General features: G+C 33.8%; 2 protein-coding genes, 1 long non-coding RNA gene and 1 other non-coding gene across 4 annotated transcripts; 3 read left to right on the top strand and 1 right to left on the bottom strand.

Moving 5' to 3' along the window:
- The first annotated feature begins 6844 nt into the window (after window positions 1-6844).
- LOC112798402 (small nucleolar RNA R71) lies at window positions 6845-6948 on the top strand. Its single transcript, XR_003200014.1, has one exon. It is a non-coding gene; the product is annotated as a small nucleolar RNA R71 (small nucleolar RNA).
- A 24036-nt stretch (window positions 6949-30984) lies between these two features.
- Window positions 30985-36894, bottom strand: LOC140184152 (uncharacterized). Its single transcript, XM_072234447.1, has 7 exons — window positions 36867-36894; window positions 35445-35590; window positions 34721-34784; window positions 34537-34614; window positions 32978-33163; window positions 32009-32899; window positions 30985-31310 (listed from the first exon to the last, which is right to left on the bottom strand). Exons 1-7 carry the CDS (start codon window positions 36892-36894, stop codon window positions 30985-30987), a joined length of 1719 nt encoding a protein of 572 aa, XP_072090548.1.
- Window positions 36895-41869: 4975 nt separating this feature from the next.
- LOC140184151 (uncharacterized) lies at window positions 41870-42621 on the top strand. The gene is made up of 2 exons (XM_072234446.1): window positions 41870-42082; window positions 42283-42621. The coding sequence occupies exons 1-2, from the start codon at window positions 41870-41872 to the stop codon at window positions 42619-42621; spliced, it is 552 nt and encodes a 183-aa protein (XP_072090547.1).
- A 13692-nt stretch (window positions 42622-56313) lies between these two features.
- Window positions 56314-59115, top strand: LOC112794318 (uncharacterized). The gene is made up of 4 exons (XR_011880757.1): window positions 56314-57082; window positions 58331-58388; window positions 58601-58659; window positions 58759-59115. It is a non-coding gene; the product is annotated as an uncharacterized lncRNA (long non-coding RNA).
- The last annotated feature ends 12974 nt before the right edge of the window (window positions 59116-72089 follow it).

Below are 72089 nucleotides of genomic sequence, written 5' to 3'. Positions count from 1 at the left end.
AGGATGATGATGGCCAAGATGTGGATGAAACAAGGTATAGAAGAATGATAGGTTCACTTATGTACCTTACCTCCTCTAGACCGGATATAGTCCAAAGTGTGGGTGTATGTTCAAGGTTTCAATCACATCCAAAAGAATCCCACCTTACGGCTGTTAAACGCATCATTAGATACATTAAGGGAACTTGTAATTATGGATTATGGTATCCTAAATCTGATGACTTTTGTGCAGTAGGTTTTTGTGATGCAGATTATGCGGGAGATCAAGTGGATAGGAGGAGCACCTCCGGCATGTGTTGCTTCCTTGGAAGCTCACTCAACATGTGGTCAAGCAAGAACAAGCCACAGTGGCTCTATCCACTGCTGAAGCCGAATATGTTTCCGCATCTGCATGTTGCTCACAATTAATTTGGTTAAAAACAGAATTGGAAGATTATAAATTAAAAATCAATAGTATACCCTTATTTTGTGATAATATGAGTGCTATAAACATTTCAAAAAATCCTGTTCTGCACTCAAGAACTAAGCACATTGAGATAAAATATCATTTTATTAGGGAACATGTGAAAAAGGGTACTATTGATATTCAATTTGTAAAATCTGAAGACCAAATTGCTGATATTTTTACAAAACCCCTCTGCGAAGACAGATTCTGTACCTTGAGAAAAAGTTTGGGAATGTTCGATTTAAGTTTCATTGAAAATTTGTGAATGTGTGACTCTGTTCTATTTTTCTCCCAGGTTTGGACGAGATGAAAATAATGGCATCATGAAAGAGCTATGGTCAAGGGGGAGGCAACGCAGAATTCAAATTTTTATGGGCCCCACCAAAATTCCATGACCCCACCATAACAGTTTTGTTAGTTATCTCTCATGCAAATAAGAATCTTCTTCCTTGTGTCATCATATCTTCTTGGAAGTGGTTATTATCAAATCAAATCCCTCTCTCCATCTAATCCCTTGATTTAAGGCAACAACTTTTCAGTTTTAGATTTCAAAAGTTAAAAGGAAAATTATTTTTTTGGGTAATAACCACCCTATAATGGTCATTACTTCCACCATTCTCTCTCTCTAAGCCTCATTTAATGCGTCACCCACCTTGCCTCTCTCCCACTCAATTCGGTTATCACCCCCAATCTTTCATATTTCATTCCTCCATTACCATGAAAAAGAAAACCGCGCCAAGAAAGAGTGAAAGAATTCTTCTTTCTCAAAAACCATCAACGCCTCAAACCCACACTCATATCCACATTCATTCAACCTCATCATCTTCTCTTTCACCACCATCCAAACAAACAACCACCATGAGAAAAAAGGTGATTGCCCACAAAAGTTCAGGCCGAGGCAAGAACAAGAAACCTGTAGTTGAAGAAGAAGAGCAAGAATCTCATACTTCTCCCACTCCTTCACCTCCACCCTCATCACCGAAGAAAACTACCCCCGGAAAAAGCTCACAGAAGAATCAGGAGTTTGCACTCAATGACACGACTGAACCTCCAAACTTGGAATCCATGGAATTCAGAGACAAGTATGGCAAGACTCACTCTCACTTTGATCCAAGCAGATTTAACTCTTGCACCTCTTTTGAGTTTCACAAAGAGGTTATGGAGAAGCGTCATTTGTGCACAACCTATCTTGTTAGCCTCGAAAATCTCAACAACAAGGGCATCAACATCTCCTCTCTGTTTGAACTCCTCACTGGAAGCCTTTGCTCCTCATCAAGAAACCAGTCTACCCAGGTCTTGTTCGAGAGTTTTATGCTAATATGCGACTTATCGACGGCACCCTTCATTCCTATGTCAAAAGGGTTCAAATAGCCCTTGATGCTGAGACAATTGGAGCAGCCCTGGGCTTCAAGGATGAAGGACCGCGAGCATATATGGTGGAGAAATGGGACACACAAGTTGGCGTTTCACACAAAACTGTTCTCCAGCACATTTGCGAGAACCTTTCTGGATTGCATGGCACCATCGCAACCCACAAAGCTCTTGGACCAGTCAATTCCCTGCTTCACTGAATCATCACTCATATTCTGACTCCCCAAAGCGGCTCACATAACCGAGTAACATTTTCTAACTATCTCATATTGTTTGCTTTGGTTACCTCTACCCCTATCTCCTTTGGTTATATTATGATTAGGCACATGTGGGATTCTGTTAGAAGCACCAGAAAGGCTAACCTGCCTTATGGTATGTTTTTAACTAGAATTTTTGAGTACTTTAAAGTTGATTTGTTGAATGAGACTGTAGAAAACAAGGTGTCTTCAATCAGAGGAGGAGGAGCGACTAAGGAAACCAAAGGGCGAAAATCTGCTGCATCGGATAGTGACTATGAAGGCAGGCCAGAATCTTCCAAAACAATCAAGTCCATCAAACATATTTTGGGAGAATTTTCGAACATGGCAGACATGATGTTTCGATCCCACAAAGAGGCCCGCAAGCAAGCTTATGAGAGTGAGAAAGCTTGGAAAAATTGCAAAGAAAGGGTCATTCTGATGATGGAACATTTTAAAGAAGACTTGGGAGATGATAGTGAAGGAGACGCTGAGGAAGAAGATATTAATTTCTCTGATGATTAGTGACTGTTTTTTTTTATTCTGTTTGATATTGGCTCTATTAGGCTCAATCTATTTTTTGTATGAGCATGACTTGATACTTACTGCTCTGGGATAATCTCTAGGATACTTTGATATACTTTTTCTACTTTATCTTGAATATTTTGCTATGTTAATCATGTTTTGTGCAGGTGCCCCCATGATGACAAAAGGGGGAGGAAATTTAGGTTCCAAAATTGAAATTGGAATGAAACAGGGGCTGAAAAACAGGGGAACAGGGGATGAAATTTTCAAAATTGAAAATTCATGATCACCCTTGTTCAAAGAATGCATGTTGTTAGTGCATTTGTTTTACTATGGTCACTGCTGTTTAAACTGCATTTGGCATTTGGTTTATAATAATGATTGATTTATTTTGATGCCTGGCTGTTGATTCATCATTGATAAACTTGTTGGATTGAAAATTTATTTTTGGCAGTTCCTTTAAATTGTGTAAAATATAAAAACTACTTTGTTTTGCTCTTCAAATATTTTTCATCATGTTGTTTTGCTCTGATATCCTAAACAGGAAAATGTTTAAAAAATATTTGGATACTTTTTGTTGTATGAAAATGGTCGAGCAGTAAATCAGTTTATGATATCAAATGAGTTTTGATTATCAATTAAAACTGCTCATAAATCAAGCATTTATCATCATGTATAAATATGCTAAATAACATTGTTACTTTAAGCTTGATTCAAATGTTACAGGTTAGTGCCTCCCTTGGTAAAATAGCATACATTAAGGGGGAGCCATGTGACATTTAGAAAGGGGAGAAATTCAAATTCAAAGGGAGTATTCCTTACTCAATCTCTAAATTTCTTTCCATTTCAATTTTAATAATGTTTGTCATCAAGGGGGAGATTGATGAGTTTGGAAAACTCTTATTTAATTTTGATGATGAACAAACATTATTAAAATATTTAATTACAAAATTATTAATTTGATCTTTATTCATAATTTGCTTAATTAATAATTTTGTTGTACAGATTTTATGTTGGGCCGAGAAATGAGTTTCTGGTTTAAGCTCAATAATCAGCCTTGATGCATGACTTATATTGAGTGGCTGAATTTTATTGATGGGCCAAGCTCAATATTATTACAACCAAGCCCATGGTTAATTTTCCCATGCTTGATCCGAAACAATATTCATCATGAAAGCAAATGTTAACTAATTGGGCCAGTTTTAACTTCAATACTACAAGCCCAAATCTCATTTGTGATGAATAGTTCCAAACTTGGTCCGAAACCAAGATTAAAATGAAAGCAAAATGCTTCCAACGGATCCAAGTATTTCACCATGTGATGAATTTCAAAATCTATTACATTATCAATTAATACATGGGAAATATGAGAGAGAAAAATTCAGCTGAATTGATTGATGGGTATTATGACAAACACGCCACTCTAAGCTAGGGAAGTAAAAGCAACTTTCACCAACAAAGTGGTTTATCACATTGAATTGTTTTTCTCTAAGTTGTTTATTCTCTCTCATCTCTTTCTTGTTTCTTCTTCGGTCCTTGTCCAGGAAGCTATGGACGCTATGCTTATCAACAAAGAAAAAGAAGAAGTTGCATACATCAAGACCATCAAGTTAATGATGGCAGGAAAAAGTAAAGTATGTAGTGGCTGAGATTTTCACCAAATGTGGTTAGATTTGGTGAGGTAATCTCGAGCTCTTCATGCTCAGAAATGGAAGATGAAGATTCGGCCAGCAAGGGAGATTCTTGAAGCATGGCTTGTCTTTGATTCTGCTCAACCACCACAGGGAGTAGCTAGAGTGGCGAAGTGATGGTTGAAGGCAGAGATTGAAGCAGATGAAGTCATCATCATCATGAAGCATCAAGGGCCAGAAATCCATCTTGGAGAGGAAGCCAAGGATAGAGAGCTCGGATTGATGAAGGGTGATGATCAAGAAAGGACTAGAGGTAATTGTATGTTGGGTTTTACATGGTTATCTCTTCTCTCTCTAAGTGGCCGAACCAGTTTTGTGTTATTGAAGGAGGAAGAAGTTGGTTCGGTTTTGGCTTCAATAAGTGGAGGCTCCCCTCTTCTATAATAAGGGTGGACAACCACTGTTTGATGCAAGGAGAAAATTTGAGAGTGCAAGGCACAGAGTTCTCAGAGCTACCTGAGCTAACAGTTTTCTCTTCTCCTTCAATGTATTCTGTTTTGTAATTTTTCTGTTTAATTTTGTCATATCTTGAGTCTCATGGAAAAAGGCAAACAAGTGAGGTTTGTATGAAAAAGCCATAGAGCGGAAAAAGGCAGAGAGTGCAAAATTAAAAGAAAAAGCCATAGATGTCTTAGAGGTCCTTTGTTCATCTATGTTGTGTATTATGATTCTGTGGGAATCCTCTTGTAAGTTGGGTTAGCACTTTACAAGTTGTAATCAGATTGATTATAGTGAAATTCCATCATGTTTGTGATGGAGACTGGATGTAGGCTGCACTGCACTTAGCAGCCGAACCAGGATATATCTGGGTTCAATCTTCTTCTCCTTTCTACTCCATTACTGTTTTCTACTACACAGGAGCAAAAACCAGAATTATCTCGTGCCAAGTGACGAGACAAAACAAAAAGTCTCGTGGCTAGGGACGAGACAAAACAAAAAGTCTCGTGTGCAGTGAAGAGATAAAAAGAGTAAAAGTTTCCAGAATTAGTCTGACAAGTCAGCAAGTGTTATCAAGCGAAAAGGGGGCTAAGATTCAACCCCCCTTCTCTTAGCCACTGAAACCATCAACACCCTTAGGTTTTAAACACAAGGTAGTCCCCATTCAATTGAAGGACTAATTCTCCTCTGTTAACATCTATCACAGCTCCTGTTGTGGCTAGGAAAGGTCTTCCAAGGATGATGCATTCATTCTCTTCCTTCCTAGTGTCTAAGATTATTATGAAATCAGCAGGGATATAAAGGCCTTCAACCTTTACCAACACGTCCTCTACCAATCCATAAGCTTGTCTTACTGACTTGTCTGCCATTTGCAATGAGAATATGGCAGGTTGTACCTCAATGATCCCCAGCTTCTCCATTACAGAGAGTGGCATTAGATTTATGCCTGACCCTAAGTCACACATAGCCTTTTCAAAGGTCATGGTGCCTATGGTACAGGGTATTAAGAATTTACCAGGATCTTGTTTCTTTTGAGGTAAAGTTTGCTGAACCCATGCATCTAGTTCACCAATGAGCAAGGGAGGTTCACCTTCCCAAGTCTCATTACCAAATAACTTGGTATTCAGCTTCATGATAGCTCCTAGATATTGAGCAACTTGCTCTCTAGTTACATCTTCATCCTCTTCAGAGGAAGAATAGTTTTCAGAGCTCATGAATGGCAGAAGGAGGTTTAATGGGATCTCTATGGTCTCTATATGACCTTCAGATTCCTTTAAGTCCTCAATAAGGAACTCCTTCTTGCTTGAGAGACGTCCCCTGAGGTCTCCCTCATTGGGATTCACGTCCTCTCCTTCCTCTCTAGGTTCGGCCATGTTGACTATGTCAATGGCCTTGCACTCACTTTTTGGATTCTCTTCAGCATTGCTTGGGAGAGTACTAGGAGGAGTTTCAGTGACTTTCTTACTCAGCTAGCCCACTTGTGCCTCCAAATTTCTGATGGAGGACCTTGTTTCACTCATGAAGCTTAAAATGGCGTTAGACAGATCAGAGACTATATTTGCTAAGTTAGAGGTGCTCTGCTCAGAATTCTCTGTCTGTTGCTGAAAAGATGATGGAAAAGGCTTGCTATTGCTAAACCTGTTTCTTCCACCATTATTAAAGCCTTGTTGAGGCTTTTGTTGATCATTCCATGAGAAATTTGGATGATTTCTCCATGAGGGGTTATAGGTGTTGCCAAAGGCTTCCCCCATGTAATTTACCTCTGCCATTGCAGGGTTTTCAGGATCATAAGCGTCTTCTTCAGAAAATGCCTCGTTAGTGCTGTTGGATGCATTTTGTCATCCATTCAGACTTTGAGAAATCATGTTGACTTGCTGAGTCAACATTTTGTTCTGAGCTAATATGGCATTCAGAGCATCAATTTCAAGAACTCCCTTCCTCTGAGGCGTCCCATTATTCACGGAATTCCTCTCAAAAGTGTACATGAATTGGTTATTTGCAACCATTTCAATAAGTTCCTGAGCTTCTGCAGGTGTTTTCTTTAGGTGAATGGATCCACCTGCAGAATGGTCCAGTGATATCTTAGAGAACTCAGATAGACCATAATAGAATATATCTATCATGGTCCACTCTGAAAACATGTCAGAAGGACACTTTTTGGTCATTTGCTTGTATCTTTCCCAAGCTTCATAGAGGGATTCACTATCTTTTTGCTTGAAGGTCTAAACATCCACTCTAAGCTTGCTCAGCTTTTGAGGAGGAAAGAATTTAACCAAGAAGGCCGTGACCAGCTTATCCCAAGACTCCAGGCTATCCTTAGGCTGTGAGTCCAACCATGTTCTAGCTCTGTCTCTTACAACAAAAGGGAAAAGCATGAGCCTATAGACTTCAGGATCTACTCCATTAGTCTTAATAGTCTCACAGATCTACAAGAACTCAGTTAAAAACTGGTAGGGATCTTTTGATGGAAGTCCATGAAACTTGCAGTTTTGTTGCATTAGAGCAACTACTTGAGGTTTCAGCTCAAAATTGTTTGCTCCAATGGCAGGAATTGAGATGCTTCTTCCATCAAACTTGGAAGTAGGTGTAGTATAATCACCAAGCATCCTCCTTGCATTATTGTTGTTGCGTTCGGCTGCCATATCCTTTTCTTGTTCAAAAATTTCAATAAGGTTGTCTCTGGATTGTTGTAATTTAGCTTCTCTTAGTTTTCTCTTCAGAGTCCTTTCAGGTTCAGGATCAGTTTCAACATGAATGCCTTTTTTCTTGTTCCTGCTCATATGAGAAAGAAGAGAACAGAAAAGGAAGAGGAATCCTCTATGTCAAAGTATAGAGATTCCTTTATGTTAGTAGAAGAAGAAAGGAGATAAGAGTGAAGAAAAAGAGTCAAGAATCCAAACACAAGGGTGAAGATAGAAGCAGATTCTTGAGATGAAGAGAAGTGTTAGTGAATGAATAAATAAATAGAATAAGATGAGAGAGGGAGAAATTTTCGAAAATAAATTTTGAAAAAGTAGTTAGTGATTTTCGAAAATTAAACGAGAATAAAATTAAAATTAAAATTTAAAACAATTAATTAATTAAAAAATTTAAAAAGGAAAGAGAAATTTTCGAAAATTAGAGAGGAAAAATAGTTAGGTGGTTTTGGAAAAGATAAGAAACAAACAAAAAGTCAATTAGTTAGTTGAAAAAGATATGATAAAAAGATATGATAAAAAGATATGATTAAAAAGATATGGTTGAGAAAAATTTAATTTTTAAAATTAAAATTAATTACTTGACTAACAAGAAACTAAAAGATATGATTCTAGAATTTAAAGATTGAACCTTTCTTAACAATAAAGTAACAAACTTCAAATTTTTTAATCAATCACATTACTTGTTAGTTAAGTTTCGAAAATTTAAAATAAAATAAGAAAAAGATTTTGAAAAATAGTTTTAAATTTTTTAAAATCATAAGATAAAAGTAAAAGAGATTTGATTTTTGAAAAAGATTTTGAAAAGATAAGAATTTTAAAATTGAAAATTTGACTTGACTTATAAGAACTAACTAATTTTAAAAATTTTGACTAAGTCAACTCAAATTTTCGAAATTTTGAGAGAAAAAAGGAAAAGATATTTATTTATTTTTTTTATTTTTTTTGAATTTTTAATGATGAGAGAGAAAAACACAAATATGACCCAAAACATGAAAATTTTGGATCAAACACATAATGCATGCAAGAACACTATGAATGTCAAGATGAACACCAAGAACACTTTGAAGATCAAGATGAACATCAAGACTTATTTTTGAAAAATTTTCAAGAAAAGAAAACATGCAAGACATCAAACTTAGAAATCTTTAATGCTTGGACTCTAACAAATGAAAAATGCATATGAAAAACAAGAAAAGACACAAAACAAGAAAATTCAAAGATCAAGCAAGAAGACTTACCAAGAACAACTTGAAAATCATGAAGAACATATGCATGAATTTTCAAAAAATGCATAAATTTCAAAAATATGTAATTGACACCAAACTTAAAATTGACTCTAGACTCAAAACAAGAAACACAAAATATTTTTAATTTTTATGATTTTATAATTTTTTTGGATTTTTGTATATTTTTTTCGAAAACATATAGGAAAAATAAAATAAGAAATTCAAAATTTTTAATAAGAATTCCAGAAATCTTTCAATATTAGTCTAAAGCTCCGGTCCAGAAATTGGACATGGCTTAATAGCCAGCCAAGCTTTAGCATACATAGTTCAAGCATGTGAAGAGGAAGCCTAAGTCCAAAAGAATTTAGACATGGCTTTACAGCCAACCAGGCTACAACATGCTTCATGAAACACTAGAATTCATTCTTAAAGATTTAGAATAATTTTTTTTCGAAAACAGAAGTAAAAATTTTTTTGAAAGATTTTTGAAAATTTTTTGAAAATAAAACAAAAAGAAAATTACCTAATCTGAGCAACAAGATGAACCGTCAGTTGCCCAAACTCGAACAATCCCCGGCAACGGCGCCAAAAACTTGGTGCACAAAATTGTGATCTCTAATAATGGCATTCAACTTGGTGTGCGCATTTACTAACTCATCACTTTCTTCACAACCTCACACAACTAACCAGCAAGTGCACTGGGTCGTCCAAGTAATAAACCTTACGTGAGTAAGGGTCGATCCCACGTAGATTGTTGGTATGAAGCAAGCTATGATCATCTTGTAAATCGCAGTTAGGCGGATAATAATTGGTTATGGAGTTTTTGAATAATAATAATAAATAACTAGAAAATAAATATAGAAATACTTATGTAAATCATTGGTGGGAAGTTCAGATAAGCGTATGAAGATGTTGTGCTCCTTTTGAATCTCTACTTTCCTACTGCCTTCATCCAATCCTTCTTACTCCTTTCAATGGCAAGCTGTATGTAGGGCATCACCGTTGTCAATGGCTACATCCCATCCTCTCAGTGAAAAAGGTCCAAATGCTCTATCACAGCACGGCTAATCATCTGTCGGTTCTCGATCATGCCGGAATAGAATCCATTGATTCTTTTGCGTTTGTCATCACGCCCAACAATTGCGAGTTTAAAGCTCGTCACAGTCATTCAATCTTTGAATCCTACTCGAAATACCACAGACAAGGTTTAGACTTTTCGGACTCTCATGAATGCCGCCATCAATTCTAGCTTATACCATGAAGATTCTGATTAAGGAATCTAAGTGATATGCGTTCGGTCTAAGGTAGAATGGAAGTGGTTGTCAGTCACGCGTTCATAGGTGAGAATGATGATGAGTGTCACGGATTATCACATTCATCATGGTGAAGTGCAACGAATATCTTAGAACAGGAATAAACTGAATTGAATAGAAAATAGTAGTAATTGCATTAAAACTCGAGGTACAGCAGAGCTCCACACCCTTAATCTATGGTGTGTAGAAACTCCATCGTTGGAAATACATAAGTGATGGTTCAGGCATGGCCGAATGGCCAGCCCCCTAAATGTGATCAATAGTCTCCTAAGATGAATAATGGAATAAAACCGAGACCAAAGATGTCTAATACAATAGTAAAATGTCCTATTTATACTAGACAAGCTACTAGGGTTTACAAAAGTAAGTAATTGATGCAGAAATCCACTTTCGGGGCCTACCTGGTGTGTGCTTGGGCTGAGCTTGGGCTTTACACGTGCAGAGACTTATTTTGGAGTTGAACACCAAGTTGTAACGTGTTTTTGGCATTCAACTCTGGTTCGTGACGTGTTTCTGGTGTTTGACTCCAGAATGCAGCATGGAACTAGCGTTGAGCGCCAGTTTATGTCGTCTAATCTCGAATAAAGTATGGACTATTATATATTTCTGGAAAGCTCTGGATGTCTACTTTCCAACTCCATTGAGAGCGTGCCATTTGGAGTTTTTTAGCTCTAGAAAATCTATTTTGAGTGCAGGGAGGTCAGAATTCAACAGCATCAGCAGTCCTTTGTCAGCCTTCTTATCAGAGTTTTGCTCAGGTCCCTCAATTTCAGCCAGAAAATACCTGAAATCACAGAAAAACACACAAACTCATAGTAAAGTCCAGAAATGTGAATTTAGCATAAAAACTAATGAAAACATCCCTAAAAGTAGCTAGATCCTACTAAAAACTACCTAAAAACAATGCCAAAAAGCGTATAAATTATCCACTCATTACTTTGCTCTTTCACTTATTCATAATCCATGACTCCAAAAAGTGGAAGACCTACCTTAAGAAATAACAGAGAAGGTGCTCCACCAACAACTGCCTATAAACCTTACAGATTCTATTCTAAGCTTCATGAGGAACACTACTATAAGGTAGTGTGCAAGAAGACAGTGATTCCAAAAGTCAAATTCCAATTAAAAGATGAATACCCAGAAATCCAAAAGCAGATTCGAATGAGGGGTTAGGAAACTCTGGCAGACCTTGCAACCAATGTTGGAATAGTAAGAATCTAGGAGTTTTATGCAAATCTATGGATGACAGATAAACAAAAGAAAGAGGGAAAATGATTCCACACATGCACACCATGGTTCGAGGAAAGACTCTGTATTTCAATCTAAATAGAGTAAGGGAGATTTTCAAACTACCCCCACAAAAAAATGAATCCACTCTTTTAATAGGAGAGTACAAGCTAATACGAGGCTAGATCAAGTCCTTGAGGACATATGTCTTCCTGAAACTCAGTGGATAGTTGACAAGAAAGGTCAACCAAATTAACTGAGGAGAATGGATCTCAAGCCGCTTGCTAGAAGATGGCTGGACTTTATTGCGCGTTCCATACTCCCTACTAGCAACCGTTCTGAAGTTACTGTGAGGCGAGCGGTGATGATCGACTACTTCATGTTGGGAAATGAAGTGGAAGTTCACCATCTAATCCCCTGTAAGTTATACAAATTCGCAAACAATACCTCAACTCAAGCCAAGCTGGCTTTTCCACACTTCATCTCTCGATTTTGTGGTGAGGCAGGAGTCCTGATTGACAGAGACACATGCATCCCAGTAGACAGTCCAATCACCAAAGAAAGCATGGAGTACACTAAGGGACCAGCTCCGGACAAGAGTCAACAGTCAGTTTACCTTCCCAAGAGGAAGACGCCTGAGCAGCCTCAAGTGATTAAGGTGGTTGAGTTTCACCCCCCTGTCCAGTTCCTATTTCAGTATTCTAATTCTTGTTTTTCATATCTAAGACTGCATGATCACTAGTAGGATTTTTTATTTTTCTAGTAGTTAATTTTTATTTTTTATTTTTATCAACTGAGTATAAGATATTCTACTTATCATTCCATTGAACTTGAATAAAATTTTATTTTCTTTTAGAAGCACTAAAATACAAGAATTCTTGAGTTGATCATAATTCGTTCCTTCTAATTCAAAAAGTGGTGGCCTGGCATTTATTTTCTGATTATATGAATTAATTATGCGTGATTTTCTTGAAGCTGAGGGTGTTGGCTCTTGAAAGAACAGTGAATTTAGAGAAGTATCATTGATTCTCCGAAAAAATAAAAAGATATTGGCTCTTGAAGCAAGAAAAAACAACGAAAAAAAAGAAGAAAAAGAAGAATGATCAAAGGCTTTGAGAATCAATGGTTAGGAGGGTCAAAATTAGCCTAAAAAGCTCAAATGAGTTGTTATCCCTAACTATATGCTTGTGGTGTAAAGGTGTCAAGTGAAAAGCTTGAGACTGAGCAGTTAAAGTCGTGATCCAAAACTAAAGAGTACGCTTAAGAACTATGGGCACCACTGTCTGGGAATTTAAGAAAGGCTAAATTTGAATCCAAAGGGTTCCCCCAGTTAAGTGCCTATGGCGTTTATGTATCGGTGGTAATATAGGAAAACAAAATGCTTAGAGTCACGACTAGTCTCAAGTAAGTGCAAAACACCAAAAGAAGCTGTGTTCAAGAATCAAGAAAAGCTAAAAGATGAGAATCAATAATATCATCCGGATTCTAGTTCCAAGAGATGCCAATACTCTGAGCTTCAAAGGAAAATGAGATGCCAAAACTGTTCAGAAGTAAAGAGATATTAGCTCCATTCAATATTTGGAAATGAGCTTCATTGACAACCATGAGACTTATTGTATTATTTGCTTCTTAGTCCTATCTTGTTTTTGGTTGCTCGAGGATAAGAAACAGTTTAAGTTTATTGTTCTAATGAGCAAATATTTTATACCCTTGTTGGCACTATTTTCTTAGTATTTTTAGTTATATTTTATTAAGTTTTATTATGTTTTAGTAGGTATTAGTGTAAAATTCACATTTTCGATACTACTTTGAGCTCTTATGTTTTTCTTATGATTTTAGGTGATTTTTGGGTGAATTTGGCAAGTTTTGGCAAAGTCTGATTCAGAGGGAAAGAAAGGATAGCAGATGCCATCAAATCCTGACCTCCATGCATTTAAACGGGCATTTCTGAAGCTACAAAGGTCCAATTGACGCGCTCTCAAAAATCTTTTGAAAACTAACTTCTAGGGCTTTCTAGAAATATATAATGGTTTATGCTTTTCTTTGGAATCGAGTGCCCAAAACGAGCATTGAACACCCAACTTACCCCCTTTTCTAGCGTTCAATGCCCATGAAGGACCAAGGCCAGCGTTGAACGCCAAAAAATGGAGTTCAATGCCACCAAGGGAGCACAAGGCAGTGCATTTACCCCTCCAGTGGACGTTCAATGCCCACTCCTCTAAGTTGGACACCAAGCTCAACCCAAAAACTCACCAAGTCAACCCAGAAATGAATTTTCGCACCTTTAGCTTAGTCTATTTCATTTTTTTGTAATTTCTAATTATTATTAGTATCTTTTTAGGTCTAGTTATTAGTATATATAGAGGGGACATCACTCTTGTTGAGGATCTTCATCTTTTTCCTCACGAGACATATCATACATTATTTTCTCTGTAAGTTATGAGCAATAAACTCCCTAGGTTAAGGATAGGAGCTCTGTTCATTCCTATGGATTAATATCATTACTTTTATTCTTTAATATATGTTTGATTCTATACTATGATGCATCTTTGTTCTTTATCCTTATGAATCTGGGGTGGAACGAGGATATGACCCCTTATTCTACATGAGCTCTTGCGAAGCCTTAGCCGGATAGCATTGAGCTACAACTTGAGAATACATCACAGGTTCCAATAGAGTATCTGGGATGATTGGGATATGTGACATGAAAGCTCATTAGTCATGTGTAATTGAGGTCTCTGCGGCGTTAAGGCTAGAATACAGAGCCTCAGTCTCCGATCCGGAAGATCTGACCTTGTTTGTGGAGTTTTGAGTAGGATCACCAGAGATTGAATTGCGTGAGCTTTACCGGCATTTGATGTAGATTGGTGCGGAATTTATAACCCACACATACTAACCGGCAAGTGCACCGGGTCGTACCAAGTAATACCTTACGTGAGTAAGGGTCGATCCCACGAGGATTGATGGATCAAGCAACAATGATTGATTGACTGGCTTAGTTAGGCAAGCAGAAATTGGTTTTGAAATGTTCAAAAGGTTTAAGTTCGAATTCAAAATATCAAAAGTATAGACAATTAAATAAATTGGGAATAAAATATGGATAAACAGTTAAGGCTTCAGAGTTATCTATTTTTCCGGATTAACTTTTCTTATTAACTATTTTAATTATGTAGGATTTAATTTATGACAAACTATATGTGACTAGACCCTAATTCCTTAGACCTTCCTAGTCTCCTCTAAAATTCATTAACTGCCAATTCCTTGGTCAATTAATTCCAATTAGAGGGTGAAAATCAATTTTCAGTTTATATGCCACAAAAATTCTAATTACCCAAAAATAAGGGGATTATATGTCACGTATCCCATTAAATACAAATAATTAAAATTTAGGAGAATATGTTTTCAAGCTGTTGTTCAAGTAAAGAGCTTTTCCAAGTTTTATAAGAACTCAAATAGAAAAAGGTCATACTTTCGTTCCACCCAAATTCATAAGATAAAGAGCAAAAACAATTCTTAAATATAAATCCAAAACATAAATTAAAATAGAAAAAGTAATAAAATCAATCCATACAAATAGACAGAGCTCTTAACCTTAATAGTGGAGGTCTAGTTGCTCATGGAATGTGAGATGTAAATTTTTTATAGAATTCCCTAATGGAAACCCTCTAATGTAATCTAATAGAAGAGAAGTCTCCCCTTTTTATAACTAATCCTAATTAATTTAAAATCTAATATTTTAAATTAAGATAACATCTTTTCCTAAAAGATAAGATTTGAATTTAAATTCGAATTAATTAACAGATTTTCAGTTGATGGGTGGGGACTACTTGATTTGTCCATTCTGCAGCTTCTAATATGTGTTTTTTGGGCTGGAAACTGGGTCAAAAATAGCCCAGAAATCGTAACCAGCATTTTCTGAATTATTACAGATCGCGCATGTGACGAGTCCGCGTCATCCACGCGCTCGCGTCATTGCAATTTCTCCATTCTGCGAGGTCGTGTGAGCCATGCGTCCGCGTCGGTCTTCGCTGGTCATCCCTTTGGTTTCTTCTTTTTCTCTGCAGAAACTTCATCAAATCCCTTCAAATGCTACCTAAAATAAATAAAATTGCACAAAACTCAAAATAGCATCCATAGTGGCTAAAATATAATTAATTATAAATTAAACTCAACAATTTAGATGTAAATTCACTAGGAAAAGATAGACAAGATGCTCACGCATCATAACACCAAACTTAAATTGTTGCTTGTCCTTAAGCAACCAAAACTAATATAAGCTTATGATGTGAATTTACATGAGAATGAGAGTTCGATTAAGCTCATGTCTCTTTTTATAGTGGGTTTTATAACTGTAATCCTGGATAGGTTTGGCATCTCACTCTCCTTTGAATCAGAAGAATGTTAATGTCATTCAGAATTAGAATCCGGATGATATTATGAATTCTCTGATCTTTACATTTCAGTTTAATCCTTGAACACAGCAAAACTTACTTTAATTCATTTTTCTTTGGTGCTTTACACCTTGAGCCTAGCCATGACTTTAAATGTTTTGTCTCAAGAGTTACTTTGACACAAAAACACCACAAGCACTTAACTGGAGAACTCTCTTTGAGTTCTGATTTTTCTTTCAGTTACTTCCAGACAGTGGTGCTCAAAGCCTTTAGCATACTCTGTTAAATGTAATTGATCTCGACTCTAAGTGTTCTGTCTCAAGGATTACTTGACACAATCACACCACAAGCATATAACTAGGAAAACAACTCTTTGAGCTTTTAATCATATATGACCTCCCTAGTCATTGATGCTCAGAGCCTTGGACCTTTCTTTTATTATTATTTTTTTTATTTATATATTTTTTTCTTTTGCTACTTCTTTTCCTTCAAGGATTAAATTTCTGTTTATTTCAAAGAAGTCATAATAATTCTCTAAATTCATGTTCCTTATACATCAACATCACTTGATTCAAATTCAAATATGCACTGTTCATATCATGCATTCAAAAATCATAGAAAATACCACCACTTTTAAGTAAATGAGACTATTCTTAAAATTAGACTCAATTTCTCATGCAATACATCACTTCTTTTCTTCTTTTCTTGTTAGATTCAAGTTCAGTGAGTGGTACATGAAACATCTTTTTAGCATTAAAGCAATTAAAAGAAAACTAATCCTAGGATTCTAACTAATAAAAGATCATGCAACAGACAAAGTAAAATAGCAAAAAGCCAGAACATAACATAGAAAAAAGAGGGGGAGGAATAAAAATGAAAGGAACTCAACTACCTTAGTTATCCTAGCGGTCGCTTTATTCTTCAGGTTGTGCTCCTCCGTGAAGATGATTCGCCTACCTTTTGTGCCAGAAAACCAATAAGCGTAGCGTCCAACAACACCAAACTTAAAGGTTTGCTTGTCTTCAAGCAAATAAGAACTGAAAATAGAAGAGACAAATATTATGAGAAGATAAAAATAAAAGGATAAAAGAATAAGAGAGAATTAGGATTGGGGGAGAGAGAGAGAGAAAGAAAACTGGGCGGCAAACTAGTGTGGCGCAAGCGACGCGAACGCGTGGGGCACGCGTTCGCGTGATTGCATTTTAGTTAGTTGACGCGGTCGCGTGACCCATGTTATGCTTCGGGCGCGAGTACAACCTCGCGCCTGCACAACTCTCTGTTCGAATTTAAATATTTGCCAAATCTGGGGTGACGCGATCGCGTGGAGCATGCGATCGCGTGAGTGGCTTCAGAAGGGAATGACGCGGACGCGTCGGCGACGCGGTCGCGTGATAGGGATTATGCGTCTAGCACCAAGCCAGCACCACTCCAGCACAATATTTAGTTGTGCACCCTTTTTACGTCGAAAATCAGGGCATGCGGCCGCGTGGGTCACGCGGTCGCATGGGAGGCTAATATTCCCACATGACGTGGACGCGTCGGCGATGCGGTCGCGTGGGGCGATTTGTGCCACTGGCACGCCTCCAGCCACGCTCCAGCGTGACTCTCTATTCGTTTTTATTTTCTCCCCTCTCCTTGCAACGCAGACGCGTCGCTGATGCGGTCGCGTCGCGTGGCATTTTTTTATATAGCTTGAGGTGTTCGGTTCCTGAGATAAAATAGCTGCATGATCAGAAAATTAGTAAGAACTCAATAAAAATAAAATAAATGAGAAAATAACTAAGGATACGAAAAAGAACGATCATACCACGGTGGGTTGTCTCCCACCAAGCACTTTTAGTTAAAGTCCTTAAGTTGGACATGTGGTGATCTCCTTGTCATGGTGGCTTGTGCTTGTACTGATCCAAGAATCTCCACCAATGTTTGTAATTCCAATGGCTACTGGGATCCCAAACCAGGCGTATAACGCCTTTGAGCAAATTGGAGCAAGTGACAAGGCCCCAAGAGAGTTGATTATGGGAATGAATTCCAGGGTCCCAAATCTTACTTTTACGTCCGTCTTCTTGTGGATCACCATTATTTCCACCTGGTGGCAAGCAATCTGAATTCTCACTGAGACATCCAAACAACCTTCTAGACCCCTTCAAATTAGCTCTACACCAATCCTTGCACTTTAATTTGGAGCATGCAACCATATTGAACCTTGCTTGATAACTCTTACCATTACCCATCTTCCTCTTACTCTTAATGCCACAAAGAGCTCTAAGTTGACCATCCATTTCCAGTAGCCCATATTCAAGTGAGAAAGTAAAGGTTAAGGGTAGGAATTTTACCCACTTGAATGTTGTATTGGATGGTAATGGCTTTGGGAGAGGTCTTGCAAGTTTCACTTCCTTGTGTTCTTCCTTGAATTCTTCTACCTCTTTGCAAGCTTTCTCAATTTCAACCTCTTCCTCTTGGTAGCTTTCTTCTAATGCAATCTCTTCTTCATTACTTACCAAGGGCATTGGAGGTTGTGCATCTTCCTCTTCTTCTAATTGCTTGCTTATTTGGCTCATTTGCACTTCCACGTTTCTTATTGAGGCTCTGGTTTCTTGCATAAAACTTTTTAAGATTGCTTCCAAATCATTGTTCTGTTGGGAGTGAGAAGACTGAAACTGGTGGTTATTAGAATTATTCTGTTGGAAAACACCCTGAGAACTATGATTAAAATTTTGTGGCCTCTGAGGTTGCTCTCCCCACTCAAAATTTGGGTGTTGGGTGTTGATAGTTGGGACTTGTATGCCACTCATCTGTTGAGTAAGTAGACTTAATTGCTGAGTCATAAGCTTGTTCTGGGCAAGAATAGCATTAAGAGTTTCTACTTCCATAACACTCTTCTTCTGTGAAGTCTCAATATCTGATGGTGGCTCTTGACATGGGTGGAAAGATGATGGTTCTTGGTAGTTGGAACATGGAGCACAGAAGTTTCTTTGGTTTTGGCTTTGCCAACCAAAATTTTGATAGTTCCTCCATCCACCATAGTATGAATCACTACTTGGATGTAAGTAGTAACCCATGTGATCTCTTTCCATTATTTTTCCTTAGCACAAAATACCAAAAAGGATTAAACGCACCACGTGGTAAACAGGAAAGCAAAGAAGACAAAACAGAAATATTTTTTTTTAGAAAAATTACTGCGGGGACACCAAACATTCCGCGCGATCGCGTGAGCCATGCATCCGTGTCGGTCTTCACTGGTCATCCATTTGGTTTCTTCTTTTTCTCTGCAGAAACTTCATCAAATCCCTCCGAATGCTACCTAAAATAAATAAAATTGCACAAAACTCAAAATAGCATCCATAGTGGCTAAAATATAATTAATTATGAATTAAACTCAACAATTTAGATACAAATTCACTAGGAAAAGATAGACAAGATGCTCACGCATCATAGATCAGAGGAGATTAATGACCACTAGCCCCGACTTTAATCACGTACATTCTTGCCAATGAATGACTCACTCATTGTTAAAGTAGTCAGTAAGAAGTATTAATCCAGAAGAACAAGTATCTCCAAGGCGTTAACTGATTTACTATCATTGTTTCTACGTCTTTGCTTTATTATTTTGTTTATACACCTACAACAATAATTAACTTTCTGCTCGCCTGACTAAGATCTGCAAGATAATCACATCTTGCTTAGTTCAACAATTCTCATAGGATCGACCCTCACTCACCTGAGGTATTACCTAGACAACCCGGTGCACTTGCTGGTTCAGTTGTGCGAGTTCAAATTTTGCGCACCACCCCTACCCCATTTTTGACAGAGAGAACATGGATGAGGAGAGGAGAGGGTGAAGAACCCTAAGTACTATTCACCTACAACTTTCAATCCTACATAACTTTTGATTAGGAGCTTTGATCGTTTTGCCATTTGTGGCCACGCGGAGCTTATCTGCTCCTCTTCATTTTTATCTAAAATTTTGGTAAGCATCTTCCTCACCAAGCTACAGTTTCATTTTTCCTATAAGAATCACGTGTTTGGATTGTGTATTCATGAAACTTGATGATTCTTGTGTTTATGGAAAATTCTAGTTGAGTTTCATCATTAATTCCTGTAGGTAAATGTAAGAGATACTTTTTTCATGTGTTCATAAAATTTTATGAAGTCCTAGTGATTGAATATTGTGTATATTATGTGAAAATAGTATAGATTGAGTATTAGAGGCATTAAGTTGATCATTGGTGTTGCTTGAGCTTGATGGAGGTGAACTTGGAGCTTATACTTGGTGGAATTCAAGAATTAAGGGTTTGATTTTGGCTTTCTAAATGTACGATTTAAGTTTTATTTACCTAAATTTATTTGTGTATTATATGTTTGTCTTGCTTGTGTTTAAATATCTGAGAGGTCTCTCTTGTTGCTGCCGGTTGACACTAAGGGCTGTTCTGTTTGGAGTTTGGAGAGTGGTGAAAATAATGAGAAAAGTGAATTATATTAGAATTCTCTATGATAGTTGCCTAATCATGAATTAGTGAGAACCAAGGATAAAAAGATTGCTGTGTGGAAGCTTAAGATTGCTTAGAGAGTTCTTGTTACCTTATATTGTATCTATTTGGTATTTTTACCATACTAAAAACTCATGGGTTGGGGATTCTCATTTCGTATATAATCCTTGTTTTCCGGATGCAGGTCCTGGTACTCACGGTGAGCTAGAGTTCATCTGAAGACAGCAAAGTTCTTTTGAATTTTGTATTGTATTTTGTTTAGATTTCTCTCCCCTTTATCTTGAAAACTATAATAATGTATAAGTATATATTTTCTTTTGAAATCTTGCCTATAGAAACTTTGATGTATATTGGGAGAGATAAGACGACCTAAACTTCAAAGGTCGTGTGTACATATATATATATATATATGTTATCTTTACTCTATTCCTCCTTTAAGTTCTTATTTTATCACACTTTTTCGAATGTGTTATATGTTTCATACGTGTGTATTCGTGTAATGACCTACATTTTTGAAATCTAAATATAAATAAGTTATAATTTATTTTATTAACTAGAGTTTCTTATTTTTATAAATTATTTTATTAAAAATAATTAAATTAATTTATAACTATTTGAGTTCAATTAAATTCAAATTCTTATATATATTTTTATTATGATAAAGTATTTTACATAATTAACACTATAATTTTAGTAATTTATAAATAATAAAAATTATATGAATATTTTAATTTGAGTAAATTATATTTTTAATTTTAAAAATAGAGTTTAGTTAATAATATTATTATCGAGCTCAATATCCACCGATATGAATAAATATCGGTACTCTTCGGTGAACCTAGTTTTACTAATGCGTCACCGTATATCTTTTATTGTTATATTACTAATGTCATTTTTATTAATAACTCATATATATTATTACTTGTGTTTTAATATATCCATCTTTTATAATTATCTGTTTAAGATATTTATAACTTGAATCGCTGACTCAACAGCTTAGTTTCATGAAACCTACCCCCTAACGTGTCATCAAAACATTCAAAACCATCCTCATCATTATTAATCACCATCCTCAGCATCTCATTTTCTTCCTTAATCGTTACAAGAAGAAAGAAAAAAAAGAGAGAGGGAACGAAATTCCATTGAACTTGAGGGCTTCCGACTTTAATTTCTTGAGATCCATAACTCTAATAAAAATTTCTAATCCAATAAAAGTGTTCATATCCTCTACCTCTACACATTGGCATTAATTTTTTCAGTAAAAGTTGATGGTGACGTAGCTTTCCTTCCCCTTGAGTTCGGCTAATTGGAGTTCTAGGAGGCACAGACGATTTCTGACGTTTTCTTTTTCAGCAGCTCGATCAAAAAGCTTCTTCAGAATTTTCGTTGTTATGATTTTGTATGAAAATAGAATCTGGTAATTTTAGTGTGAATTAAATGTATTCTTGATGTGTGATTGTTGTTTGATGATTATTGCTTGAATTTAAGTGATTTTATGCTTGAAATTTTGTTGAATCTGGTTGTTTTTTATGCTTTAAAGTTTGGGCATTATAGACCTGACAAGAACTGAACAATTTTTGATGTATTTGAGGGCTGTTATTAAGCTTTAATATTGAGAAAATTGATGAGATTTGGTGGTTGAATGATTAAATTAAAGCTGTGAAAATCGGTAACCAAAAAACTCGAAAACGGATTAAAATACAAGTAATATTTTGAAGGAAAATGGCTAAGGGTTTCGGTTTTGGTATAAGAGGAAGATTAGTATTTAAACTTTATTTTTGAAGGGTAACATTGTATTTATATATAAAAATCGAGGTACAATTTGTAATTATATAAGTTTTTGGGTATTTTAGGTAATAAATAAAGTATGCGGGTAAAAATGGGTATATTATAAAAATTTAGGGTTACTTTTATAAATACTGAGATAAGTGGAGTTTCAAATATAATTTTGTAAAAAACATGTTGAGTTAAAAATAAAATTTATAAAAATTTGAGGTTTAAAACATAGATAACAGGAGTTTGAGAATAAGAGCTTTACGAAGCTAAGTTTCTAAGAAAAGATATAAATATTATTTATTTATCATTTAAAATATCTTATTTATATTATTGTTATTATTATTATTTTATTAACTATATTATCTAGTAAAGATATTATTAATATTATTATAAGTCAGAGAAGAGCAAACAAAATGGCCTTAAAAATTTTAGAGAATGCAGACTTAATTAAAGTATATTTTATAATTCTTTTTCATAAGACACTTAGGGAAAGGCAAAGGAATAATGTGAAGATAATTTATATTATGAAGTGATAGAAAACAAAAGAAGGGAGAAAGAAAGAAGTAAGAAAAAAATAGAAAGATGAGAAGGAAAAGAAAAGAAAAAGAACAAAAAGAGAAGGATATATTAAGTAAAAGGATCTCTGCCATAGAAGAGCAGAGAGCAGTGACTGAAAAGATTTTAATGAATGTCTGCCACAGTAGAGAAGATAGAAAAAAATATTAATTAAAGGGATCTCTGCTATAGTAGAGTAAAGAACAAAGATTAAAAAGAAATTGAGTGTTATTTAGGCATTAGTACCAAGTGTCTAGTGGGGACGGCGATGCGTAACGCTCACTTGATATTATAGGGATAGCTTAGTGGGGACGGCGATGTGTAATGCTCACTGGAGACCGAAAGGAAACTTCCCCCATGAGGACGGTGATGCGTAACGCTCATGGAGGGGACGTTGGCTGAGATAGGAACGGCGGCACGAAACGCTTAGCTCAGGACCAGTGTCGGGAATCAGGCAATAAACCGACACATGAGCTCAAGGCATGTATAAGAATAGACATGCATCATACTTGTTTACTCATACTTCTCTGTGATATGTGTTTTCTGTGATTGTGTATGTGTGCTTATTGACTTGTGATTTTCTCTGTATCTCTGGTTTGTTAAAGTTATTTGTATTATGAGGTTTGTTGCTATTGGCCACCTATTGAAGATTGTAAGTAGGCTGTTGTAAAATTCCTGTGTAACAAATAATCTTCTATGCAGGTGCGGAGACTTAGTGCGAATCTACAAGAGCATAGAAGATTATGTTCACGAGTTGATTTGTTAGAATTTATTTTTTCCTCGTCATTTATTGCCTTGATTTTTAGAGGGGAAGGTTTTGTTTTTGAGAATCTTAGAATAAGTCTATGTATTGAATGATATGTTAATATTTATACCTTTATAGTTATGTGGTTTAAAATAAAAAATCTCTATTTACGTAATTAGAAGTTTCGGTTCGTATTCATAGATGCTCAATATTAAATAAATATAGTATGGAATTGAAGGTTTATAAGTAAGTAACACCTGAGCTTTTAGTGCGATCATGAGGTACTAAAAGTTAGGGTGTTACATTATGGTATCAGAGCAGTTCGTTCCTGTTAGAGTCTTGGGAATGGACTGACTATGCTTCACTGCATATTCTGAGTATCTGTCATGCAATAGGACTTGTCCTAGTGACAAGAATTTAAGTTTCAGATGCATGATTGTCTATTGACTAATGCTATTAGTCGACCGTTGCATCTCTCATGGTATTAGGTCTGACCAACTTAATACTAATTATTCATGTATATAAAAACACTAATGGATTATCATAGACAAACTAGAAGTAATAGGTAATGCGAATCATGAGATTTTGGAGACGTTAGAGGTTACTTTTGAGGGTTTACTCCATTTCGAAGTATGATCTTTATTCTTGCCGCATAATTCAGTGCTCCATTTTCCTCTTTTATCATTTGTATTGAATTTTCTTGCTTCAGATTTTCCCTTTAGAATATGATTTGACTATATTTCAACCATTCTTTATCGCTCTTGCATATCTCTACTTGAACGTAATCCTAATTATTCACTTGATACATTTAAAACATCCTTGATATTGCTCATATTCCTCTTTATGAACGATGTGTTCTTTGATTTGGCTTTGAACTTTTTTTGCATAACAATGATTCTTAAGTCTTTAAAAACGTTAGATGTTCTTTCTTATTAGTTTGCATCGAAACAGGTACTCTTTCAGTGCCACGTGATAGACGTAATGTTTATTCATTTATTTTTCATCTCTTTGGTCCCTTGTTTAATTCTTTTCAAAACCAGATTTGATTATCCATCTTTATCATTATGTTTACACTTCTTCATAAATTATGTACCTTTCGATCTGACTTTGAATTTGTTCTGATTCAACGCATAATCCTTAATTCTTAAGCAATTTGAAACCTTAAGAGTTACGATTCGTAGCAAGCTAATTATGCAATTGATCCTTCTGCTTCGCATTCTGTAACTTATGCGCTTGCTACTCAGATTACAACCCTTGACTTTGTGTTCCTTTACATGAATGATATAATCCCTTGATAAAAATTTCGAACTTGTTTTGATACGATAAACCATTTCTTGTACTTTTTTCGGAAGATCTTATTTTGGAATCTTCTTTAAAGAGAGTTTTGTTTTGATTCTTTTTATATTTGATCCTATCTGTTCACTCAAATCTTTTCGACTATTCATCCTTAACATTGATTATATTGTTCTCATGAATCCAGATTCTTTTTCATAGATTTCGAATTTATTTTATTGTATCAATTTTCGAGGGCGAAAATTTTTGTAAGGTGGGTAGAATGTAACGACCCACATTTTTTAAATCTAAATATAAATAAGTTATAATTTTTTTTATTAATTGGAGTTCCTTATTTTTATAAGTTATTTTATTAAAAATAATTAAATTAATTCTATAACTATTTGAGTTCAATTAAATTCAGATTCATATATATATTTTTATTATGAAAAGTATTTTACATAATTAACACTATAATTTTAATAATTTATAAATAATAAAAATTATATGTATATTTTAATTTGAGTAAATGACATTTTTAATTTTAAAAATAGAATTTAGTTAATAATATTATTATCGAGCTCAATATCCTCCGATATGAGTAAATATTGGTACTATTCAGTGAACTTAGTTTTGCTAATGCTTCACTGTATATCTTTTATCGTTATGTTGCTAATATCATTTATATTAATAACTCATATATATATATATATATATATATATATATATATATATATATATATATTACTTGTATTTTAATATATCCATCTTTTATAATTATCCGTTTAAAATATTTATAACTTGAATCGCTAACTCAGCAACTTAGTTTCATCACACCCACCCCTTACATGTCACCAAACCATTCAAAACCATCCTTATCATTATTAATCACCAGCATCAGCATCGGATTTTCTTCCTTAAATGTTACAAGAAGAAAGGAAAAAAGAGAAAGAGGGACGTAAATTCCTTGGAACTTGAGAGCTTCCGACTTCGATTTCTTAAAATTTATAACTCCAATAAAAAATCTAATCCGATAAAAATGTTCGTATCTTTTTCTTCTACACATTGGCGTCACTTTTTCCATAGAAGTTGATGGTGACGTAGCTCCCCTTCCCCTTGAGTTCGGCCAATTGGAGTTCTATGACGTTTTCTTTTTCAGCAGCTCGATCAAAAGACTTCTCCATAGTTTTCATTGTTTTGTTTTTGTACTGAAGAAGAATTTGGTAATTTTAATGTGAATTAAATGTATTCTTTATGTGTGATTGTTGGTTTGATGATTATTGCTTGAATTTGAGTGATTTTATGCTTGAAAATTTGTTGAATCTCGTTGATTTTGATGATTTAAAGTTCGGGCATTATAGACCTGACAAGAACTGAATTGTTTTTTATATATTTGAGGGCTGTTGTTAAGCTTTAATATTGAGAAAATTGATGAGATTTGGTGGTTGAAAAATTAAATTAAAAGCTGTGAAAAATCGGTAACCTAAAAGCTCAAAAATGGATTAAAATACAATTAATATTTTGAAAGGAAAGGGCTAAGGGTTTCGGTTTTGGTATAAGAGAAAGATTACTATTTAAACTTTATTTTTGAAGGGTAACATTGTATTTATATATAAAAATTGAGGTACATTTGTAATTATATAATTTTTTGGGTATTTTGGGTAATAAATAAAGTGTGGGGATAAAAATAGGTATTTTATAAAAGTTTAGGATATATTAAGTAAAAGGATCCCTGCCATAAAAGAGCAGGGAGCAGTGCTAAAAAGATTTTAATGAATATCTACCACAGTAGAGTAGATAGAAAAAAATATTAATTAAAGATATCTTTGCCATAGTAGAGTAGAGTGCAAATATTAAAAAGAAATTGAGTGTTGTTTGGGCATTAGTGCCAAGTGTCTAGTGGGGACAGCAATGCGTAACACTCACTGGAGATTGAAAGGAAGGTTCCCCCATGAGGGCGGCGATGCGTAACGCTCAAAGAGGGAACGTTGGCTGAGATAGGGGCGGCAGTACGAAACCTTATCTCAGGACCAGTGTCGAAAATCGAGCAACAAATTGACACATAAGCTCATGACCTGTATTGGACTAGACATGCATTATACTTATTTGCTCATACTTCTCTGTGATATGTGTTTTTTGTGATTGTGTGTGTGTGCTTATTGACTTGGAATTTTCTCTGTATCTCTGGTTTGTTAAAGTTGTTTGTATTATGAGGTTTGTTGCTATTGGCTTCCTGTTGAAGATTGTAAGCAGGCTGTTGTAAAATTTCTGTGTAACAAATAACAAAATGGATATAACTATACACCCGAATCCTACTAAGAACTCCCTAGTTCTTACCACCTATTTTCACCTCTTTCAGCTATAGGTGCGGAGGTTTAGTACGGAGTTACAGGAGTATGGAAGATTATATTCACGAGTTGAGTTGTTAGAATTTATTTTCCCTTCGTCATTTATTGTCTTGATTTTTATAGGGGAAGGATTTGTTTTTGAGTATTTTGAAATAAGTCTATGTATTTAATGCTATGTGAATATATATACCTTTGTAGTTAAATGGTTTAAAATAAAAAATCTCCGTTTACTTAGTAAAAGTTTCGGTTCGTATTTTTAGAGCTCAATATTAAATAAATATAGTATGAAATCGAAGGTTTAGAAATAAGTAACGCCTGAACTTTTAATACGATTATGAAGAACTAAAAGTTAGGATGTTACAGTTGGCGCTCGCGATTTTCTTTAACTCTTTTTCAGACTTCTCGTTTAATAATCTTTTAATTATATATATGTATTATAACTCCATCTTGAATCGTACCACTTTATTATCATTGACTTATGACTTGAGTATAAGAATATAAATAATAGGGTCTTACAAGGCCCACTTAGAAAAAGCCCCTCCGACACCAGAAAAGGCAAGAATCAGCCAAAGATCCACAACAATTTTACTTGTAACAACCTTCTGAAAAGAGGATACAGGATAAATCCCGAAAATCCCTTAATCTAAGGAATTCATCCTCAATCTAAGGGATTCATCATGGATCCTCACTACCACTATAAGTAAGGAGCTATAAGCTCTCCAGAGGTATATACACAAACCCTAATCTCATCCTTCCTCTTTAAATATTTTCTGACTTAAGTCGGAGTATTATTATAGGTACCATCCCCACTATCTCTCGGTCATCGTCTGATGTTAGAACTACCAGTCTTGATCTTTCTTATCTTAATTTCGGTTAGCAAACAAATACTAATTATTTTGATTTTTTATTTTACATTTTGATAATTATTATCTACAACCTCTGTGTTGCTAATAATAATTACTTTTATCGGCAACCACATGACCAATGGCACAGCTTGAAAAAATTCTTTAGAGAGGCCAAAAATTAAACACAATATTTAATAATAGCAAAGAATAATTTTTAATTTTTTAATAAAAATTATTTATTGTTTGGACATCTTTACATAAGCATGATATTTAAAGACAAATTCATATATATATATATATATATATATATATATATATATATATATATATATATATATATATATATATATATTAATGTGATAAATTAATTTTAAAGATAAGAAATATATGAAATATCTTAATATTATTTTATGTTATTTAAAAATAATTTATATTATTAAATTGATGAAACAAGTATTTTAAAAAGAATGACTTTTTATTTTTTTAAATATTGTGAAACCTAAAAAAAATATATATATAATTGTATGATTTAAAAATTATTATGTATGAGATTTGTACCCACAAATTTATAAAAAAAATTAATTTTAATAAATTAACCAAATCAACTACAAAAATACTTATAATATCATATATACCTAGTAGTTTTTAAAAACTTTGGGACCATATGGCTCTCCATCTTCCTATGATATTCTGTCTCTGTATATGAACATTGGCGGAGCTTTATTGGGACAACAGAGGCCATGGTCTCCCCAAAACTTTTGTAAGTAGTTCTATCTCAGAAAAATAAGTTAGCTCAATTGGTTAAAATGATATACTTTCAATTTATATACCTAGATTTACCACCATTCTTTAAAACTTTTTTCTTGCATGCTTATATTTAAATCAATATTTCACTGAATTATATTTAGTTTCTCATATATTTTCATGTATTATTTTATTTTTAGAATAATAAAAATTATAGTATAACTAGTAGTAATATCAGTTATTAATAAAAAATTAATATTTTATTTTAAATCAACATTATAACTTAAATATTATTGTAGTATCAATACTATTTACATTAATAAATTTTGATATTTTTATTTTATAAGAAATTTAAGATTTTATTTTATTGTATTATATTATTTGATTATAATAAAAATAATACTAAAGATAATTAGTCTTGAGACTTTTGAGAGATAAATATTATCAAAAATAAATTAATCTTTTAAAAGTCCCCCCTCCCTTCTAATATTGAAAATAGGTACACCTGAAATTATTGACTTTATTTATTTTATAAACACAAATCATCAATATCAAATTTATTTCAATGAGAAATTATTCTTGTATATTTATTAGAAAAAATTATATGTATTATTTTTGTTCGTATAGTTTTTATTTTATTATTAAAAATAAAAATAAAAAGTTTTTTGTTTTAATAAAAAATATAAATTTTAGTTTTTAATATATTTATTATGTATATATTAAAATGAGAGAGAGAGAGAGAATAATATTGGTATAGGTATATATATCAACGCTTAAAAAATTTGTGACACAAAAATATTAAGTGTTACTACACATATTTTAAGCAAGTGCTATGGTGTAGATAGAAAATTCTTTCTACATTTATAGATGACACTTGTCGAAAGTTGAGAGTGATTTCGTGCTATGTTTAAACGTGACGGGAGACAATTTTTGAATCTATAGAATCCAATGCAGCTTAGGATCCAAGTCTTGGAGATCCCCAATGGCCACTGCCGTTGGTATTTATTGTTAATACACCTAATTAGTAGAATAACTAATGAGAGGTTTCTTTTTTTTTTGACAGAATTTTAGTATTTTATTAATGTATGAAGTCGTGCTCAGTACGAAAAAATTTTATAAAAGTAAAAAAAATTATATATTTCGATATTTAAAACAAAAATTCAAAATAAATATTATTTTAAGAAATTTATAAAATTATTATCAAAATCAAAGTTTAACTTAAAAAAAGTGAGTAATAATTATTTTATATTTTTTTAAGTAAAATAATTATACATTGATACATAATTTAAAATAAAATTAAAATATTTATATTAGAATTCTATTTTTTTAAAGACTTTTCTATAAACAACATTGATGGTTGAATTTGCAGACATTCCTACGTGATTCATAAGTAAAACTTTTAAACATCTCTTACTCTTAACTCTTGAAAGTGCTACATATAGTTGGGCGTGTGTAAAAACTGGTTTGGGCAAGTACAATCAAACATGAGATAAAGTTTGTCCCTGAGACTTATTAATTGTCATGGCAAATGATACTATTATGGAAATCTGTCTTCGTTGGAATCTAACTGGGACGGTTTCATTTGTTGGTACCATATTCATTCTTGGAATCAAAGCAATATGACCAACATTATTACCCGTTAAGACTTCACATTCTATGACATGATTTCCAAGCTTCCTAACTTCTAGCCTTGTACCATTACAAAGACCACTGGATTAGTCAATATTCCTCAGTAACATCACCGGAACACCAACCTTGAGTATTAATTTATGTGGAGGCAAACCAGAGCAATTTATGCTATTCAGTAATTCAAGACCATATAGATCTAGTTGACTCTCCATATTCCCTTCATCCATACAAATGGAATCCGAACTAAGATATCATTTTTCCCCTCCAGGAATGATAGCCATCAGATGGTTGTTGACCTCTTCAACGATGTCTAGTGTGGGAGCCAGTATAGGTCTTGCTTTGAAAAAATCCTTTGAGGACATGTTTTCCAAAATATTTGGATAAGAAAAATGAACCAACTCATTAAATGCCTAGTCCGAAGAAGGAATAACAATATCTCCTGGAAGACATATCTCAGATTCATCATCCATATTGTCACCTATTAGACCATCACCAACTTTCAATAACCACTCACCAAATTGTTCTGTCTCATCTTGATTTGAAGCATTCGTCTCTACAGAGAGTCTCATGTTTTTTGTTAGTTTGAGCACATGACAAAACTTCCAAAGGTAAGACGAATTCATGGTTGAATGAACGATATCTTGTCTCGATCCTCGTAGAATGACAGGAAGAATTTGTCTAAAGTCTCCACCTAGTACAACCACTTTTCCTCCAAAGGGCAAATCTTTGCTATATGTTAGAGAATACCTCATGGTATCACCCAAGTATTTATCAAGCGCTTCATAGCAGTATCTACTAACCATTGGAGCCTCATCCCAAATTATAAGTTTAGCTTTCAACAGCAACATTGCTTGAGGGGAACCAGGTTTGATGTTACATACAGAATTTTCAGTTATATTCAGTAGTATTTTGAACCTTGAGTGTGCCGTTCTTCCATTAGGAAGAAGTAAAGATGCAATACCACTCGAAGCAACGTTTAACATTATATCACCCTTTGAGCGATTCTCAGCAGACATAAGGTTTCAGAGAAATATTTTTCCAGTACCCCCATGACCATACATAAAGAAAAAACCCCCTTCATCACAATACACAGCTGTAACAATTTTATCGAATGCATATCTCTGCTCAGGTGTTGCGATGGCTAACATGTCTGAGGCATTTTTCTTTAAATCATCCCTGTTAAAGTTTAGCTCTTCCCTAATAACCCTTTCGGTTAACAAAGAACTATCAACTTCAGTTGCTAAAGGCATAGGAGGATAGTCTTTCAAGGTTTTACCATAGGAATGTAAGATCTTGTCTATATCCATTAAGCACAATTGCTTAATCTCATCATCTGACATTGTTAACTCTGCATATTATACGATACTATAAAAATTCAATCAAACTAAAAATGATCAATAAGGAAGAACTTTTATAATTGTAATTAATAAAAACTCACCCCTCATGTTCATCACGGCTCTCTGTCGATACAAAATATCATCTGAGAGTTCATGCCAACATCTATCCCAGACATGTTCTGGTCTTGAGATATTATTGGATGTTAATAGAATGATAAATAACCTCCTAACATATGATCCTGAGGTCCATGAGCTTGCTTTCTTAATTGCATCAATGAATTCTTTGTCATCTTGCAAGAGTCCAAGGGCGAAGCATGCATCTCTATACGTAGCATAAATTGTTCCTCCTACTTATATCTCGAAAACTCATACATCCTCTTTGAGTATTCAAGAGAAGTCGTTGGTAATATTCTTCGGTATTTGCTGCAAAAAACTTGGTTAATATCCGACTTTTAAGTTGTTAAATGGATTAAGGTACGCTATTTTAATTATTATGTAGCTACACATCCGCATAAGAATAAAAATCCTAAAAAATATAGAAAAATAAAAAATTGTATAATCTACAGATTATAACTGTTGAAATTTATTTGAACATTTATTTTGTAGTGTAGATAAATCAAATAAAATAGACGTGGGGTACAGGCTGTTAAGATTCAAATTTAAATCATTAAATAAGTAAGATCAAAATTGAATATAAACTCGTCATTACCTGCAGGTATATGAGTCAACCTTCCAATTGTGAAGACTTTCTTTCGAGGAAACCATTTTGAAGAATCATCCTTCCAAACAAACTTGGTTGAAAACTCAATATAAGTCAGACTTCGAGCATAGGGATATGACATGTTCGCCACCATCCATCCCAAAAACATGGACTTATGAGATATTGCTCTTTCGATGATATCATTCACATTAGAAGCTTCACCATAAACCACAGGTTGCTCATCCTCCAAATAGAATGGAAGTCTAATCACAAATGGTTCTTTCTCTTGGATTTTGTATCCAAATAGACGCCAGACTGCCTCACATGCCAAAATGTACCTACAATCATAGTAATTCCTAATTTCGTCTACAACTTGTGTGGCTTCTGACGGATCACCAACATTGTATAGAGTAGCTGTTACGCGGTCACTACCCTTGTGTACATACTTAAACAGATACTTAATAGAACTTGTTTGGCATGTGTATTCCACATTTATGTGGCACTCGAACTTGAGCAACAATTCTGGATTACACGGAACAATGAACTTATTGTCTAGTAAACATTCTCTTTTCTTCACTGTTCGACCGTTATCAATATGCCTATATTTGGGAAATTCGGCCTCATCAATGAGTATTCGCTGTCTAAACTCTTTAGGATAGAACTTTGAACAGGATCCATTCTTCATGCAAGGTAATTTCTTGTTGTACGGACCACATGGACCATGTACCATGTAATTTTGAATAGCTCCATATAGATTTGGCCTTTCATTTTCATCGGGAATCTCAGCTGTTATATGTTTGTCTATGTGATCTGGTGTTTGTGGCTTGAACTTGTTACTCATGAATAAAAGGATATGTGCATGTGGAAGCCCTCTCTTTTGAAACTCTACAGTGCAAACGTCTGAAAATTGAAAAAGACAAATGAGCAAAGCATTATAATATAAGATTTTAATAAAGCGTTTCATAAACACAGACTTACATCCTAAAATTTTGCCAAAGATTTTTCCCTCTTTTAGGTCATCAATCAAACCATCAAGCTTGGTCTTGAAAACTCGACACAATATATCAGGACAGTCTTCTGCCTTCAATCCAATGGAAGTCACTTCTCTTTTTATCTCATCCCATTCAGGGTTACAGGTCATGGTGATAAAATAGCTAGGATATCCTGCATATTTGTAAATTACAAATGCATCTTTACAATTATTCATCATATACCTAGGTCCACCGATAAAAGTACAGGGAAGAATGATTCTTTTTTCAAGCCTTGCAGCATCTACATCCCCGTATATAAGATTTTCATGTAGACATTTATATTTATCAACCCTCTACTGTGGTTGTTTACACCTAAAGAATTTTAACCTCTCTGATTCCACCATTGTGTAGGCATCTATCAGAAACTGTTGGAATAATCTCTTTGATCGCAGAATTAACAGAGATTCACCTGTCCTTTTCTGTAGTCGAAAAGCAAAGAATTGTCGCAAAGTGATTGTTTTGTTTTTCTTTGTAGGCCTAGTAGAGATAGAATCTGATGTTGTAATACCCAAACGAAATCCATCCTCCCCATATGAAAACAACAATGGATATTGCAAGGATAAATAAGATGGATGAAAAACATCAATCCGCTAGAACTTTCTAGATTGACTCTCTATAATAATATCTCTATCTTTGCTAAGTTATTTGACATCGCCAACTATCAATGCAGCCACCTCAGATGCAAATGGCAAGTTGTATGTCCTGCCATCTGTAGTCCTTTTACTAATCAACTTAAGCTTTATGTTTGTGCAATTTTTCTGTTGGTACCTATCTCTTGCATAGCAAAAACTCTTTGCCAAACTATTATATTTGTATAGCATGTTTCTTAATATTGCCACAATTTTCCTATCCCGCTCATTTATAGCTTCATTGGAACCGCAAAAAAAAATAATAAAATTTATGTTATTTTCTCTCACAGATAAGAAATAATTAAAAAATTTGACTGGTTGCAGAAAAATTACCGAAGTGTGCCTATTCGATTATCAATCTCATTTTCTGTGTCATAGATATATAGATGGGCAAATGTTGGTCACAAACTATCAGGAGGAAGTAAGCTACCAATGCTATGGCAGTTTTGAACCCCAAGCTTAAAAATTGGAGGAGCAGTCCCATTGTTCACCCCACGGTCAATTTTTCTGGCCATTGATGTAAAACAAAATATTTAATTAAATGACTTTATATTTTTTAGGAAATGAATACTTCTTTGATCTCCTCCAGTATGAAGCTGAATGAGCTCATCAGGAGGCACAAAAAGTAGAGGAAGCTCGATCTTTCCTTCCATACGACATAATGAAAACTTTGGTTGGGGCGACTGTTTGGATTTAGCAAGTCTTTCTCCAGACCACATCCATGCTTTACAGTGTTGACATTGATAAATAGGATTTTCTATATCCCAAACATCTGTCGAATGAACTCTCTTTAGATACTCAGTTGTCATACCGATGCAATTTACTCTATGATGTACACAAAGTTGCAAATAAACATACAGATTAAAATTTTACATACCGTCTAAGGTTTCTGAGGATGGTATAAAATTATCTTCCATATCCACATCCACCATTGAATCATCATAACCATTCAAAACTATAATAAATAAAAATTATAAAAAATGCAAACATATATGTTGATGTATTACTAATATATCTCTTGCAAACTACAAACTTAAATTCTTGATATAATGAGAAATTACCTTCATCATCAACAAAAGGGTCAATATGTCGGCCACTTTGTGTGTCACCGCTTGGTGGGTGCGTCTTAACAATTGATAAATTTACATCTTTATAAAATTGTGCCAAATTAATAGCCACCAAAGCAACAACAGAGGAAGATTGTCCTTTTTGCACCCCAATTAAAGTAGAACTTCTTTACAAAAAGTTCAATTTTATTCCACTAAACATTAGATACTATAGGAAAGAAAAGAATATAATAATGATGATAATCTTTTCTTAATTACCTTTCTGTTAGGCACGTTCTATGGGAACCACAGTGTGATGGAAGCTGATTTTACGGAACGACTTCAGTTAGATTATTGGCAAGTCCTTGTACACTGGAGTATGCTAGAATTGTAATAAATCTATGTTATATAAATGATTTCCAATGAACTATACTTTTTGTTAAATATTGGTGTATGAATCATTTGGCAATCATTAATTATACGTACTATTTGTTAACACGGACAGTGGAGTTCTTGTCAATGAGGGATCCGTCTGTAGAGTTAATGATTTAGATCTTATCTTTGATGTAGAAGGTCTTACATAATCAGAAGGAGTATTTTTCTGTCCAATTCTATGCGAGGCACAGTGTACACCATACATAGATAGTTGCTTCCCTATGAATGAGTAATGAGAAATATATAAAAAATTTTCGTCATTAAACTGATATAAATTAAATTTAGATAAATATGAGTCAATTACAGTAATGTCACTTTTATCCTCACTGGAATGTAAACTGAGAATATTAGATGAGGTACCAGTTTCTCGACACACTGTTCCTTGACTTGTAGTAATATGATGCACATTTTTAGGTACGTCAAAATTTGTATTATTGTTGTTCTTCGACACTGTTAAGTCAAGAAAAATAAATGAAACACAAATAATAATTATTCAATTAACTAATCTCGTATTTGATTTTATACAATTTTAGTAGTATACTTTTATAGTTAAACGTATATAAATAGGGGAGCACCCATAGGTAGAAAATCACTCCTCTCAAACACTAATCCTCTCCCTTCTCTCTCTACAAAGAAATAATATTCCGTGGGCAAACACAAGAGGCAAGCTCGAAGAAGCGTTAGGAAAAAGGGTAGGGAAATATGTTTTTTTTTTAAATGCTTGGCATGTGTTATGTTTCATTTTTATATTGTTACTTTCTTCCATTCACGAATGTTATCATGACATTAAATTTCATTCACTCACCTTTCATTCATGTTGAGCATGTCTTTCCACCATGTCACTCACGTCTTCTTGAAGCATTATTATATGTCTCCTTATGATGTTCATCCAGTTATTTACTATACCCATTTTGTGCTCTTTCATATAATTATGTTGTTAATATTCCCTTTAGGACGAGAGTACATGCCCTCTTATACTGCTTGTTCAATATCCTATATTATTGTATTAATATTCCCTTAGGGCCGAGAGTACATGCCATCTTATGTCTTGTTCAACATATAGGCATATGTGTGATCTCTTACATGGCTATTATTTATAATATTTTAATTAAATTATTTAACATACCTTATTGTATTATGTGCATCCATGTGATCTATTATATCATCATGTTATCATTACTCCTTTAAAATCAAGAGTACATGCTTTCTCAAATATTTTGTTTAAAAATTTAATCCTATGTGCATCCATGTGATCTCTTCTATCATTACTCCTTTAAAGTCAAGAGTACATGCTTTCTCAAATATTTTGTTTAAAAATTTAATCCTATGTGCATCCATGTGATCTCTTCTATCATTATTCCTTTAAAGTCAAGAGTACATGATTTCTCAAATATTTTGTTTTAAAATTTAATCCTATGCTATTATACTACCAAGATCCTTTAAATTGGGAAACCCATACATATGTTAGAGTCTCATGATTTTTTTTTATATATCCCTTTATCATCATAATTGTCCCTTTTCTTGCATGATCCCTTCTCATATGATTTTTCTCGTGTGTACGTCTAAATAACCAAAATGTAAATTGAACTGAGGGAATGACCCTTCGGTAAGGGAAGGTGACCCCCAAAGACAAGATATCGAGATGATCCCTCGGTAAGGGAGGGTGATCGATCGAGATGATCCTTCGGTAAGGGAAGGTGATCGCCAAAACGCTTGGGATAAGAACCTTCGGTAAGGGAAGGAGACTCCCGCATTTTATACCGGTTTGAGCTCAATACCCTCCATAAAAGTTATAAATTAAGAAAGAAGAAGGCACGAATGAAAGCTTGAGTTCTATGTTTTTCCTTAGATTTAATTATGATTATGTTGATGTTATCATTCTATCTTCCTATATGTGTTTCTTTTTTTTGCACACATATTTTACAAAAGAAAAGATGCATACTACATGCCATGTTATATGCTTGTTTTTTTAAAAATCCCGCACGTGGGCTGGAGATGGATATGGAGGTGTTGCATAGCACCCCTACTGAGACGCTAGGTTCTCACTTCCTTTCTTTTCCCATACTGTCTCCAGAGGAACATGGCACAGCGGATAGAGACGACGCAGTGCCCCCCCCCCCCGAGGGTAACTTCTGAGTATGACCCCTCAAAGCATGCGTGGGTAGTTGCGACCACTACTACCGTGCTCCAGACTATTTATTTAGGTCGAGAATCCGTGGAAGAAGGACCCCAACTGCCCGTCGTAACCTTCCTAGATAGAAATGCTTCGACATCTAGAAAGCGGTCACCTAAGGTGGTACACCTCGAGTCCGACTCCGAGACCGAGGGAGAGGAGTCCGACAACCCTGGCCAGAAGGAAGACACCATGGAGGAGGATCCAGAGGAGGAGTTAAACCCTTGCGGAAGTCCAAAGGTGGAATACGTGCCCTATTCTCCCACTTCGGCACCCCGTCGAGTTTTGGTTCACCCCACGCAGCGGAACCGGGTCTTCACCGCGCGAAAGGGTGTTGGAGGGAGACCCCTGGTACCTCGATTCGTGAATAACTGAAGACTCCTGATCAAGGATAGGATAGGAAGCAAGTATGGGAGCCTCTTCGACGAGATTAGTTTAGGACGTAGTTAGTTTCTTTTCCTATTTTAGTTTCCTATAAGTATTTTTATTTTGAAACGTACTCATGGTTAAGAGGTTTATTTCACTTTGATTCAAATTCCAATGCTTTAGCGCTACTCATTTTCCGCTCTACGCGCATTTCCTCCTGCCTCGCATAACGATTAAGTCCTTCTTTTTCTTGGCTCAAGTTTGGCACCTTATCTTAAAGACTTTCACAATAGTATAAAACTTAGGGTGTTACATTATTGGTATCAGAGCAAAGTCGATCCTAGGAGATATGACTAATGAAACCTCTTCCTATGGTTATCTATAAACAGGGGACCCATGGCAAGTCGTGGACGCCCGCGTGGAACAAGCTCGAACTCCTCAACCCTAGCAAAGCACATGAAGGAGATGGCCAAGGCAATGAAGGAGCAGGACCAAGCCACTACTCTGATGGCTCAACAACTGTCCACTGGGGGCAGGGACCCCAATACTCCCAGACTAGAGGAGGGACAAGACCGTACAACTTTTGCTGACTTCAAGAAGATTGGTCCGCCTGAATTCCGTGGGGCCCTCGACCCTGATAAGGCAGAGGAATGGCTGACAGAAATGGAGAAAGTATTCACAATTTTTCCATGCACTGAGGTGCAGCAAGTGAATTATGCTACCTTCATGCTCAAAGCTGATGCTGAATTTTGGTGGGATGGAGCAAGACGGTTGTTGGAGGATGCTGGAACAGATATCAGCTGGGCCACCTTCAAGGAAGCTTTCTACAAGAAGTACTTCCCCCTTTCTGTTCGAGAGTCCAAGGAGATGGAGTTTCTTCAGCTGAAGCAAGATAGGATGAGCATTGCAGAATACACAGAGAGGTTCGAGAGGCTCTGCAAATTTTCCGCAATGTATAAGGCTAATCCAGATGAAAAGTGGAAATGTATGAAGTATCAAGGAGGGCTCAGGGCAGAGATCCTAACCGCAATAGCCCCACTGGAAATCCGGGAGTTCTCCTCCCTTGTTAGAAAGTGCCAAGTGATCGAGGAATGCACCAAGAAACTAGCGTCAGAAAGAAGCGAGGCTTTCAAGAAAAGGCAGCTGAATCAAGGATTCTCTCAGCAGCTGTCGTAGAAGAAGGCCTTTCTTGGAAGACCTACAGGAAGGCAATCTCAACAGGGCACGAACCGCCAGAAACCTCCCACTGCCACCGCACCAAAGGCCACCGAACTCAAGGAGTGTGCCTCGTGTGGAAAGCAACATAGGGGCAGGTGCCTGGCCGGGCAAAATGTCTGCTTCCGGTGTTTCCAGCCAGGACATATCGCCAGGGAATGTCCAGCAGTTCCCCCACCCTCTGCCGATGCACCCCAACGTCAAGGACGAGTTTTTGCCTTCAGCAGCGAGGAAGCCCACCAGTCAGAAGATCGAATCAAGGGTAAGTGCACAATTAATGGAGCTCCTTTAACTATCCTATATGATACCAGTGCTTCTCATTCATTTATATCTCTCTCTGCTACTAGTAGAATCAGTTTATGCATGACCAAACTACCATATGTCCTACTAGTGACCACCCCAGCCGGTAAGAGTGTCGAAACTCAGCAGGTTTGTCAGAGGGTTTGCATCCTCATTTCAGATAGATCATACTTTGCTGACCTAGTGTGCCTCCCTTTAGTAGGATTAGACATCATCCTAGGAATGGATTGGCTCAACAAAAACCGAGTCTTGTTAGATTGTTTTGAGAGAAAGGTCATCTTCTCTTCTCAATCCATACGAGACATACGTGATCTTCCAAGATCCTCCGAAGACACACGTACAAGGCAAGGATATGCCTTGCTAAATTCGGTAAAAGCAGATTCCCATCAGGAGTTCTGTGAGATACCGGTAGTACAAGACTTTTCAGATGTCTTTCCCAAAGATATACCTTCGTTTCCCCCAACACGAGAGGTTGAGTTCTCCATAGAACTGATGCCTGGGACAGGGCCAATCTCCATAGCCCCTTACCGGATGGCTCCATTGGAACTCACGGAACTGAAGAACCAACTAGAGGAGCTGCTACGAAAAGGATTCATCCGACCAAGTGCCTCTCCCTGGGGAGCTCCAGTATTGTTTGTGAAGAAAAAGGACGGCAGCATGCGTCTCTGCGTGGACTATAGGCAACTCAACAAAATCACGGTGAAGAACAAGTATCTCCTCCCAAGAATAGATGACTTAATGGACCAACTACAAGGTGCAACAGTGTTCTCAAAGATCGACCTGAGATCAGGGTATCATCAAATAAGAGTAAGAGAGGAAGACATTCCAAAGACAGCATTTCGAACGAGATACGGACACTACGAGTTCACAGTAATGTCTTTTGGGTTGACCAATGCCCCCGCCGTCTTTATGGACTACATGAATAGGATTTTTCGACCTTACCTCGACAGTTTCGTGGTGGTATTCATAGATGATATTTTGATTTTCTCCAAGACAGAAGAAGAACACAGGGAGCACTTGCGCGTAATACTGGGGACCCTTCGAGAGAAAAAGTTGTACGCGAAACTATCCAAGTGTGAGTTTTGGATGAAGGAGGTACAATTTCTTGGACATATGGTTTCCGGCAACGGAATATTAGTAGATCCCAGTAAGATAGACTCGGTACTAAACTGGGAAAGGCCGACGTCAGTCACAGAAATAAGGAGTTTTTTAGGATTGGCGGGCTACTATAGAAGGTTCATAAGAGGGTTTTCTCAACTAGCCCTGCCGTTAACTCGTTTAACCAGGAAGGATACCCCGTTTACTTGGACGCCAGACTGCGAAAGAAGCTTCCAGGAGTTAAAGTGTCGCTTGACATCCGCCCCAGTACTAGCCTTACCTAACCCCGACATGGCCTTCGAAGTTTACTGCGATGCCTCAGGACAAGGATTGGGTTGCGTACTAATGCAATGCAAAAAGGTAGTGGCGTATGCGTCAAGACAACTGAAGACCCACGAAGCCAACTATCCAAATCACGACCTTGAACTAGCCGCGATAGTATTTGCGTTGAAGACATGGAGGCATCATTTGTACGGAGTTGGGTTTCAAGTATTCTCCGATCATAAGAGCTTAAAGTACCTGTTCGACCAGAAGGAACTCAACATGCGACAAAGGAGGTGGATGGAGTTTCTTAAAGATTATGACTTTGTTCTAAATTACCACCCAGGAAAGGCTAACTTGGTGGCTGACGCTCTGAGTCGGAAGGTACTCAAGGCATCATGGCTAATGATAAAGGAGGCAGAGTTGATAAAGAACTTCAGAGACATGAACTTACAAGTCACCCTCGCTCCAAAAAGCATACGTCTGAACCACCTAACAGTGGCAAGTCAATTCAAAGAACAAATAACTAAGGCACAGAGCTCCGACCCTGATTTTCAAGAAACCCTACGCCTTGTCAAAGAAGGAAAATTGAAAGGCTTCACCAAAGGAGAGGACAAGGTATGGAGATACCAAGGACGAATCTGTGTCTCAAAGGAAGGCGATCTTCAAAGCAAGATTGTGGAAGAAGCCCACAAAGGAGATTTCAGCATTCATCCTAGCATGACGAAGATGTACCATGATTTGAAAAAGATGTTCTGGTGGCCAGGGATGAAAAAGGATTTAGCTACAGTCGTGAATACATGTCTGGTTTGTCAGAAGGTAAAAATCGAACATCAGAAACCATCAGGGGTATTGCAACCCCTTGGCATCCCAGAGTGGAAATGGGAGGACATATCGATGGATTTCGTCATGGGACTACCTCGTACTCAAGCAGGGCGTGACGCTATATGGGTCATCGTGGACCGACTTACAAAGACTGCCCACTTTCTACCAGTTAAGGTGACCGACTCATTGGAAAGACTAGCCACGCTGTATATAAAAGAGATCGTGAGGTTACATGGGGTACCAACAACCATAGTCTCGGACAGAGACCCAAGATTTACCTCGAGGTTTTGGAACACACTGCAGAAGGCATTCGGGACAAAATTGTGCCTGAGCACATCGTACCACCCGCAAACAGATGGACAAACGGAGAGGACCATCCAGACGTTGGAAGACATGTTACAAGCTTGTGTCCTGGACAAACCAGGAAGTGGGAGAGTCACCTACCACTGATCGGGTTTGCTTATAACAACAGTTACCATGGTAGCATCGGGATGGCACCATATGAGGCACTGTACGGGCGAAGATGCCAATCTCCTTTATGCTGGTACGGACTGGAAGATAAAGGCTACTTAGGACCGGAGTTAGTAAGACAGACCACAGAAGATATCAAGAGGATAAGAGAAAGAATGTACATTGCCCAAAGTCGACAAAAGAGTTATGCAGATCAACGGAGAAAATCCCTCGAATTTCAGGAAGGTGATCACGTATTCCTAAAAATCACCCCCACCACCGGGTTAAGGTACGAAAACTAAGCCCCCGGTACCTGGGTCCATTCCAAATCCTCCGGCGTATAGGAAAGTCGGCATACCAGCTTGCCCTACCACCAAATCTATCAAGACTACACAACGTGTTCCAGGTGTCCCAACTCCGAAAATACCAGCACGATCCAAGCCATGTGTTGTAGCAAGAGGATGTAACACTCAAAGACGACCTGACTTTTGAACTACCAGCCATAGAGATTGTAGATAGAAGCATGAAGCAACTAAGGAACAAGACGATACAACTGGTAAAAGTGGCATGGGGTAGCGGCAATTCCAGAGACTACACATGGGAAAAAGAGGCAGACATGAGACAGAAGTTTCCGAACTTGTTTACAGGTAACAATCATGGTGAGGATCTCCTTTTCTCCACAACAGTTGGAAATTACAGTAAGACCCCTAAGTTATTTAAGACGACCCTTATCGACCAAGTTCAGACATGGAATTTGGGGACAAATTCTTTTCTTACGGGGGTGATAATGTAACAACCACCCCTTCTAGAAACAAAATTAAACTTTGAAGTTTGAAAATCGGTTAGGAGATAAGATTAGAATTTTTGAAATTTTGGATAGGAACCTAGTAACCACCCTCAGTTTGAAATTTAAAATATCCCAACCACCCCATCCTCAAACGTATATAAATAGGGGAGCACCCATAGGTAGAAAATCACTCCTCTCAAACACTAATCCTCTCCCTTCTCTCTCCACAAAGAAATAATATTCCGTGGGCAAACACAAGAGGCAAGCTCGAAGAAGCGTTAGGAAAAAGAGTAGGGAATTATGTTTTTTTTTTTTTAATGCTTGGCATGTGTTATGTTTCATTTTTATATTGTTACTTTCTTCCATTCACGAATGTTATCATGACATTAAATTTCTTTCACTCACCTTTCATTCATGTTGAGCATGTCTTTCCACCATGTCATTCACGTCTTCTTGAAGCATTATTATATGTCTCCTTATGATGTTCATCCAATTATTTACTATACCCATTTTGTGCTCTTTCATATAATTATGTTGTTAATATTCCCTTTAGGACGAGAGTACATGCCCTCTTATACTGCTTATTCAATATCCTATATTATTGTATTAATATTCCCTTAGGGCCGGGAGTACATGCCATCTTATGTCTTGTTCAACATATAGGCATATGTGTGATCTCTTACATGGCTATTATTTATATTTTAATTAAATTATTTAACATACCTTATTGTATTATGTGCATCCATGTGATCTATTATATCATCATGTTATCATTACTCCTTTAAACTCAAGAGTACATGCTTTCTCAAATATTTTGTTTAAAAATTTAATCCTATGTGCATCCATGTGATCGCTTCTATCATTACTCCTTTAAAGTCAAGAGTACATGCTTTCTCAAATATTTTGTTTAAAAATTTAATCCTATGTGCATCCATGTGATGTCTTCTATCATTATTCCTTTAAAGTCAAGAGTACATGATTTCTCAAATATTTTGTTTTAAAATTTAATCCTATGCTATTATACTACCAAGATCCTTTAAATTGGGAAACCCATACATATGTTAGAGTCTCATGATTTTTTTTGATATATCCCTTTATCATCATAATTGTCCCTTTTCTTGCATGATCCCTTCTCATATGATTTTTCTCGTGTGTACGTCTAAATAACCTAAATGTAAATTGAACTGAGGGAATGACCCTTCGGTAAGGGAAGGTGACCCCCAAAGACAAGAGATCGAGATGATCCCTCGGTAAGGGAGGGTGATCGATCGAGATGATCCTTCGGTAAGGGAAGGTGATCGCCAAAACGCTTGGGATAAGAACCTTCGGTAAGGGAAGGGGACTCCCGCATTTTATACCGGTTTGAGCTCAATACCCTCCATAAAAGTTATAAATTAAGAAAGAAGAAGGCACGAATGAAAGCTTGAGTTCTATGTTTTTCCTTAGATTTAATTATGATTATGTTGATGTTATCATTCTATCTTCCTATATATGTTTCTTTTTTTTTTTGCACACATGTTTTACAAAAGAAAAGATGCATACTACATGCCATGTTATACGCTTGTTTTTTTAAAAATTCCGCACGTGGGCTGGAGATGGATATGGAGGTGTTGCATAGCACCCCTACTGAGACGCTAGGTTCTCACTTCCTTTCTTTTCCCATACTGTCTCCAGAGGAACATGGCACAGCGGATAGAGACGACGCAGTGCCCCCCCCCCCCGAGGGTAACTTCTGAGTATGACCCCTCAAAGCACGCGTGGGTAGTTGCGACCACTACTACCGTGCTCCAGACTATTTATTTAGGTCGAGAACCCGTGGAAGAAGGACCCCAACTGCCCGTCGTAACCTTCCTAGATAGAAATGCTTCGACATCTAGAAAGCGGTCACCTAAGGTGGTACACCTCGAGTCCGACTCCGAGACCGAGGGAGAGGAGTCCGACAACCCTGGCCAGAAGGAAGACACCATGGAGGAGGATCCAGAGGAGGAGTTGAACCCTTGCGGAAGTCCAAAGGTGGAATACGTGCCCTATTCTCCCACTTCGGCACCCCGTCGAGTTTTGGTTCACCCCACGCAGCGGAACCGGGTCTTCACCACGCGAAAGGGTGTTGGAGGGAGACCCCTGGTACCTCGATTCGTGAATAACTGAAGACTCCTGATCAAGGATAGGATAGGAAGCAAGTATGGGAGCCTCTTCGACGAGATTAGTTTAGGACGTAGTTAGTTTCTTTTCCTATTTTAGTTTCCTATAAGTATTTTTATTTTGAAACGTACTCATGGTTAAGAGGTTTATTTCACTTTGATTCAAATTCCAACGCTTTAGCGCTACTCATTTTCCGCTCTACGCGCATTTCCTCCTGCCTCGCATAACGATTAAGTCCTTCTATTTCACGATAGTATAAAACTTAGGGTGTTACAATCTATATCATATTATTTAAAATATACCCAGTCATGACTTAAAAATAAATGCAATTTAATTTAAATAATAAATAAAACTCTAAATTTAAATATATAATTTTAAAATTTCAATTTATTTAAATCGAGTTAAATATATCTACACAGAAGCATCAAATTTTATATTTTTCTAATTAGTATAGAGTTTTATGTATTAATTTAGATTAAATAATATATTATTTTAAATTATGACAGAGTATATCTTAAATAATATTAAATAATTAATTAACCTAAATAGTACATGAAGATTTGAAGATTACATAGTTTTTATGTAATTCATAGCTTATTAAATATGAATTTAAAAAAATTATAAAGATGAATAGTTATTTACAGTTTTTTAATTACTAAACTAAAATATTTAAAAACTTATGTGTAGTATAAACTACTTCGCTAATATTCTCAATAATGATGATAGTTTAAACTGTATTTCTCATAAAAAATAGAAATTAAAAAAGTTTCACAAGAATACTTACCAGAAGCACAAAAAAAGCAAACTCATTATTATCAAGTTTTTTTCATTTTTTTTGCTAAAATTATCCTTCGTCTTAACTTTGCAACCATGGATTGTGTGATTTGAGTGGGATACATTATCGTTGTTAAGTCAATTATCTACAATGTACTTCTCCCGCAATAATGAACTATAAATACAAATTTTCAAATTTTAATACTGATCTTGAAGTTAAATTTTAAATATCCATTAACTTACAATACTGATTATTTATTAATTAATTTATGAGTTATCATTTTTTACATAAAAAATAAAAAACTTAATTTTTAAATAAGTAAAAATATATTAACAGTGACTTTTAATTCACAAATTAATAATCTAATTAAAAGGTGGTATATATATATATATATATATATATATATATATATATATATATATATATATATATATATATATATATATATAAAAGCCAAACCAATTTAAATATAGCTCTCTTAAGCAAACTAATTTTTATATTATATATATTATTAAATAATTAATTGAAAATATACACTCATAAATAACAATTTTTAAATTTGAATTTAGAAGTGATTAATAAATCACACTTTTTTAATCAACGTATAACAAAAAAAATTAGTTAAGGATAAAATATTCAACATAGAATAATTTTAGTCATTTAAAATATAAATATTAAAAATTGGGTTATGTATTAAAAATTAAATACACCATTGTGGTATCGATGATGATAACAACAACAATAATAATAATAATAATAATAATATACATTTAAAAGGTAGTATTGTTCTCCGTGACATGTAATTTTTAAATTTATTTTATAAATAATAAAATAATTTTTTTGAATAATTAGATTAAGTGAAAAATAAAAATTAGTATCCAAATTAACAAGTTTTAATTTATCGGATAAAAGAAAATGAAGCTTACATAAAATATATGAAACTTACATATAACATAGTGTATTGTGTAGTAACAACACTTTTAGAGAGTTCATAATAGTCTTTTGTTTTAATATTTAACAATTATACAAATATTATTTATTTTCAATTACTAAGCTAATAAGTTTATAACGTAAAAAAAAAAAAAATTGTAAAGAAGTTGAACAAAATAAAATGAAAACACTAATCAATAGAAGACTAACTGACACTTAAAAAATTTATTTGAAATGAAAAAAATAAATAAAACTTACATAAAGATGTAGCGCAATGTGCAACAGTAACACCTTCAAAAAATATCTAATAATCAAATATTGAATATGATAATTATATGTAATTGTAGAGTTCTTATATAGAGCTATTGTATTTTGGGCTGGGCTAAATTTTTAATGTGTATATGTTATAATTTGTTGGAAAGAATAAAAAAAATTATTTTATTTTAAATCAAAAGTTTTTTTTTGAACGAAATAAAAAATTTTCATTTACGGAATCATAAATATAATGTAACCTACTTTAATGAGACACAGCAACATACAACACCAACATCCTAACAATAACTTTCATTCAGTAATTACTCTTATTTAATAATATTTTTTATTAGATAATTTAACGTTCAATGACTAATTAATAATAAATTAAAAACACTTTTTATTATTATTATTTTATTTCTTAAAAATCCATATACTAATTTTTATTTGCGGATTTTGAGTTTCAGGTTGATGAATTTAGAATACGAATAATATATATCGGTCCCATGTCATGATTGCTTAAAACTTGTGCCACCTTTTTCGTGAACCACTCCTATTTCAACAAATCTGTGGTCATCTCATCCTTTTATTGTTGTTTTCTAAACTAGGCATCATACGCAACAAATTTAAAATAGTTTTATACCATTCATATGCCTTTTTTATGAGCTTAAATTATTAGAAAAATAATTTTATAACATAGTATGATATTTTTTAGAATTTAAAATTCGAGACTTTGATTTTTATTGACTCCAAAAAAAATATTGCAACACAAGACAAATAAAAAAAACACAAAATTTAGACAAAATAAAAAAATTACGTGAAAAGACGTATTAAAAATAGTATCAATTGTATGATAAAATTAATTATATATGGGTCGCATGCAATTTGGGATTAGGGTTTTAAATTACATATATTAATAAATTAGCTCATAAATACAAAAAAATATTGTACGAAATTTAAAATATTTTTGTATTAATTTTTATATAAAATACCCATATCATTATAATTATTCAGAAGTTGAATATAATTCGAACCTTATGAATTCAATTTACTACGTATTTGTCTAAATCGAATTGAATTATATAGATATGAAAATTCGATTTATTTAATTTAATTTAATTTAATTTTGCATGTGGTATGATTTGATTGAAAGAGCAATAATTTATAATGCTTCGTAGATTCTTCTATAATTTTATCTAGCATCAATAAAATTTCACTATCATTGGTTTAAGAAAAAAAAGGTTTAATTATTCTGTTGGTCCCTATGGTTTCGCAAAATTTTCAATTAGGTCCATATACTTTTTTTCCTTTTAATTGGGTCCCTACACCAATTTTTTTTAATTGAGTTCCTATAATTTTTTTTCCTTTTATTTGAGTCGTTGCACAATTTTTTTTAGTTAGGTCCTTATACAATTAAGCAAATTACTACTAAGAGGGTCCTAATTAAAAAAAAAATTGGTAAAGGGACCTAATTAAAAGAAAAAAAGTATAGGGACCTAATTAAAAATTTCGCAAAACTATAGGGACCAACAGAGTAATTAAACAAAAAAACTAAAATCTAAAAATGATGGTTAAAAATAAATAAAGAGGATAAAAATAGCAAACATAATTATTGACTCATATTCCATTAATAAAAAAATCTCTAATCTAAAGTATTCCATCAATTTTAATAAAAAATAAATAATGTTTAAAATTATATATATACATATATATATATATATATATATATATATATATATATATATATATATACCCATAATTATTGACTTATATATTAGATTCATGTTCGACTTGTATCAAAATAAGAAGAAAGTACTTCTATTGTCATTAGCATGTCCAAAAAAAACATAGATAATTAAATAAATCAAAACAATAATTATTCAATTTAAAATATCTAAAAATTTGAATAGTATCTATTCTCTCAATAGACAATAGTTATAGCCAAGACTCCACCAAATCTTCAAAAGATGCTCATTTATCTCCATTACATGAAAAACTCATGTTTCACAACAGCTACTTTTTAACAGAAAAAGCTCCAGACATGTTAAACTCATCCAACAGGCGCTTCAAACAAAACAAAACAAAAAAGTATAATTAAGATTTTAACCAAAAACTAAAATCTGAAATATAGAAGAGGCCATATAAGTGAAGAATAAATGAATACCCTGACAACAGGTCTCTTAGTAACAGATGAATTTTCCACATTTGGATCAGGTGACTCATAACAAACAGAACATCCATCTTCATCTCGAGGCTACATAGAAAAACAATGAAAAAAATAAATAAATAACACCTCATATTTGGCAAAATAAGCCTTAATATACATAGTCTAAAATTAACAAAAAATAAAGAAAAAAATCATACCTGAACAGGGTAAACAGGACCAGCATGGGGTACACCAGATTTTATTGGGCCTTGAGTGTCCCTCTGCCTCGGTAAACTATTAGAATCAAAATGTAGCATCGATACATCATAAGAATCGCACCATCCAATAGTTTCTACTTCGACCTTGAATAGAAACTCCTTATCAAGGAAAAACTCATTAAAATCAGTAGAATGTTTGCTTGCTTTCCCTTTTTTCTACATCAAAATTTTTACATTTTTATCGTGTTAAATAAACAAACATCTCTGATTGACAATCATAACGTGATCAATGAAATTGGTTTCACATACATTCAACTCTTTCACTATCTCAGTACAGGTTTGTCCGAATAGAGCTGTGACCTCTTTATCAAACACAACAAAATTCGTTGTAGCAGTACCATCAAAAACCAACAAATTCAACTTATACCTATTTTTTATTCAAAAACATCAATTAACACTTGACCTGTCACCCTTTAGTTACAACAAAATCATAAAAATTATATTTAACATAATTTAGATGCTCAAACATAATTTTTTTAATTTATCAGTTTTCTAGATTTTAGCCTAATAGAGGAGACTTTGGTATAAATTTGTTGTAGGTATATGAATTTTTTCTGTGCATTTTATCTTTATTTTCCATTTTTTGTGGCTAGACCATATTTCCATCAACCAAAGCAGTTTTGTTTTTAATAATTATTGGTATTAAGCCAAATATTGCTAAATTATTTAAAAATCAACATAATCAATTAGTTAACTATATTGCTTTTTTATGAAAAGATTGCACAAATAAGTCTAATTAGAGTCATACCTGTTAACCACATTCTTCACGTCCCTATTACAGCCATCGCAGAAGTATTTATCCGCATTAGCTTCTGCCTTCACGCTGCAAATACATGATTTATACCACCACCTTGAAATGGGTTTAACATCAAGAACAGTGGCTAGAACAACATAGAATCCAACCTACATAGGAACAGTTTGAAAGTTTAAAAAAATAATGAACCAAACAAAAAAAAATTGTTTTCTATAAAGCACTCACATCCGCAACTGCACATAACTCCTTTATTGTCTTCCTCCCAGTAGAATATAAAACTTCATCTTCATCAAGATATGCCGGTTTGCCAGAAATCACAGACAGGTACTTCGAGATCTCTCTATAGTACACGCTACTTATCAATCACGACGCCACAAAAATACAGTCAATATGCACAACCATAAATAAGTCACAATATTGGTACAATACCTTTTTCGAAGCATCAAAGTCTCAAAAATATCTGGATTTATCAAAAATCTAGTACCATACATAATGTTCTGCATAATATTAGTAACTATATACAACAATCATTGCTTAAAGGAGTTGTACAATTATACATGACAAAAGAATTATCGAATGGAAAATAACCAAAAGTGTTCTTGATTTAAAAAAATAACTATAATCTATTGTGAACCTAATTAATTAGTAAAACTTTTTATTTTAGCAATGATCTATAAAAAAATATTTAATGCAAATATAAAATAAAAAAATATTATATAATAACAAAAATATAGTTTAAAATTATATATTGATTAATTAATTCTTGAGTAATTCAACATAAGATTCACAATCAAAAGAAATAAAAAACTGGTGATACCTCGTTTATCCAATTTTATATACTAATAGTTTGTATCACTTCAACCAATTAAATTTTAGAAATTAAAAAAAAAAAGAGTTTTTCCAATGACATTTAAAAAAATCTTTACTTATTTCAACTGTTTTTACTATATGAAAATATTAATGGCATAACCTTCTTTCTATTGACAACCTTTCCTGAGCCACCCAGTATCTAATAAAAAACTCATAAGTCACTACTTGCTCTCCGAATCCATACACTACATTTTTAAATTTTTTTCTACTCAACTCTAATATTTATTAAATTTTATAAATATTTTTGTATTACATTTTTCTATTTTGATAGCAAATTCTCAATCATAAATTGAATACAAAGTAATTTAAAAATTATTTTAAGAAAAACACATTGATTATAAAAAATTATTTTTCTATTAAACACACAAAGAAATAACCCTTATTATATATAATTCATAAGAAGCATGTTATAAAAAAGTGAATTATTCCTTACGTTAATGTCTCTTAATATATTAACATATTAATATTAATAGTAAATAAATAAATATTTATTTAATATTAAACATTCTCATGTAATTTAATTCGCACTGAAACTATGTAACATGATTCTAATAATATTTCAAACGATAAACTATAAGTAACAATTATTCAGTTATAGCTTACCAAAATAAATAATAATTCTACTACATAAATTCATATATAAATTGAAACTTTTGAAAAAGTATACCTAAGTAATCGGAATATATACAACGAATAATGAAAAAAATATCAATTAAAATAATAATAACTTAATAGTGTTTGGGCAAATAATTGTTAATAATAGTTAATTCTAAAAAAAAGTTAAACAATCCATCGAATTAACATAAAAATGAACAAAACATAAAAAAAAATGTATCTCTCCTCCGTAACATACAGAGATATGAGTCCCAATAATATTCACAATACTTTGCAGCTATAAAATAAATCTATTCTAATAAAAATATGACAATAAACGACACAATTAAATTATAACCCCGGTAACTAATTAATTTATTACATATGATTATTAAATGAAAACATAAATAACTAATTAAATATAATAAATATTAACATTAAAATAACCATAATAATAATAATAATATTAATCGTAATACATTTAAAGTTATAAATATTTAAATTTTATATTAATTGATCTATTTATACGTTATACATAAAATTCTTATTACTATTAGTCTTCTATCTCATTTCAGCAATTCACACACAAACTATTAATTTCTTATCACTGAAAGAGAGTGTTAACTCCTTTCGCATCTCAATAATTAGTAGAAATAGTTATAATAAGATATAATCATTTGATAGTAATCAAATTCTTACATACATCCGCCATTTTTTTACTTTTGCAAATTAAAAAATAACTATTGGCAGTTGTTGATCGCCCGATGCCACGAAACCCTTGATTCGGTCCACCATTTCTTCAAGAACAACAATATTAAACTTTAAACTGTAGAGAAAATACAAATTATTTAGAGAATAAAAAATTACTTATATAAACATATTAAGTGGTGAGTAAGGCACTACAAGAAAACAAGCTTTTTACTACGCTTTTAAAGCGTGGCAAAAAGTTCAAAAAAGCGTAGCGATAGTTTTTCGTCACGCTTTTTGAGATATCGGCACGCTTTTCAAAAGGTCACAGCTACAAGGGTGCCAGTTGCTCTATCGCCACGCTTTTGGTGACTTATCGCCATGCTTTTTTTCTTGCCACGCTTTTAAATATCGCCACGCTTTTAAAGCATGCCAATAGGAAGATATGGATATGCTTTTAAAGAGTGCCAATATCATGCTATATGGCTACGCTTTTAAAGCGTACCAATAGCAAGACATATGGCTACGCTTTTAAAGCGTGCGAATAGCCTTGAGATACAGCTACGCTTTTAAAGCGTGGCTGTTGATGCCTACTATAACGTTATGGCCACACTTTTAAAGCGTGGCAACAAGTGAAGATATGGCTACGTTTTTGAAGCATGCCAATAGCAAGACATCTGGCTACGCTTTTAAGCGTGCCAATAGCTGTGAGATACAGCTACGCTTATAAAGTGTGGCTATTGATTGCTGCTATACAATATGGCCACTCTTTTAAAGCGTGGCTGTAAGTTAGTTCAATACCTATTGGCACTCTTTTTTTTATAAACCTTAATCATAGATAATTTTAAAATTAAAAAAGATGGCTACTAACTTTAAATCAATTAATTCTTGCTTCATAAACTTGTCATAGCAAAAAAGTGTTTGATCACATGATATACTCTAACAAAATACCAAAAATCAAAGTCTCATCCACTAGCAATTTCCTAATACATGAATTACAATTCCAACATGGGTTACATTATCTACTTCCTTTACACTTCATTACAAAATATAAAACTTCATGATTACTGATCATCATTGTGAGCGAAAAGTTCATTCAGCACTGCCCTACATAATTTTAAATATTGTTGTGTGTTAGTGCATCTTATACCAAACCAAAAAATGAAAAGACATATATTATGGATCATTTGGCAAATGCTTCAAAGCAAACTCCCTCTGGCATGTGTATCTTGGATTTGTTTTGTGCAAAACACCATGTCCGTATCCAGGAATAACCTGGTGATCCAAAAGTGAATAGCCAAAACCCTATTAACAAATTTCCAATACTTCTCATTCACTAACTCTAGTTACAAAAACAACCCTTATTTTGGAAGTATAAAAATTGTCTCCAAGTTCTTTTCAAATCTTTTACAGAAAGTGTGAAATAGGAAAAGAAATAAAAGAAATTAAAGGAATAAGAACAGGACTTACAAAGAATAGGACTCTTCAAACGTGTGAAGAGTCTACTTTCTTCCAAAGCTAAGCAGGAAGGGAGCGGCGCCGAAGGAGTCAAGGGTTTGTAGAAACGGAAGGGAGCGGCGGCAAAGGCTTCATCGATGGCGGGTTTGCAACGGCAACTGAGCGAAGGGAGTCACCGCTAGAGAGTCACCGCATAATGAGGGTTAGTTGGTGCCGGAACCGGCAGAGGCATCGTGAGCGCAGCTACGTTCTTCATAGAGTGTCGTCATCGCAGGAGTGGTTCGTCGTCACAGGAGTGCCGTCGTCACAGGAGTGGTTCGTCGTCGGAGGAGTTAGGGCTTAATAATGTTTGAAGAATGAGGAGTTAGGGTTTTCTTGTAGTGTTAGAGTTTTTGAAGGAGCTTCTGATGAAGGTAGGGTAGTATACGAGCTCTTTAGTCTTTAATCTCAAAAAGTTTTAAGTTACAAGAGACTCAAACATTTTTAATTTTTTTTCTTAATTTTTTTTCCTGAGGGAACCTTTTGGCCACACTTTTGAAGCATGCCAAAAGGCTTGTAGGAAACGGCTATGCTTCTCAAACGCCATAATAATAAATTCCTATTGCCACGCTTTAAAAGCGTGCCGAAGTCTCTCTATGGCTATGCTTTATAAGCGTGGCAGAAAAAAACGTGGCTAAATCTCGCATCAACTACCACCCTCATAAAAGCATGGCCATTGACCTTTTTCGCCACGCTTTTGAAGCATAGCAACAAAAAACGTGGCGAAATCTCTATTCAAGTGCTACCCTCACAAAAGCGTGGCCATAGACCACTTTTGGCCACGCTTTTAAATTGTAGCAAAAAAAAGCGTGGCCATAGACCTTTTTTTTGTAGTGAGGGTTGTTGGAAAAAATGCACCCGTCATTCTCAATATGAATGACCATCATATTAATAAGTTTGCCATCGTTCACATATTTTCTCTCACCCTCTACACCAGTCATAACTCCAACAACGTCTTAAATAAATATTAAACAGAAATTGTACACAAATCACACATTTTAAGTGATATTTTATCATAATTACAAAAGAAAAATCAACTTGTGTACTTATCATAAATTATACACTTACCAACCAAAAAAGGATGATGAGAAGAGTATCCCATAATTTTCCTAAAAGGGACCAACTTAATACCATATAACGGTATTGCATCACAAAAAGAGGGTAAGACAGTAGTTCTTTTTTGAAAAAACAACTAAAATTGATGCGATGTTGTGCGATACAACCCACAGTTGTTGCTAATTCCAAAGTATGTAAAAACATACACAGTTCCTTCCGATATCAATGACTCGAACACAGATATCAGATCTTCACCTACAAAAGCATGCATAGTTGATTTTTTCATAAAGAAAAAAAATTTTATTATTCACTTTCTACACCCAGTACCAATAAGGTCCAACTAAATAAACAAACAAAATTTATATAAAAAATTTCTTTCAATATTTATAACCAAATAAATTAAAAATATGATTTAAATCTAAAATATTAAGTATTAAGCATTAATAACGGATTTATATTCAACCAAAGGAAGAATATACATATAATGGATTCAAATGTTTAATACTTTAATATATACTATCGTTATATTTTAAACATATATTTAACTATATATTGAGACAATAATTAGAATATTTAATTTTAACTATATATCTAATTAGAATATTTTAAAAATTTTGCTAAAAGTCCCCCAAATCCCCCTCTTTATTGGCCAAATACCCCTCCCTCCCTTCTCATGTCCGACAGTCAAACTTTTTGAATCTTTGTTTTTTCCTGGTGTACATTTTTTTATAAAAGGAAGAGTTAGTTTTATATTTTGCACCTAGATTTTGTTCTTTTTTGTGTGTGTGCGCTATATATTATAACGGCAATTATTGTTATTGTCACTAAAAATATTAAAATAAACTACTTTAAGTAAAAAAATTTTAGTAGCCATATTATTATGGCTGGTATAAATTTTATTGAATATAAAATTTTTTATAACAATGGATCAATTACATAAAAAAAAAAGAAGACCCATCCAATAACCCAAAAGAAAAAGACCCACCCGTTTTTTTTCTGAGAAACTAAAGAGAAACCCAACCCTAAATCTAGCCACCGTCACCATCCCTCATCGCCAAACACTTCTCCTCCAGTAGAGGGTGCTATCACCGTTGGTGCCGTCGCATTTCTTTCATCGCTGAACTTTTCTCAGTTCTCATCGTTCCTCTTCTCGTCGCCGTCGCACGAAGGAAGCATTGACCTCGTGGCGTCTCCGTCGCGAAGGTTGCTTGGTCGATCATCGTGTCTTTGAGCTCTCTCTCTCTCTCTCTCTCTCTCTCTCTCTCTCTCTGAGGTCAACATGCCTCTTCGAATGCTCTATCACTCTCTGTCCGAGCTCACTCCCCTTTCTCCGTTGCCGTCACTTCCGATTCCTCTGTCGCTGTCACTTGCCTTCCTCCTTCGCTGCTGGTAAGCACTGTTGCTTCAATTTAATTGATCACTTACTGTGATTGTAATTAACAGTATTTTGTTTGTAATTTGTAGATTGTCGATTCCTGTAATTCTATTTGCAAATGTTGAATTTTTATTTTGATCAATTTATTGTTTGGTTTGAATATTTAGTCTCTCCTGCCAAAAATCTGGTAAATTATGTGTTGCAGGCAATTTGCTCAACGTTCACGAGTCTGTAAACTTCAATACATAGCTGAATTAGAAAGAAATGTACAAGGTTTACAGGTAGATTTTAGCATTAGGAAATGATATGCATCATGTTTTCTATGCTATTTTGGAAATTTTCTTATTCTGATTTATTATTATTTTTTTTTGTTATTTACTCTTTTATGTATGTCAATTCATAGGTAGAAGGATCTGAAGTATCTGTCGAGCTTGAATTTCTTAACCAGGAGAATCTCATCCTGAGTAGCAACGGTTAGAAAGTTTAGCATAAGATTAGCTTATCAAATATTGTAAGTTTTTACCATTGAACATAAGCTAATAGGTCTTATTGTAAGTTGGAATTTGGAAGTCATTTATTTATTGGTGTACCAATCTAAATACCTGCATTTTGAGGGAGTGCTTATATATTCACTCATATACAACTAGGGAAATTCTTAGGATGTTATGCTGCATTTTAATTATCTATGTTATGCTGCATCTTTATTCAACCGGTGTTGCATCGCCTGTCACCGAATTGCACCCTCTCCCTCTGCAGGATTGTGCATAGATTTCCAGTGTATGCCCTTCTCTTTATCTAGTTACTTGTTGACATGGAAGCACAAAGTGAACTCCTGAATAATTCAATTTTGCTTCGTAATTTTGGATTTTATGAGTTTTGTTTTTAGATCGTGTGTTTGGAATATGCATAAACTTACCATGCACTTTTCTGTTCTCAAAGGTTTAAGTCTTGTTATTGAAGTTTTGATAAAGGAAAAAGAAAATGACTTCAAGATTAGGTAGTGATGATGATGCTGATAATAACAAAGGTAGCATGTGGACTTTGGAGCAAAAGCTGGATCAGCCAATGGATGAAGAAGCTGCAAAGCTAAAAAATATGTAAAGAGAAAAAAGTAAGATATGCAAACTAATTTTTCATGTTCTTCTTTCTCTTTCTAATTTACTGAATTGGAATTCTATTTGTTTTCTAGGAAAACTGAAAAAGTATCCAGTCTTTCCTAATTAGTAATTAGCCTTTAATTAACTTTCTTAATTAATTTATGGAATTAAGAAATTAATGGTATACAATTGAATAAGTGCCTTATTTATACTTTCATTTTTTCCAATTGTTTTTTTCGTATTATAGAAAAAAGGATACAATTGAAAAAAAATGCTATTCTTACTACATTTTAGTGATATGCTGTTTTAACTAGGTAGTATAGTAGATATGCTTGTGTTATACTTTGAAAAGTGTTGTGTCGAAAATTCTAGTAAAACATGTAAATATTTTATTAGAATTATGGATGTGGTTCAACTGAGTTCAACTGGATTTCTAAGCTTTTTCAAGTCTTATATATCGTGTATTTATAATGTGCTACATTATATTTGAATAATCTGCTTCTGGTTTTCACTTTTCAAATAATAATAAGAGATGATAGTTGTGTGAAAAATTTTGTCTTGTTTATGAGTTAGGACTTTCATATGAGAAACTTCTACTATATGAATATGAAATCTAAATATGATGATATATATTTTTTAGTGCTAAGTTGCTAAATATCCCTTATTGAACTTGTGAAACGACAATGAACATAATTGATTATATTAAAACTGTAAATAATACAGGATATATATATATATATATATATATATATATATATATATATATATATATATATATATATAAGCCACAGAAATGATATATCAATTAAAACTTAAGCAATTCAAATTACATAAAACACTTTAATCACTTCAAAAGTATTATTATATTCTAGCTATTTCTTTATACATACATAGATAGCAGGTATAGTACTAACGTAACCAATGATCATCAGCTAGTTAAATTAATATTTAGATATACATACATATAGTTAGGCAAAGCATGCACGTAATGATTAAGGCTCCCAAGTCTCAAACAATGATCAGAAAATATTGTGCGGTAATTACCTTATCATTTATTGGTATCTTTTATTAATTCTTTTTCTACTACTTGATAAATAATAAATTTCTGCTCTTTGTTTTTGTTTTAGATAACTAAGGATCTAAGCCCTGCATATTTGTTGAGATAAGGGCATGGCTTTCATTGTGTCATATATTATTATTCTTTGGTTCATTCTTTTTTCAATAATCTAGTTTCTTTTTCATTTTTCTCCCTTGTTTTACAGGTCTAGGTACACTTATTTTTCAAGTTACCCTTTGTTGCTCGGTATTATTTTATATCTGGTAATTATTGGATCTTTGACCAACCCTAATTGTTTTTGGTATCCTTCTAATTATTATTTTTCTATCTTGTGATTCTTTTCTATTGTAGAAATTAGAACTTGTAATGAATGTCCACCATTATTGTATTACAGTATTAATTTTATTTAGTGACTGAAGTTGCATGTTGGTGGTCCTGTTCTTTCTTTTAAAAATAAAAGATGAGTTTTATTCAGGACATGACAATGACAGATAACAACATAAGCACAATATCATCATGCAAACAAACAAAAGGGTAACTAATTCATTCTAATTCAATCCCTCAAAGTAGTTTTTCCCCTGGAATCACTGGTACTTACTCATTTTCTTACTCTTTTCTTTAAACTCGTCATAGGGTCTATATATTTCTGATTATCTTGGAAGCAGCTTCAATTGGAATCAAGTACCAAGGAAAGCACCAATCCATTTCAAGAATTACAACCCACTATTCTGGTTTTTCTCACAGCAATATTTTGCCATGCCATGACACCAATAACATCAAAACTTGGCTGTCAAATTGCCATTATCTTCCATGTTTCTGGGCTACTTGGCTGCGAGACCCTACTTTGGATTCTTGTTGCGCAATTTTGGTGGTGGTATGTAATCATCAATGTGGTTCCATTATTAGTAGTCTTATTGTGCATTTGAAAGTTAGATCTCTAACATGGCATGTAACATTTTTTGTTGTTTAGATTTGTAACATAATTTATTACTTTTGAAGAGAAATTTGTGTATTAATATTTTGAGTTTAATAAAATATCTCATTTTATAGTAATTAATTTCAGTATATTTATATTATATATAATAATAATAATTGTTGGCAAAACTAATTGAGATTCTAGAAGAAAAAAAATAGTTCGTTGCTTCTAAGAAAATGAGTATAATATAACTAAAAAAGTCTAAGATTTTAGTGGCAATAGTAATGGCAACCAAAAGTAAATAATATTACAATTTTAGAATTATTTTTAGTGGCCATAAAAATTGCCGGTAAAATGGATTTTGGCGGCAATAGTAATGGCCGCTAAAAGTGAATAACATTACAATTTTAGAATAATTTTTGGTGGCCATATAAATTGCCAAGAAAATGGCCGTTAAAAGTTATAAACTTTTTGCGGCCGTTAAAAAGGTCTTTACTGGCAAATGTTATAATTGCCGCTAAAACCTTTTAGCGACAACGCATAAGACGGCTAATGTCTATTTTCCGGTAAATGTATTAATGGCTATTTTTATTGCCGCTAAAAACGAAATAAATGGCCGCTAAAAGTGATTTTTCTTGTAGTGACTTATTGAAAGACTTAGTATTTGGATTGAATTCTTTTCCTTTAAATTGACTCTTAATAAGGACATATACTGAATTACCTAAAAAATTCATGAAATAAAATACAACAAAATAGAAGGCAAAGATTAGTTTTTCTGATAGATATAAGTCGCAAGCAAGACGGGGATCTCATTGCGACATGACTTCATCATATTGAAGATAAATTTGTTTCATATATATTAAATCTCTTTTCGACTGCAAAATCTTCTTTTATAAATTTTTTTTTACGTTTTCTTGCAGAGAAATATACAATTGCATTTTATTATTGTTCAGTTTTTAATTGAATGGTCCCAAGAAAAGCATAAAACTGTTGAGATTGAAATTGTAATAATTATGAGAGTGAGGATCATACAAACGTGGGACTATGTGTATGAAAACAGAGAAACAATTGTGTGGATGAATAAATTAAAAGTACCTGCTCATCCATCAATACCATTTCAATGGAGCTATTGGATTTAGGGTCTTTGAATTTTGGTAAAGACCAGAGTCTGATTACTCTGACATGAATCTTCCAGCTCTCTTTTGGTGGTGCAATCATCTTTAACAAGTCATATTGCCTATCCATTTTTTCTCTAGAAAAAAAAAAATAAAAGCATACGTAAATTTCAGCAAGTATGTATGGTAAGAATATAAGACCATACTTCCTAGGTTTTTATAGCAACTAAGAAGAGGTATATTTTTTGGGTAAATCATTTTAAAATTAGACTGCATCTAAAATCACATTTCTTCCATAATCCAAAAGAAGAAAAAATCTGTCTTGATAATTTAAAAAATAAAAAAAGATTTGAATTAAAAATAAAACACTTATTCTATATCATAAATACTGTCAATTCAAAATATACTGAGTAAAAAAGATATGAAAATAAGAGTTGAATCCATGTCTTTCTGTGATTACAAAAAAAATATATACGTGTATAATAATACCCATAATATATGTATAAGAAAAATCCATAATATATACATGTATAGTAATACACATAATATATGTATCAGAAGAAAAATATATTATTATTTTATTTCGAAAAAATCCATATACTAAGTTTTATTTACAGATTTTGAGTTCACGTGGAAGAATTTAGAATATGAATAATATATATCGATCCCATGTCATGATTGCTTAAAACTTGTGCCATCTTCTTTGTGAACCACTCCCATTTCAACAAATATGTGGTCATCTCATCCTTTTATTGTTGTTTTCTAAACCAGGTATCATATGTAGCAAATTTAAGATAGTTTTATTCCATTCATATACCTTTTTTATGAGCTTAAATTATTAAAAAAATAATTTTATAACATAGTATCATATTTTCTATAATTTAAAATTTGAGACTTTGATTTTTATTGACTCCAAAAAAATACTACAATATAAGATAAATAAAAAAATACAAGATTTAGACAATAAAAACAAAATTACGTGAAAAGACGTATTAAAAATAGGATCAATTGTATGATAAAATTAATTATATATGGGTCGCATGTAATTTGGGATTAGGGTTTTAAATTACATATATTAATGAATTAGTTTAGAGACTTATCATGATTACAAATGAATAATTACATATATGAAGGATTATTCTAATTTATAAAGAGACTACGTGTGATTGTTCAACTACCATATTTCCACACGTATTTTGGTAAACGAAGAGATTGATTAAAAAAGTTCTTATTTCTGATCGTTGAATATATTTTTTCTATTTTAAAATAGTTGCTGCTTTAATTTTAACTTTTAAATTTATTAAAAATTAAAATATTCATTGGAAAATTAAAATAAAAGCCATACTTATAGCTAAACAAGAAGAAGTATACGATAATGATGATGATGAATGAACAAAAGATTTCAATAATGCATGATTTATTCCCAAGTTCTCAAAGTAGTAATCACGTCCATGTGAAATAGGAGATTCAAATGCAAGGTTCAAGATATTCCGAGATCGAGCATGCTGTACATAGTTGAATCTCATTCAACTCTCATTGCAATTGCCAACATATTTTTACCACCACTAATATTACATCTATTTCTTCAACGGAATTTCATTGTTTTATATAATTATTCAAATACTATTAATAATAATAAGTATTCATTAAAGGAAAACACACTCAAATCTTGGACTAAATAAACAAATATAGGAAACAACTCTTTTATCAAGTTCTAACATCCAAATTAATGTCAACACAAAGATTAAAGAGAAATAAACTACTCATATATAGTAGATACTAATCACTCTCAAACAACCATAGTTCATTCAAATAATAGTTTAAATAAATTATTCTCATATATTATAAATTGAACTGTGTAGAGGCGTGATGATTTAGTCCTCCATCACAACCCACTTCCCTTTCTTAGATTTGGATGAAACTGACTCCTCTCCAACCTCTTCCATATGTTTCTTAGTTCCAAGAATCTTAGAATTATGTTTCTCATCAATTGACGGTGATGGAGTTGACTCACTCTCACAAGCCTGGGATATGCCATCATGTACCAATAAATATAAGAATAATAATATTTTAGTTGCTATATAGGCTAAAAATATAATTGTAACAATTTAAATTGGAAATTATTTGACACAAACCTTATAAGTGTCATATGAACCAGTAGACAAACTCAATAGTTCAGAATTTTCATGCAACAAAAGGCCCTACAAAACAATTGATTCAATAAAAAGATATCATCAAAATCTGGTTGATCTGTTTCTGCAATACCGAAACAAAAGAGAAAGCTATTAGCCAGAGGGGGTTACAGGGTCTGGATTGTATTTATCCAGGAAAGCAGGGACCAAAGAATTCTCATTAGTCATTCTCAGCACATGAATCACATATGGCTCATAAGAGTTTAGATTCCTCATCTTCAGTTGTACTTTGAAGATGAACTTAATATCCCTAAGCTTATTAATCCCTTCGGGACAAGAGTTTTTCTCAACACCCTTCACATTTAGCGGAAAAAAATTCATTCATGCTCTCATAAATAATAAAAATTAAGGTATAGTTCAAAACAAATAACACAAAAAAGTGAATATGACATTAATTCTTTGTCACACAAGACTGCCTAAGGTCATTGGTAGAAACTCCAAGAAACTTTGCAGGTTCTCCATCGAACAAAACAAAAGAGGTAGCATCGGTGTGGTCTATCACCCTTATGTGGATGTTGTATCTATTATTCACCAAAGAATTTACAATTCAAGAACAATATACCATTATTTTCTTAGACAAAGAGTATGTAGTGTGTGAATGTTAAAGAAGTATCGTGAGTCATACCTTGGCACGTAGAACCCATAGTCTTTAATGCAATTGGGATAGAAATATCTTTTCTCAAATTCCCCTAAGCCACGATGACACTTCTTACATCCTTTGTACCACCAACCAAACTCGGCCTCAACTTCCTTAATCGTTCCGATAGTAACAAATACAGCATCCTAAAATCGATGGATGCAAGGGTACAACACAACAATTGAGATTATGATCCAACAAACATTAGAATTAATAATTAAAAAAAAAGAAGTTTAATAAAGAAAGAATTTTACCTAATTATGCTCATTTATGTCGGCAGTTGTTTTGTGGACTGATAGACGCAAAAAATCCTCCTCGTCTAAAACAGGTTGATTACAGACCAGCGGCATTATGACTTGTTTGTCAACAGGGTCCAATTTGTTTACCCTTGCATTTTTAAATTAGAATTGATGAAATTTGCTAATAATTAAATAATCAAAAGCCTTGGATAAATATTCTGCTGGCCACACTACTGATCTATACACTGTACCTTGCAAAGAAATCCCTGGCAGTTGGAAACTCAACATTGATAAACAGTTTCGAATTGTAGTTTGTGTTGGAAACACCCATGACCCCTATAAAAGAACATAACAAATTAAAGAAAATACCAAAACCATATGATGACACAAAACATGCATTCAAATACCAGTAAAGTAAACAAACCACTATAAAATTTTATCTTGCCCATTTGGAGAATAACCACATAGGTAAGACATGGGTGTTCCTCCAGATATTTGAGCAAATCAAAAGAAAAAGACTGCCACAACGTTACCCTTAATTTCTGTCCACCCCTATAAGAAATAGCAATGCTTGTAGAGTAAAGAGAGGCACAAAATCCCAAAATAAGATTTTAAAACAAAAGCCATTATAAAAAAGATATTAAGCATTACTCAAGATCATCAAGTTCTATCGTGATATAACTTGACCGCTTCCCGTCCCGTGTGAACTCGACCAAGTTACCCTTAGAGGTAAGCTGACCTATCACATCTACAAAATAAAGGCACCAATTTTTCCATTAAAAAAACACTATCTGCTCAAATATTTCTACATAAATGACTTTTTTTCCAAAGTTTCATCCATGTTGAAATCAAATTTTTATAATTTTCTTAAAAATAAAAATATAAAAGACCGTTAATAAAAAGTTAGAGCCTAGAAATCGAAGTTCGTGAAGAAAAAAAATAGGTTAGTACTTGTTACCAACGATACCTTTAAGGGTACTAATTCTTTAGTTGCTATATATATGAAATCTGTCTTTAGATGTGTTAAAATAAAACACATAATAATAGAAAACAAAGCCAATAACATATTGAAGAAAAATTTTACTAAATAATACAATTTTTTTAGTACTATACCTATAACAAAGAATAACGCATCAGCCAATTCAAATGACATAGATTAAATATAGACATATTATGTAACACATTCAGATTGATAAATTATTTTGCTTAAAAAATTATATTTTCTGTGTAACATCCTACCATACAGAGTCTTATGCTTAAGTCATAATTCAGAGATGGCAAGGTATTACGACCTCTAAAATAAAAATTTAGTACGAATAGTATTGTGAAAAATAATTATAACTAGGAGCCTCTTTAAGAAAAAGGGGTAAACGAAAATCGTAACTTGAAAGGTGCAACACTCTGATCGATAACATAGCGAACAAGAATAAACTAACGTGGGATTATATATATACAAAAGAGTGCCAAAAACAGGAATATCAAAACTCAAAATCCGGTTGCGAAGATAACCAGTCCGAGCATAGCAACATATATATACAAGTAAATAATATAAGGAAACCCCAAGGAAACCCAAAGGGACACAAAGACAAAGAACCTATTCTCCAAAATCTCCTATAAGAGGAGTCATCACAGTTTGTATTATTCAATGGAGATAAAGTATCTAAGAGAAATCATAAAGTCAAAACAGAGTCCCGAGAACAAAGGATCTTCGCTAATCCAGAAGTCTCCAGCATGCCTCAGCGAGAAACCTCACGTCTTGCATCTGAAAACCACAAAATTTGTATGGGAGAGAACCAGATGTTCCCAGCATGGTAACAGCTTCCACATATATAATATATAATAATAGAGGAAAGCCGAAGGCAATCCTAGAACTCCCTCCAAATAAAATCAAAGCTTATAAACAAGCTAAACCATAAAGCGCATCTAACTAAAGATTCTTCAGTCTAACTAATACTTCTCTTTCCAATTCCTTCAGACCTTCCAACCACCAACAGGAGTATAATATGGCAAACACAGTTATATCAGACAAGAGATATACAAATAGGAACAAATAAGGCATTTACACAAATAGCAAGTAATATGCAGTCAAATAGGCAATCTCAATCAATTCACATAGTATGCATATGATGAATGCCTGTCCCTAATGGCTGATGATATCATCTGTCGATTATAGAGCCAACCCGACAAGTCCTGGTAGCTAACCATTGGACTGTCCCTCTGTCGTGCATCCCTAACTCGAGTTATACTCATTATAAACTTGATCATAATTATGATCCATATCCATCACCCTCACTGGTGAATATTTACGGAGGCGAGCTCATCCGAAACTTTTACAGTGCCCGGCCACACTTACGACATAGGGTCAAAAGAGCTTCGAGTCTCAACCTGGAGCACGTGGTGGCTAGCCACTACTTTCTCCCAGGAAAACTCTCATCTTCAATAGTGGAAGTGCAAACATTCACAATTCATTCAACAGCATATATGCATTTATACTTAGCCATAATCATGGCTCCGCCATCTCACGGCAATAATCTAGCCATCCAGCTCACGGTTAAATCCATAACCAGCCAATTCATTAACAATTACGGCCCTTCGGCCCATGGCATAACAAGCACTTCCACTGCCATCCTCTGCATCTCACATAATCATCTTCGATTCTCATTGAGCATTCATTTTTCCCTTGCTTCACTCGCAAGTTACCACATTCACTAGCTCCTTTTCTCATTGCTAGGCATATCATAATGATTTAAGACACAAGTGGTGAGTCAGAGGCTTAGATGTATGAAATTTGTCTTTTAAAACTCAAACATCAACTTTGGGATGAAAACAGGACCACACATACACGCACTCCTCGCGCACGCGTGGATGGCCACAAAGCTCATCTGCGCGCTAGCGTCATCACGCGAACACGTGGGTTGAAAATTAGCCAAATGACGCGTACGCGTCAGCCACACGTACGCGGGTACATTTGTGCCCCAAGCACAAAACAGGCACAACTCTGGCATAACTCTCAGGAAAAAGGCTGGACATTTGGTGCAGCGCATCGATGCGCTCGCGCACACCATGCACACGCGTGGATGGTGCCTTATTGAAGAACGACGCGCACGCGCCAAGTGCGCCTACACGTTTTCATACAAAACCATAAGGTGCTATTTTCAAAACAAGCCATTTTCAACTCTTTTCAAAATCAACCAAAACATGCCAATTTCAACCATTTTTGAAATCAATCAAAATGTACCAAAATCAACAGCAAGCCTCCTCAACTCACAGATCAACATTCCACCACAATTCACAAAGCATCATCCCTCTAATTTAACACTTCTCAATAAAATGGCTAAGAGACAACATATAAACATGCCATACATACTTTCTCATCCCAATTTCCAATAATACCATTTCCAATTAAACATTATTACACATACTCAATATCATACTCATCATCAACATGGTGTCACTGACGTTAGGATTTTTGCTAGTAAAAAATTTTGTAAAAATATAGTCGCGTTGTGAGTATAGATTCTAAACCAACAGAAAATCCCTTCGTACAAACGTTTTGGTTGTCACAAGTAACAAACCCCTTTAAAATTGATAACTGAGTATTTAAACCTCGGGTCGTCTTCTCAAGGAATTGCAGGGAGGTATGCTCTTATTATTGGTTATGCAAAGGTATATTTTGGGGTTTTTAAAAGGGTTCAACAAGTAATTTAATTGACAAGAAAAATAAATAAATGACTATAAGATAAACTCTTGGCAAGATATGAGAAATTGGAAGTCCTATCCTAGTTATCCTTATCAGGTGTGATGAGAATTGGGTTTGAATCCCACTTAGTTAACCTTTACTAAAGTAAAGGAAAGTCAAGTGGACTAATTAGTTTGATCCTCAAGTCCTAGTCAATCCCTGTGGGAAGACTAGCTTTAGAGCGATCTAGATCAATTAGAATCTGCCAATTTCAACCACTGCTGAATTTGACAACTCAAGAGTTACCAATTAATCAACCAAAGTCAAGAATGTAGAAAGCTAAATTAAAATCATATATCTAAAAACATCTCAATAATGTGTATTAAATAAGAAAATCAATCCTAACATAAAAAGTTCATAAGCCAATTGGGCAACACAAATCAGATACAAATGAAAGCATCAGAGTAAATGAAAGTAGAAGAGAAACATAAATTATTGAACCTGGTATGAAGAAACAATCCTAATGACTAAAAGAAATCCTAAATCCTAATCCTAAGAGAGAGGAGAGAACCTCTCTCTAAAAACTACATCTAAAACCTAAAATTGTGAGTAATGATTGAATGAATATGAATGGATGCATTTCTCCACTTTATAGCCTCTAATCTATGCTTTTTGGGCCGAAAAATGGGTCAGAAACAACCCAGAAATCGCTAATTTCGAAATCTGGTACGTACAGGTCGCAGGAAAGTGACGCGGAAGGGTCATCCACGCGTTTGCGTGGGTTGAGATTCGCAAATGCGATGCGGGCGCGTCATTCATGCGTCTGCGTCACCTAACTTCAGAGCATCTATGGTAAATTATATATCGTTGCAAAGCTCCGGATGTTAGCTTTTCAACGCAACTAGAACCGCATCATTTGGACCTATGTAGCTCAAGTTATGGCCGTTTTAGTGCAAGAGGGTCAGGCTGACAGCTTTGCAGTTCCTTCAACTTCTTGTATTCCTTCCACTTTTGCATGCTTCCTTTCCATCCTCTAAGCCATTCCTGCCCTATAATCTCTGAAAACACTTAACACACATATCAAGGCATCGAATGATAATAAGAGAGGATTTAAATAAAAGAAAATAAAAGCCAAAGAAGCATGTTTTCAGTCATAGCACAAAATTAGGAAGGAGAATGTAAAATGATGCAAATCATATGAATAAGTGGGTAAAGAGTTGATAAAAACCACTCAATTGAGTACAAGATAAACCATAAAATAGTGATTTATCAGTCACCCACAATTCAACCTCAATTACTCATCAAGCATATATCACAACATGCATAATTCTCATACATCATACCATCAAGGCATCAATAATCATCATCACATATATGATCACATCATATATCTCAACCATTCAACAACATCAACAATTCAATGCCTATCTTAGGGCCTCTAGCCTAAGTATTTCCTACCACATTACATATTAGATATGAGAAACCGAGACCATACCTTAGCCGATTTCCCAAGCTCAACCAGAGCACTTCCAAACCACTTGTCCACAAGCTCTCTAGGTCTCAACACCTCCAAGCACAGATTTTTACCACCAAAAATCTCTTTTCAAACTTTCTAAGGTCTCAATCAAGCCCCAACATTCACATACACACAACCTAAGCCACAATCATCATACCCATACACAACATCTCAATACCCAAACATCATAGAATAATAAATTATACTAGGGTTAAAAATCTTACCACACCCAAGATTCAAGGTGATAAGATTAACCTTCTCCTTCAAGAGAGTTGGGTCCTATAACATCAAAGAGCTCAAAATCTTAACATTTTGCTCATGAAACTCGAAAACAAGACTGGAAATTCGAAGAGAAAAATATGGCTTACCTCAAGATTAATTGTATAAGTTTTGTAGAGCTCTCTGCAGTGAACGTGTGGCCGCAAACGGTGCGGCAATCGGAGCTCTAGATCAAAAGTTATGGTGGTTTGAAGATCAAGTGAGAGAAAGAACTTGAGAGAGTGTTCTTCCCTCCATGACCTCCATTTTCAACGTGTGAGTGTGTCAAGTGAGGAGAGAGAGTGCTGAAAACTAGGGTTTTGGTTTAGTTATGTTGGGCTAAGGACCCACTTTGGGTCCGGTTCGCCCGATTTGGCCCGTTTGGTCCAATCTTGGTTCGATTTCTATAAAATTGGTACTGAAATTCTCGTCTCGATCTCCTCTATCATATTAAGCCATAAAAATCACATTTTTGGTTTTTTAGAATAAATTTTTATTTATGAATTAATTAGCCATTAATTAACCGAGTCTTACATTTTGAATGAAATTTTTTAATACATAATTTAAATAAAAATAAGACATTTATTTTTAAAGTATTATTTAATTGTTATAGAACATTATAAGGATAATACCAAAATTATATAAATTTTTTTATTGAACAAATCTTAAATGAAATAATATTTAATTGAGTTAGATATTATATTATTTCTTAATATAAAATTATACGAAAGGTATAATTGTTACAGGAAGGGAATAATAAAAAAATTATTCCATAATATAATTTCTTAATGAAACAAATTTTAAAAATAAGACATGCTCCGTCACAATATATTATATTATATTATGTAAAAATTATCAATCAAATCAAAAAATACAAAGTTAACATTCACAACAAAAGCCCAAAATAAGCCAAACTCCTTTTCATGGGTAATAACTAATTTCTTACAGGTTAGATCTTATAAGTTCTTGGGGTGTATATTTGATTAGAAGTTAAAAAGAGAAGCAAATTTTACTTAAATAAATTTCATGAAAATTATATGAATATATAATATTTGAGACTTGAGAGGAATAGCAACAATCATTACTTGAATCCATATCTGTCTACTATATGCTCATAATAAAAAAGACAGCAAATGGTGCAAAATAATATATAGGATTAAAAAATTAGACCTCAAAGAATTAAATAACACATGCAATATAGATTAATCTAACAAAGTACTTACCAACTAAATAACCATCTTCTTTAGGCTATGCATGAATATTTTTGAACGGAACAAAATTGAATCCGTTCAATGGAATTGACGAATCTTGTACCGGACGCACAATCGTATCCATCTTGAAGTGGATTCTAAATTTGTGTCTAGTAGGCTTGAATTTCATGGTATTCAAAGCAACTCCAAAATTACTGACCACATACACGTTGCCTTCAGCGTGTAGGCCCTCGAAGATAGGAACAAATATGTCTTTAACAGTGCATTGAATTGTATCCCCCTAAATACATTAATTTTATAGAGTCATAGATAAATGAGGTTGATTGCTCAGTCATTACTAAAATAAATTTCAAATGCAAAGAGAATATTTTACCTCTTCATCAAGGACAACCATCTCAATAGGTGCCTTCATCCCAGATTTTGCAAAGTAAAAAATGGTCCAAAGTTTAATGACACGTACTTTGAGCTTCCACACCTTATGCGCTGGACCAGCATTGATATACTTGATGAGATCATACCTAAAAATCAAGGATATCATATTTAGTGAAAGATAAAAAAATATTGTGAAACAATCCACATGGCACATGAACTCACCTAGCTGCTATTGCTACCTGCGACTACAAAATTACTCAAATATTATGAATTTCAGTATAGATAAAGAGTAAGTGCGGTGATCACATATGCTATACCTATAGAGAGTCACAGCAGTGTTCAACCCCAATATTGATAAGGATTCCAAGAACCTTTACGTTTCTATCAAAGTCCAATTAAGAAAAAAACGAAAAGTTTTTGGACTATTCAGGATTAAAGAATCTGAATCATATCAATAAAAATAATTATCAAAATTAGGATAGGAATTAACGGCCAAAATTTTTTGTGTTCCATTTACATCACAAACTGGAGTTTAATCTTGAAAAATCAAAATAAGAAGTAATATATGTTGAAGAGAAAATTTACATGCAATAATTAGCCACTATAAATCACAAGAAGTTTCAAAAAGGCATGAAATTATTTTATTTTTCTATATTGGCAAATTATTCTGTATCATAAATATTGGCATTTCAAGACATATAGAATAAAAAAAGGTATGAGAATAAGATTTGATATATAGCACTAATTTTTTGTTTCTTAATCTGATATAATAATCAAAAGGTTTGTTAACAATTTCATACCTTTAATATGACCAAAGGATGTGCTGATCGCAGCAAGCCTATTACCTCTTTCACTCTGCATCCATTCTATAAACATTCTCCTTTTATGATCCTCAGTCAATTTCTTCACGCGCTTGGTCTTCAGCCTCTGCTATTGCTTTAACTAATTGTTTTGTAGGACCTTTTATCTCAGCACGCTCTCTCTCAGTCTGACGCTGCAATGGCTGCGGGCTCGTAATTTGGGGAGCTAGGGTTCTTCCTTCAATTTCAGAGAGGAGAGGAGAGGAGTGTGGGAGTGGGACTGGGTTACGGGCCTAAGCCGTTTTGGGATTCATTTTTTTTATGTCTAAACGGCACCGTTTGGAGGAGTTATTAATAAACCGAAAATCCCTTAAAAAAAACCGACCAGCTCTAACGGTTCATCGATTAATCACATATACGACCAATTTTATAATCAATTTTTTTGTCAGATGGTTTACTCATAACATCTTTTAAGCCATTTTTAAATTTTACCCAATCATTTAGAATAATTACAAAAAGTGCTCATAATAAAAAATTTTAAGATTTTATAAAAATATTTTAAAATTTTATAAAAATATTTTATTTAAAATAATTAGTAAAATCTTAGTTGTACTATGTTTCAAAATAAATAATTATCTTTATATAAAATACCCATATCATTATAATTATTCAGGAATTACATATAATTATTCAGACATCCGATTTTTATTTCGTAAATTCTTCTATGATTTTATCTAGCATCAATAACGTTAATTCATATATAGTATATAAATAAATTTAATTAGAATAAATAACAGTTTATTTATTTTATTTCAGATTTTATAAATGAAAAGACTAATTCACTAAAACAACTACTATAATTAATTAAATAATATAAATTATAATAAATTATATTAATTATATTAATATTTAAATATCTAATCAAATCAATTAGTTGATATAATTAAGTCACTAAAATAAATTATATTTAATGAGTTAAAACGATTAAATCCGAAAATATTCTCTGAAATATGTCACGTCAGTTTTATC

Source organism: Arachis hypogaea, chromosome 4 (genome assembly GCF_003086295.3).
Source record: "Arachis hypogaea cultivar Tifrunner chromosome 4, arahy.Tifrunner.gnm2.J5K5, whole genome shotgun sequence".
Lineage (NCBI taxonomy): Eukaryota > Viridiplantae > Streptophyta > Magnoliopsida > Fabales > Fabaceae > Arachis > Arachis hypogaea.
This window is presented reverse-complemented; position numbering and strand designations above follow the sequence as displayed.

Excerpts from the sequence above, each read along its gene's own strand:
- LOC140184152 (XM_072234447.1), bottom strand. The coding sequence starts at position 36,894 with ATGCGGGAGTCTCCTTCCCTTACCGAAG. Across the intron at positions 35,591-36,866 it reads GTCTCCTTCCCTTACCGAAG|TGTCGAAGAACAACAATAAT; the intron begins GTTCTTATCCCA and ends TTGACTTAACAG. Across the intron at positions 33,164-34,536 it reads ATCCTCAGAAACCTTAGACG|GATATCCTAGCTATTTTATC; the intron begins GTATGTAAAATT and ends ACAAATATGCAG.
- LOC140184151 (XM_072234446.1), top strand. The coding sequence starts at position 41,870 with ATGGCACCATATGAGGCACTGTACGGGCGAAGATGCCAATCTCCTTTA. Across the intron at positions 42,083-42,282 it reads AATTTCAGGAAGGTGATCAC|CAAGAGGATGTAACACTCAA; the intron begins GTATTCCTAAAA and ends CATGTGTTGTAG.